This window comes from Felis catus, chromosome A3 (genome assembly GCF_018350175.1).
Source record: "Felis catus isolate Fca126 chromosome A3, F.catus_Fca126_mat1.0, whole genome shotgun sequence".
NCBI classification, from domain to species: domain Eukaryota; kingdom Metazoa; phylum Chordata; class Mammalia; order Carnivora; family Felidae; genus Felis; species Felis catus.
The window spans coordinates 138,686,791-138,757,358 of record NC_058370.1 but is presented as its reverse complement, the minus strand read 5'-3'; the positions used below and the strand labels follow the sequence as shown (position 1 = coordinate 138,757,358).

Below are 70,568 nucleotides of genomic sequence, written 5' to 3'. Positions count from 1 at the left end.
ACGACGAGCAGGAGGCCAGATTTCCACGTGTCCCCGAGGAGTGAGAATTACACCGTGTCCCTGCCTCGGCGCACACGCACACACACATGCACGTGCATACGCTCACACACACGCACACTCATACACACCCTTGCACGTGCACGCTCATGTGCACACTCACTGGTGTGTGTGCACACATTCATGTGCGTCTGTAAACATACACGCATCCATACACATGCACACATGCCCATGTGCACACACACTCGTGTGCACATACATGTGCACACACATGCACATGCATTCATGTGCACGCACATGCACACACGCACACTCATACACACCCTTGCACATGCACACTCATGTGCACACTCACTGGCGCGTGTGCACACATTCATGTGCGTATGTAAACATACACGCATCCATACACATGCACACATGCCCATGTGCACACACACTCGTGTGCACATACATGTGCACACACATGCACATACATTCATGTGCACGCACATGCACACATACCCACACACATGTATACTCACATCCATAAACACGCATGCACACACATACGCACATGCATGTACATGTACACATGCATGCTTACACACATGCACACACGCACACGTGACCCACATGTACCTATACGCATATGTGCTTATACGTTCACATACATATACATGCATGTGCTTACACTCATGCAGCCACATCCACATGTATCTGCATACACACATGCTTATACACACATGTACAGACACACATAACCTTACACATGCATCCACTCCTCCCAGGGGTGCTCCTTACCCTCATTTCCAAGGTCATTTGGCTCAGATGACATCATAGAGCTGCTTCCTCTGACAGGTCAATGTGACATCGAATCGCACACACCGCCCGGCACTTCTAAACCCGGTCTCCACTCAACCTTCTCTTTTTATTTCCCCAGAAAGTAGCTTCTAATGCCCTACAGTAGCCCCCTTACCCACAGCTTCACTCTCCATGGTGTCACTTTCCGCAGTTCTGGTACCTGTGGCCGACCCTGGTCCTCCTTCTGACGTGTTGTCAGAAGGTGAAAAAGAGGGGCTCCTGGGGGGCTCAGTCGGTTGAGCGTCCGACTTCGGCTCAGGTCGTGATCTCACGGTTTGTGAGTTCGAGCCCCGCGTCGGGCTCTGGGCTGACAGCTCGGAGCCTGGAGCCTGTTTCAGATTCTGTGTCTCCCTCTCTCTCTGACCCTCCCCCACTCACACTCTGTCCCTCTCTCTCTCTCTCTCTTATAAATAAACATTAAAAAAATGTTTTAAACAAGGTCAAAAAGAGCCTAATGCTCCATCACAATGTCTGGTCACCTCACTCCCTCTCATCACATGGGCGTCTTATCATCTCACGTCGTCGCAAGACCCAGGAGAGAACAAAACGAAAACGACGAGATATTTTGAGAGAGACCTACACCCATGTAACTTTGATCACAGCATGCTGTTATAATTGTTTCATTTTCTTACGCGTCATTGTTGTCAGTCTTTTACTGTGTCTATCTTATAAATTAAGCGTTGTCATAGGTATGCATGTAGAGGAGAAAAGACAGCGAATACAGGGTTCGGTTCGTCTACAGCTCGGGGCAGCCACTGGGGTCTTGACACATCTCTCCGCGGGTAAGGAGGGGACACCGTATATCATGTCTGTTGCTCATTGCCTGTCTCCCCTCATGGCTTTGGGTGTGCGGTTCCTTCAGATGAAAACCCAGCACTTTGGAAATGACGGTTTTAACCTACAGTCTTTCCCTTCTGGCTTCGCCTTAGAATTTTGAAGGATTTTCTAAATGTCACCCTGTCACCTCTGTGATAAGAGGAACCAAGAAAATGAGATTTCGAGGGAGCAGCGGGACCTCCCAGAGCATGCGTGGTGGAGCTCTGCCAAGAAAGGTGGAGTCGGGCACGGCTTCAGAACGCGGTCGTCACACCCGGGGTTTTCTTAGCCCTCCAGTGCCTTGTTCGTGCCTTATCGAGAAAGCGTGTGCTGTCCGGCTGTTCCCTCTGCCCTGTCACTCTGACCCTTCTCCACGGTTAGACTGTCCACCACCTACCACGACCTCCTTCCTGATGGACGCGGTGCCACCACGAGGACTCTCGGAAGCATCGAATGCCAGCCCAGCCCTCCAACTGTGTCAAGAATCAGACCAATGTTTGCGGCAGGGATGTGATGAGGGGGGAGCACGTAAAATCTTAATCGTGGGATCCCGTGCCGCTGGTGGCCTGCCGCCATCTTTAGTAAGAAATTCTGGGGTGGGGGGGGAGCCAGTGCCAGCCAAGCAGCTGGGAGGGAGGGATCCAAAGCCCTCAGCTCCCCGTGTGTCAGTCTCCCCTCCATTAGATCGATCCACGCAGAGTTCGATGGTGAAATGTTAAAAGAGAACACACAGGTGTTAAAGAAAAAGAGAGAGAAGCCCCAAAAGAGAGACATCCGCATGTCAAATTAGAAGTTCTATTCCAGGTCAGGGACAATTTTTGCATTTTTATTATGAATCTCAATAGATACTATAAATTAATGTATTTTTCCAGAGGGTTCCACGGCTGTCATTTGAATTCATAATTGCCCTATGCAGCAAGCAGAACTGAGACCATTAAACACATTATCCTTTGAGGAGACTGACCACAGGGACTCCAAAGTCACAGACTCAGTAAGCAGCCCGACTGCTTTCTCAGTGTCCTGCGTCCAGGCTCGGGAGCACAGGTGCTGTGTGGCCAGAGGGCCAGCCCCTGATACACGAGGACTTTGCCGGGAGAAGGAGAAGGGTGGCCAGCGAGGGTTAAAGGAGGGTATTTGGGGTGTGTAAAAACAGCTCAGCTTCGAGGGAAGGGGGTTAGGGTCCAGAATGATGGCAGTTATGCACCTTTCCAAATTGGCTTTGTGTAGGTAGGCTCTAGCATTTCCAATTATCTTTAGTGAAACGTGGTGTCACTTAAATAGCAAATCTAACCAACTAAACAAATTGGAAAAGCAGAACAAAACAAGAAAAAATAAAACTCTCCAGGGGTGGAATCCAGTCTTTCTGTTTCCAAGTTGTAGTTGTGTCGGGTCTGAAGAGCAGAAAACCCAGTACAAAAGCCTCTGCTGTCTCAGGGTTTAGGGTGACCCCAAGTCCCACGCGGCCAGAGCGTCGCTGGCCCACGCCTGCGATCCTGGCAGACCAGTCACTCGCACACGTGCCCCAGGACTGCCTGGAAGACACAGACGCGTTTTCTGAAGACTTCTTGTCAAGAGGTGAACCGCTCTTTCATCTGGGCTGGACGTGCCACTTGATTAGGCCAAGAGAAAGTGGCAGAAGTGATGCTGTGTGTGCTCCTGATTCTAGGGCTTCTTCTCCCACTCCCGATGCCCCAGCTGCCATGCCATGAAGTCATCCAGGCTAGCCCCGGCGAGGTGAGGAAGAAGGAAGACAGACCAGATGGAGGAGGAGGGAGTCCCTGCCATCAACAAGCAGAATCTACTGCAGACGCATGCCCAGGGCCACTGTGACTTTCATCCCAGCTCAGTTCATCCTCCAGATGAACACAGACTCGTGATCCAACCTAGAAGAAACCATGAGAAATAATCAATTGTTGTTCAAAAACCCTAAAGTTATGCAGTGGTTTGTTGAACAGCAGAAGCTGAGTGAAATAGTGCCCAGTTTGGAAGAAAACTTGTACAGCCTTCTTAGACACAGTACAGCTACAAAATCTTGACCCTAGGTGATTCCAAGAGGCCGAGCCTCCTCTCTCCAGTGACCTGTGGTAGACATAAAGTGTGAGTCACGTGCAACCTTCCTCACTTAAACCATCAGGAGCCTGGCTTATCCTGGCCGATACATGGTGCAATCAGATACAGACATTTCCCACTTTGCGGTAGTGATTATTTTCTGAAAATCATGGTTTGTGTGAAAACACTAACCCAAAGTTTCTTTCCCATTATTTTAAATTGAAAAAAAAAATGTTACTCTATCAAAAACCCCTGGTTGATTTCTTCAAATGAAAGTAAAACACAACAAAACTTTTCTTTATAAGTAATAAGCAAACATACCAGCATGCAAAATGTTTACTCGGGTCTTCTGCGTCCCCACAGGATGACCGTGGCCGTCAGCAGGCAGGACTCTGTGCGCAGTGACACAAAGTCTCATGGCACCAATAGCTTCATGAGAAACAAAGTCTACACCCGGTGGAAAGCATCTGTGTGTGATTTGAATGTAATGGGAGACTTTTCCCAAACACTGAGTTTGGGGTACATAAATATAAAGTTTTCCTCTATAAACATCAGCAGAAAAATACGTCAGTAAAGTTTGGGTTGTAATAATCAAGAGGTATCCCATCGAGAATATTAACATGAACCCAGGAGATAATCTGACATCAGTATATCCGATGTCAGATACTTCCTGAGGAAACTCAGAGGTAACAGGAGAGCCCAACAGGCTACGGCAGCGAGGGAGGCAGGGCCTGGGAGAAAGACGGGGGATCGGGACGGGAGAGGCAATCAGTGCACTTGCTCAGGGAGTTTCTGCTCACTTGTAGCAGGGAACCAGTAAAGAAACAAAAACCACACTTTAAATGATAAAGTGTCAAGTTGTTGAAATAATGGCATGTCATTTACCAAAAATTTAGAAGGTATGAAAAATGGTAATTTTGAAACCTTGAGGACAAAAGTGAAAGATATGGAAACTTTCTCGTCTTCGACAGCATGAGCGCCTGTCACGTTCCCGAGACTTAAAACAATTATTTGAGCCACAGATTACTTGCAGTGTCCTCACCTTGATTAGCATTTTGGGGGGGTCTGCAGTGACTCTCAAGGCCTTGGACCCCGAACCGTCCAGGCTCTCGGCCAGTGTGATGCCGCTCTCGCTGGCATGGTGCAGCCCGCCAGCACCGGCTGCCGTTCGCAAGGTGAGCCTGGTCCAAGGTCAAACAGAAGAGGTTGCAGAGCCAGGATTGGAGATTTGTCTTCATGGCTTGGAAACCCACGAGGACTGTGACCCTGGAGCTTAATCACGTTATCCTCCCTTGGAGGAATTCGCCCCTAGCTTTGGCGTCTCAACATCTTGTCGTCCTCTGATGTGACCTCTTCACAGAAGCCCTTCCTGCCCCACACTCCTCCCACTGCTGACCTTCCACCACCAAAATCACTCCTGGCTGTTTTCCTGAACGATACTGTTTGTACCTTTGTCAACACATATTTAAGATAGATATTTTTCCACTAAAGAAATGTGCATACACTACATATTTTTATTTGAAAAGAAAACAAATCACCCATGAACTTACCACCCCCAAACAGCCAACAGCTGGTCGTGAGAGAAGAAAGATAGATCCTATTGATAACTTTGAAATCATGAGATGTCTAGGCCTTTTAGTGTAGGGGAAAATCGCCTAACACAGTCTCAGGGCCACTAAAAGTATCTCTGTTTTGTAAGGTGGAATCAGTGAATGGTTAAATTACATTTCTCATGCTCTGTAGACGAGAAAGTGTGCTGCCCATTTTAGAGATATTTCAATTCAGAATTCAAAATGTGTGTGTGTGTGTAAGTTTTGCTTCTCAACGTGGTAAACTTCAGTTATCTGCAAAATTGATTTAGTACACACCTTGCCACCCCTTGATGCTGACGAATGAAGCATTCCCCGAACAGCATTAAGCAGTGGGATGAATAGCCATAAAGAAGACATATTTAGACCCTAACCAAGTGTCAGAGTTTCCCTGAAGCTGATTATAATTGTATTTAAAATAAATACAGTGTCGTGAACTGTGACTGGCCACAGTGCTCCAAGCAGAGGATGTGCTCCTGGCTGGCATGGGAGTGGCCTCCCTGCCACATGCATTGGTAGCACACCTGGCTGCACTTGCCACTTTTCTTAATGATCTAGAGGAAAGAACCAAGATGTCGTTAATGTAAAGCACCGATTTCAAGATTACCCAAGAGGCTACCGTGCTGAAGTGATGGCTGCTGACATTGGCAGAGGGCTTTCCGTGTTCCTAAGCACATTCTCTGCCTCTTCCTACCTTGCTTCTGTGAGGAGGGAGGAGCAGGTGTCACTGCTGTCCCCATAAACAATCTCACGCGTGGAGACTCTAACATTTGCCTGAGGCCGACAGCATGGCTGGAGCTCAGATCTTTGCTCCCCGTGGACTTGGTCCGCTCCACAGAGTGAACACAGAGGTCGAAGATAACCTTTGAGTCCTGTGTGGAGTGAGGTAGGGCAACCAGGGCGGGACCAACCATCACCATGTGCCTGGCAGGCGGGCGCTGTCCGAGGTACTGACTCTTGGGCTTCGCATCTCACCGCGCGCTGAGCGAGTGTACCTGTCTCCTGTTCAAGATGGGGAAAGAGGGACCCAGAGAACTTACCTATTTTCGAGTAAACCGTGTCACTGTTTAAAAATACAGACTTCATATATTGTAACTGACTAATGCATGCTGCCATTACCTCTGTTAAAGCCTTTTAGTTTTTTACAGGGAGCAGGCACTACTGGGCATTGAGACACAGGAGGAAGGCGACACGTCTGGTTACTTCCTTCCTCCCGGGAGTGGGAGGTACAAGCGGGCAACTGAAGAGCAGGGTCTTGGAGAACTCCGAGCAGGCGAGGGGGCAGCAGAGCAGTGCCTGGAGGTCAGGGATGGGACTGGGGACAATTGGCTGTGCTTTCCATGGAGTGTGGATGGGTGTGAGCCACAGAGCTGAACGGGTCGCACGGGGAAGCCAATGAGGTTTGAACGAACAGGGGCATCGTCGGTCCCACAAGAGACTGAAGACTAGATCCTGGGGGCCCTGGGACGGGTGATGAGGGACATGTGGAGAGACCACCCCCAGTTTGGGGGAGGACAGTGGCGTGAAAGGGAGGAAGCATGGAGACAGAAAAGCCCATATGGACTCTGTCATATCATTTTGGGCGGCAGTGTGTGTGGCTGAAGTCAGATACAGTGGAGGAGACACCTGGACGGACTTACCATCACTGCACACCTGGCATCTGGGACAGAGCTGGGTACACAGTAGGTGCCCAATAAGTGTTTGCCAAAGCAGGAAAAGAGATGGTGGTCAAACTTTACTGTGTATCACGCCCCTCTCTGTCTTTTCTTTATTGCTGGAGGTAGGAATGTGCCATCGATATGGGGATAGCCGGGAAGGCCTGTGGCCTCTGTTCTGCTGTCTTCCTGTGGAGGCTCTCAGCCAGGAGGAGAGGGCGACAGACCCACACAGCGAGAAAGACAGCACAGGCGCTGGACAACAATCGTTTGTGCAGCTGGGGAAAGGAGTATGGGGGCGGCTCCTTGGCCAGGGCCAGCTTGCCAGTGCGGGTGTGTAGTGTGCCTCCACCTTGACTGACCTCCCCCCTGCACCTTCCCCACCTGGACCCACACCTCCCCACCCCGCACCTTCCCCACCTGGACCCACACTTACCCCCCTGCACCTTCCCCACCTGGACCCACACTTCCCCCCCACCGTACCTTCCCCACCTGGACCCACACCTCCCCTCCTGCACCTTCCCCACTTGGACCCACACCTCCTCCCCTGCACCTTCCCCACTTGGACCCACACCTCCCCCCCTGCACCTTCCCCACCTGGACCCACACTTCGCCTTGCACCTTCCCCACCTGGACCCACACCTCCCCCCCACACACACACCTTCTGCATCATTAGCTACAGAGTGGGTTCCCAAAGGGAGCTAAAAAATACTGACACCAGTGTCTCACCCCCAGAAATCTTGGTTTAGTTGTTCTTGATTGCAACTTGGACATTGGGATTTTTTAAAGATTTCCAGTGATGTTCTTGGGTAACTGGATTAAGGTTTACTGCTCTGGGCCCCCATAAAACATCTGCTTATAAGCAGGGCTCTCCATCCAGCTTCTCACCAAGTTCCAGCTAATGTCTTGTTACACGACCAATCTCTGTCTTCCAGATCGGCTTAGATTCCGTGTCCCCATTGCCGATACCATGCCTGTATTCCCAGCTTCACAGAAATGGATTCATGATTCACCACCATCTATCACCAAAGTCCTGCAGACACAAGCACCTGCCCAGAGTTCCCAGTCCCAACGGCCACCTGTCCTTTAAGACTTCCTTGAGTCAAAGCATATCTGCTCTCCTGACCTGCCAGAGTACCCAGCGAGATGGTCCAGGGAAAGCACACAGCACTGGGCGTGCAGCAGGGCAACGTCTCAATGGAGGAACAGACCGTGGAAAGTCCTGGGATAGATGCGACGCCACAGAGGTCCTTAGCCAGCTCCCACTGTCACCCGCAAATTAATTTGCAATTGTGCGTTCATGAACTTATGGGAAAGTGTTAATAGTTCTAAGTCACATCCCCGAAAAGACTTTGCCCCTGTAGTACTTGAGGAAAAAGAATCGTGGAAAATAGGTATTAACTTCAACTAAAATGAGCCGTGGCTTATAAATGTGTAATAACCTTCCCAAGATCAAGCGGCTATGAATGAGGGGAGGGTTAGGTTTCCAATGCAGACACATCTAACTCAGAGGTCAGTGTGGTTTCCATGAGGGGCATGTCCACACGGGGCTCCGTGTGCTCAGGTAAGAGATGCTTCCTGACAAAGAGTCCTGCGTCCCGGCGGTCAGCGGGGTGGGGACGAGCTCTCCTGACACATCACCTGCCACTCCCAAAGGGAGGTCGCAGCCACAGACAGAGCCCTTCCTGGGCCTGGACACCTGAGCCTTCCCCAAAGCAGGACGTCTGCCCCTGTGTCCCAGGGCTCCCCATCGGCCGGGCTTGTCCTGACGGTTATGAAGCCTGCTGCAGTCGGCAAGCAGTGATCCTGCACCTTTGCTGTGGTCGGGAGGGCTATTTTTCCTGGTATTGAGAGAGTGAAAGAGCAGGAGAGAGAGAGGGAGGGAAGGCGGGGGAAAGAGGGAGAGGGAGAGAGAAGGAGGGGGAAAGGAAGGAGAGACAGACCAAGGAGGAGGGAGAGAGACAAGAGGGAGGCTGTGCAGGGGGCTGGGGCTCGGGCCGGAGGCTCTGGCCCCTGGGACTCGGGGCGGCATCCCGCCCACGGCACAGGCTGCCGTGTGCCTCACGGACTGCCCGCAATTCCACGTGCAGTGCGTCATGGCGTTTCCACCCTGAACTAACGCCCTAATGGCACAAGTACAGGAAAAGCGAAGCATGGCGCTCGGGTGCAGGTAGAGACCACAAAGGGGCCGTGTCTGTTCTCTGCGCTGTTGAGGACTCACAAAGCCCGTCTCTGGTGCAGGAAGACGAACTGCAAGCCAGGCACGTGCCCTTCCCACCGGCTGTGTCGTCTTGGAAGGTCCCTCGATCCCTCCCAGACTCTGCTCTGTCATCTATAAAACATAACAACCCGCGCCTGCCACACTAGACATTGTCAGCAGCCACTGAGCTCATGTGGGTGAACACGGCCTCAGAACAGTCACCTCCAGTCCACGCCGCTCCCATCTCCCCCTCTAAGGTGAGGAGCTGTAGGGACGCTGGGGAGGCTGGGACCCCTGGAGCTCACACTCTCGTCCCCGGGACCCCCCCGCTGGCCCCAGGCTGGGCCCACCCTCCCCAGACCCCTTCTGTCTCCCTCCTCCCTACTGCCCTCATTTCTGTGGGGGCTCCCCGTCCACGCCGAGTGCCTTCATGCCTCCGGACAGGCAGGGCCATTGGCGACTCTGGGGTTGGATGGGCACGCCCTTCCCTGCTTCCCTAGGGCCCTGGCCCGTGTCCACAGGCCACCCTGCAGCCGCTGGTCTGTTGTTACCCAGGAGCACTTTGGACCTACTGCCTCTTGGCCCAGTTCACACCGTCTCCATGCCCCCGAGGCCCCGGCCCCACGCCCCGACCAGGCTGTGCCTCGCTCCCCGGCTGCCAGCAGGCCCTGGGCCTGGCTGGGGGCAGACCCCCGAGCCGCACCTGCAGACCTCAGGGGTAAGAGGCGGGGGGGGGGGAATGTGAACGATCTCCTCGAGAGTCTGCCTCCCGGGCAGCTGTGCACTGAGATAAACCCACCACTTTGGGGCCGGCCGCCCCCACGGCCTGTGCTCCCAGCCACGGCCCCTGTCGGGGGAGAGAGAGACCCCCAGGGCGCTCACCACGGCCAACACGCAAACACACGCACGCACAGCACCTTCACGCTCATGGCCACACCCACACAACACACGCTAGACACGCAGCCCACACGCAAGTACATCGCACGAGCATGCCACGCCCACGTGTGCACCGGTTCCCAGCGGTCCTGACCGTTCTCCCCACTTGCTGGTATGTTGATGCCACACCTGGTCCGCGTGCCTGGGTCCCGCCGGGGCTGGTCTTGCAACTCCCAACCGGTGGGAAGCGTGTCCTTGTAGAAGGATCTCCGAGCACAGACTCAGCCTGTGACCGGGATGCATGCTGTGCCCGCCAAGCTCTCCCGCTCCCGAAGGTCCCGCTCAAAGTCCACCGGCTTTGGCTCCGGGGCAGGGTCACGGCTGCCTCTTGTCCTCGCCTCCCTGGGCCCCTCCCTGCTATGAGATCCTCCTGCCCCGGCCCTGGGGGCGCTGCTCTGGTCCTCGTGTCCCCGTGGCCTGAGATAGCACCACGCCTCTACACCACTGTCCTAGGTCACTCTCTCTGGGCCTCGTGTTCCCACCTGAAGAGCAGGTCACCGTAAGGCAGCCGGGGCTCCCCAGCTCTGGCCTCCCAGCATCCAGAATTCCTTGAACATCTTTGAGGAAAGAGCTTTCCTGGTGCCCGCGTTCTCCTCCGGCAGCCTGGCACGGACACTCCTGCTTCTAGGGCACCCCTCCTGGCCCCGTGGGAGAGTGACACGAGGTGCCTGTGTCCTGCTTCAGCCCTCCCCAGCCACCAGCCCTGGAGGGTGCCCCCCCACCCCGCCCCGACCTCTCCAGGAAGTGGGGAACTTCAGGAGCCGGGCACTCCCGGGCACAGAGCAGCCCCCACCTTGCCTCTGCCAGGACGGCTCATAGGCCTGGGGACCCAATCGAAGGCACCAACTGTGAGCCTCGTGGGAAGGAGCCGCTCCTTCCGGGGGGGGCCGGGAGTGAACCCCCCCACACACACCGCTTTCCAACAAGCAAACCCACCTCCAGCCTCCGCCACAGAACAAAGCGTGGCACCTGTTGGATGGAGGGGTCCTGCCGTTCTGCCCCCGCTCTCCTGCCCAGCGGGCGCCAGGACTGGAGGCCGCTCTCAGACGGGTGCAGATGTGTGTGCTGAAGCCCGCCATCTCTCCCGGGAGGACACGCAGGGCCGCCCTGCCTCACCAGTGCCTCGCTCCCTTCACCCGTGGGCTGGCCTCGCTCCCCGATGCGTCGGCTCTGGAGCAGGCTTGACTTGCTCCTCGTCGGGACATTCCAGGCAGGCAGCGGGCGGCAGGGGTGGCAAGGGGCGGGGGCTCCGCAGTGGGGCGGCCGCGGCCCTCCTCGTCAAGCTGTGTGAGCTTGGCCGGCTGCTTCTGTCTCGGAGCCGCACCTGCTTCATCTGTGAAGTGGGAACCACGGTGATGCGTCCTACAGATGCTCAGAAAGCCGACGACGTGGTGTCCACAGACAGCAAGCAGTGCATGAAGCCGGGGGGCCCTTTCCAGACCTTCCCCCACACCCTCACGTCTTCACGTGCTACTGGAGGACCCGGTCCTCACGGCCGATGTCACATGACGTGCGTCCACGGGCTGCCCCACTGACAAGCAGCTTCTCCGGTGGTCAGGTCAGGGCACCGTAGCGACTGTGGCACAGGGCACCCGCATTCGGTGACCTCAGCCTTGAACGACACAGCTGAGACCCAAAGTAGGAGCCGAGGGGCCCGGAGCAGTCGGCAGAGACCCCAGCTGTGCTGTCGGCCCCGGAGGGGTCCTTGGGCCGTGCGGACTTCCCGCGGGCTCTCGTGTCCAGCCGTTTTGTCCGCCTGACTGCTCGGGGTCACGCACGATGCTGGAAAGATGGCCAGGCTGATGGCAGCGAGAGAAACGAGCATGGCAGACAGGTGACAGAGGGCAGGAGCGCAGCGCGGGGCTGTGAGGGTGGCGTGTGGAGCCCACGGCTTCAGAGCACGTTCTCCTAACCGAGCGAGCGCTGGGACGGTGGCCGGGTCACACGGCAGCAGCGAGGGCTGCTGTGATGTGCGGGGGGATGGAGGGGCCGCGTGAGGGGCCACGCGCTCCAGTAAGACGCCAGGGAACGACAAGCAGACTCAGCAAGCGTCTACGGCCCCGAAAGGCAAGGTGACACGTGTGACATTCCACGCGGATGGAGAAGATGCGCCCACGCGGCCTGGGAGAGATGAGGGACAGCTTTCTCTTGTCCCCTGGGTTTCAGAACCCTCCTCTGGGTGTGGAGAGAATCCAGCGTGAGATCCAAGGCCCTGGGTGTGAGTCCTGGTCCCACCAGACGAGAGCTGCACCAGCCTGGGCAAGATTCGGTCTTCCTGAGCCTTCGTTTCCTCATTTATGAAGAACACAGGTGGCGTTCTTGTGTCCACGAATTCCTAAGTTCGTGGGCAAATCAACGGAGAGGTATTTTCTATCACGTAAACTGCTTTGCAAGGGTAAGGGTCATAATTGTACAAATAAATGCATCCAACACGTCCATTCAGCCAGCAGATGACACGCGTGTGTCCATAAGTGCAGACGGGCAGGGGGGTGGACCGACCACATCTTCCCCACACTTGACGCCCCGCCCAGCACCCCCCACCAGGGTTCTGTAGGAGCACAACTAACGTGGCATCTCAACGGTCCTTGTCTCAGTGAGAGGCGGGGCATCATCGTGATGTATCGTGAGGTTCTGCCGATGGGCGGCTACAAAGTATGTCATTAGCTTCCTTCACTTTGCCTCGCTCCCCAAGAGTAAACGGCAAATCCATTGCGGGATACGATGACACACAAAAACGACGAAAGGAAAACAAAACCCCCTATTCCTTCATGACAGCAACAATAAGAAGCTAATCGCAAAAGTCCATTTAATTCAGACGGCTTGGTGAATAATTTCTCATAAGACAAAACCGAGCATGAAGCTGGGAAGCGTCCCTACAGACCATTCCGCAGCCCAGGATTCCACACAGGTTGAGACTGAGATGCTGAGGGGCTGGGTCGCACCTATCATGTTAAAAGTAAAGCCAGGACACGTGACTGGAAGGGCGTAGATGGGGACAATGATGGTGACCCTGGTTGGTCACCCGCTTGCATGCCCGACGCTGTGCTGAGTGCCACTCAGTGTGATGTTACTCCCTCGAGAGACCCGGGGCCGTGGGGCTGCCTCCACATGGCAGGAGTTGAGTCATTGGTTCAGGGCACACAACTGGTTGATGTTAGCACTGGGATAAGAACCCAAGGATCCCCACCAGCTCGGTGCTTTTTCTAGCTCATGCAAACCCAGAATCAGCTGTGTGCCAAGATGCTCTCCACACGGGATCTCATTCCCGATGAGCAGTGACATGCTTCTGCCTTGGTCCCCCTCACTGTCCCTCCATCATACGGGAGGGACCCCCGGAGCAACTGTAGGCCACACATGCCCAAGACAGCTCATCGGCTCATCACAGGTCCTCACGGGCCCCAACAGTATGGCCTCCACCCTGCAGACACCTTCCTCCTCCCTGTACTCACCCCCACGGACTCTGGTGTCCCCAGGGTCTCCATGATATCACGCCAAGCCCATGGGGAGCAGAGGTGATGGCATGGCCGTGCCTGTAGACCACGTCTCAAGGGCTTTACAAACACCCGTGGCAGTGCCATTATCCAAGAGCAGTCTGCAATCCCCACCCCAGTGAAGAAGGAAGTCCCTTGTTTCGAAAGTCTACACTCATGGATGCACTGATTAAAGTATGCAAAATACAAACCACAATTACTTTAAAACTCGTACAGATGGTCAGTGTGGTATAAGGGGAAATTATAGGCATCAGCTTTCAATCCCAACTACAAGCAAGTTATTTAAATGACTGGAGCTGAGCCGAGCTTCTTCGGCCTCCCTTTGTCCCTCCCATCAAGCGCTGGGTTTTCACCCCCTGAGCCTCCGGTGCAGTGATGGCCAGTTCCCACCTGCAGACCTGCTTCCGTGCTGGCCCCGTTCCTGCCACAGGTGAGCCGCTCTCAGCACGCCCACGCAGAGGAAGGTGCCCGTGTGCACCTCACGCCCACTGGACGGCTGCTGTAAAAATCAATCACACAAAATAACAGGGTTGGCGAAGATGTGGGTAAATGAGAACCTTATGCTCTGTTGGTAGGAAGCAGAAAACAGTCCGGCCTCTGTGGAAACCGTCTAGAAATTGATCAAAAATGCAAAGGTAGTGTCAGCATTTGATCCAGAAATTCTACTTCTTGGTAGATATCCCCCCAAATGGAACACAAGACCTCAAAGAGATACTTCCAGAACAATGTTGGTAGCGGCACCATTCACAACGGCCAAGATGTGGACGCACCCCAGGTTTCCGAGGACAGGCGACTGCCTCAGCAAAACGCGGTGTCTCCGTACAAAATGGAACAGTTTCAGCCATCAAATGGGGGGAGGTCCTAGCACATGCTACCCCACCGACAAACCTCGAGTCATTGTGCTAAGTGAGATAAATCGGCAAAAAGACAAAACTGTGTGATGCCTTCACATGAGGTGCGTAAGAGTCGTCCAGTTCGTCAAAGCAGAAAGTAGAATGGGGGGGGGGGGCTGCGGGGGAGCCGGAGGCTGCTGCTCAGCGGGAACGGTTTCATTTTGCAAGAGATGGAACGTTCCAGACGTTAGTGACACCACGACATGAGTGTACTTAACCCTCTGAGCTGTACACTCGCATTTGGGCTTTTACTGCCGTTTAAGAAAAAGAGACCATCACATGTCAGTTGGGGAAACAATTCTCTGCTACGATAACATTTTGGAGAATGCCTGGAACATAGTAAGTGCTCAGCAAATGGCTGCCGTTGCAATTTGTAATAATCAGACAGCACAGCCAGCGAGCCGGCCCTGGGGGTTGAGGGAGCCACTGTCACCTGAGTGTTAAGTGCCCAATCAGGAGGGGGACTCCAGGAAGTAGCCTGATCTGATTTAGGAGGTAAGCGCCAGTGAAATTACAGTCTGGATAGAGAAAGTCACAGCTGACATCTGGGCCACCTGGACACGCCCCATCACTGGGCACGCTCTTCCGTTTGTATCCTGGGCCAGCCACCGAGGGCAGCAGAGAATGTGTGCACACGCCTGAAACTTGCCCGTATGTGTGCACAGACAGGGAGAAGCCCGGAGGAAGCAAAGACCACCAGACGGACAGAGCTTGCCAAGGGCATTTGAAGAGCCATCCGCCTAGACCCTGCACAGCCATCGCAGACCCCACAAATAGAGCCTATTTTTAGAAATCAAATAGCGAAATGTCATATGCTCAGTCCTTCCCTCCCCATCTGGTAGAGACAGCGTTTTGCCTCTGGGCACAGCTACTAACCCCAGAAGCTCCGTGAGAAAAACTCCTAGAGCAATCGCTCATAATCCTTGAGGAAACGGAACTTGAGCCATGAGAAGAGGTCATTTAGAACCAGCTCAAACATCACAGGGTTTTTTTGTTTGTTTTTTGCTTTTGGCCCTGGGGGGCATGGACCTCTTGCAATGCGGCTTCAACAGTAGGAGCGGCAGAAGGTACTTGAAGGTAGCCCACTGGTGGTCACAGAGCGGGTCTCAGCTGCCGTGGCCCCAGGATGCACGGATGTGTGTGGTCAGAGATGGAGGGAGAGACCCAAGTGCAGACATGTGGGCCGGGCTGAGCTCCCCTTGCACACCCCGGGAGGCCCCTGGCCCCACAGGCCCCTTCGCCTCAGTCTGGAGGAAAGGACAAGCCGACTGAAACAAACATGACCAAAAAGGAGGCTTTAGATGGAAAGTAAGGACGGCAGTGGGCAGGGTCTCCAGGCTAAGAGACCCCTTGCACCAAAACATCCAGTCTGCTCCCAAGGAGGGAGAGAAAGTTCTCCCAGGTCTCCACAGCTGAGCCTCCTACTAGTTTGGGTCCGGGGAGGCGGACAATAGAGTCCTGCTCCCCCGGAAACAAACCCAGAACCAACGGGAAGGGAGCTGCAGCGTCTTCAGACTGGTGAAGAGCCTCGCACGCCCGCTGGTCCCTGTGTTGGTGGTCCTTCTGTTGTGTGCGGTGCTCACATCGGTGCTCCCCAAGCTTGCCCACAGCGGCGCGGCAAATCCTGGAGGCCGTCAGTCCAGCTCTGCTGAGTGAGTGCTGCCTGAAATGACTTCGGTCAGCTAGTTGACTCTAACTACCCTGTGGGGATCTGACCATCAGGCGACAACAAACTGTCTACAGGGTGTAGATTTCTGGTTTTGATTTTGCGAATGAGGAGCCTCCTGTGGGACAGGCCCCGCCCTAGTTACCAGGTGACTTCGCTAAATTCCCTCCATGCCTCGGAGTCTCACTTTCTCATCTGTGAGATGAGGGTTTGAGCTATGAAACCCCTCCCACCTGAACCGTGCATTGTTTGCAAAGCCAACAGACAGGTGTGGACCACAGGAGGCGGTAAGTCCTGGATTGCGGGTCTTTGTGCAGCCCGAGCTGGCCCATGGCACGTCCAAGGGGAAGTCAAGGACAATCGAGGAGGACCAGGACGCACACGGACCGGCAGGGAGGATGTCGCTCAAAGGGCAGGGAGACACATGGGGGACGATTGTCAATAGCAGCTAATGGCGATTTGCTCCAATCCTCCCCAGTGACGGTTAGTCTGCACCACACCGCTTGCTCTGGCGATGAATATTTAACAAGAAAATATGTCATCAGAACAAGCCCCCACAGCAAACGGATTAATATTAATGGGACAAAAATTGAGCCTCCTTTTGAACCCTTGGAGAAGACTGTAAAGGCAGTGATTATTAAAGAACCCAGCAGTCTCAGAACCGACCTTGACCTGGACAGGGCTCAGCAGGAGCCACCAGAGAAGCAATTAAATATTCTGCGTGGTTCTAGCCTGGGTTGGGGGCTTGGGGCTTCCGACAACGTGCGTTTGAAAACCGATCTGCATAGATGCTGACAGGTCAGGATGAGGCACAAGGAGGAACCGGGGAAAAGAGCAGGGAGCCAAGAGGCCAGCGGGTGGCTGGATATGGTCCCGGGGCCCGAGCTCTCCTCCCGAGGACGGGGAAGTCACTGACTTCCTCCTGCCCTGATTAGGAGCAGGGCCCACATTTCTTAACAAGCCTGCGTCTTTCAAATGTCTAAACACGTCCTTGGCACAAAGTGGGTGCCGAGTGAGGAGACCACATCTAGCCCCCCTCACTTCCTCTGCAAAGTGAGGGAAGGAGAGGATGCCGAACTCACTTCCTGCAGCAAATCCAGGCGTACTTTTCGGCACCACGAGCGTTCGGGGCTCTCCACCCCACACGTGGTCGTGTGGACCCTGCCGCCCCGCCTCGAGGACTGGTGAATGTATTGCCAGGTATGGACAACCTGGCAACTTTGACTTTGTTACACGGCAGGTGCTCGGCAACGTACACGTGTCCATTCTCTTATCCATTCAATAAACATTCACTGAATAGCTAACGTGTGTAACTACTGATCTAGGATTCAAAATAGACCAAAATCATTTTCCTCATGATGTAGGGGATGGGAGAATGAGAGGTAACGAGCATGCACAGCTCTTTCAAGGGAACTGCGTCAACGGGGTGTTGGCTGGAAGACAGAGAAAAGTCAAGGGAGTTTCTTTAAAGGAAAAGAAACAAATAATGTTTCTCTTTTATTGGAAACAAAACAAGCGAGGAGAAATGACAGCAAAGGAGTTAGAGTAGAGAGTGTCTGGAAAATGTCTCTGAGGAGGTGAGGGAAGTGGGGTCTAAAGAACAACATAGGAATTGCACTTAGCTGGACACATAAAAGGGTTCTTCTCAGTGAAAGGAGACATGTTGGGTGGGTGGGTGAGTGGATGGGTGGAAGGAAGGAAGGAAGGAAGGAAGGAAGAGAGGGAGGGAGGAGGAGGGAGGGAAGGAGGAAGGAAGGGAGGGAGGAAAGGAAGGAAGGGTGGGGGAAGGGAGGAAGAGAGGGAAGGAAGGAAGGAGGAAAGGAAGGAAGAAAGGAAGGGAGAGAGAGAGGGAGGGAGGGAGGAGGGAAGGGAGGAAGGAAGGGAGGAAAAGGAGGGAGGGAAGGAAGGAAGGAAGGAAGGAAGGAAGGAAGGAAGGGGGAAGGAGGGAAGGAGGAGGGAAAGGAGGGAGGGAGGGAGGAGAGAAGGGAGAGAGGAGCGAAGGGAGGGAGGGAGGAGGGGTGAATAGAGATGGATGGGTGGATGGATGGTGTGGTACACTGAATGGGTTAGTGAATACTAATTGATTTTGTGGGATCTCAGGCCTTACTTTTAGCCTCTGATCCAGAACAACCCAAAAGCTCAAGGATCTAAGTCCTGGAGAGCTTTATCAGACGTGGCTGACGAACACTTAGCAGCTCACGGGGATGAGAGGTGAGGCATTGCTTCCCGGAGACATACCAGTGACGTTATTTGTGGAGCATGGGATCAACACTCAGCTGTGGTTCTCTGACTTCTCAGAAAATCATCTTTCTAGAATGCCAGCCTAATCACATCACTTCCTTGCATAAAGTCCTTCACTGCCTTCCCGTTGCCCTCAGGGTCAAATACACAATTCGTACTGTGACCTGTACTGCCCACTGCCCCAACTTCTCTGTGAGGGCGACACAACATTTGCGGCCGAAGAGCCCGCTCCAAAATTCACAGTCTACACGGACAGTGAGTCTGAGTAGCCGCGTGGGTCTTCTCAGGGGGCCTAGGCTCGGCCGATCCCGGCTGCGCTCACACCCGAATCTGTGTCAGCCGGGGGGTCACGCGGGGGCGGGCTGGTCTAGGATGTCTGTGGCTTGTACGCATGGGCCTCTGCCTGGCCTCCACCACAGGGCTGGGGTGGAGTGGAGGAGGGCAGAGAGACAGGAAAATCGCACCGGCCTGTTGAGAGGTAGGTTCAGAACGGCTATTGTCGCGCTCAGCACAAGGCCAGCGCGGATTCAGGGGCATGGGGGCGCAGGGGCAGGGTTCCAGCTCCACAAAGTCACAAGGGGGAAGGCTGCGGCTACGGGGAAGGGTGGGGCGTCGGGGACGGGCCTGCCGTCGGCGCCCTCAAGTCCTGCCTCTGCTCCCCGACTTGTCCGCCTGCCGCCCACCTTGTCTCTCTCCTTCCCGCTCGGAGCCTTGGTACACATTTCTGTGCGTGCCTGTCCCTTCTGGGCCGCGCCCCACCCGAACCCCAGCCCTTCTCACAGGTTAGCCCCCGCCATTCCCCCTTAGCAGGCAAGGTAGGAATCCCTTTTCCAGACCCGGCCTCAGTGCCGTTCACACACTGACCATAATTGCGTGTTCATTGTCCGTCTCCCCCCGAGAATACTGGCCCAACGAGGGAAGAGTCCCCAGCTCCTAGGACAACCGCTGACGTCTGATAAAGGCTCAGCAGATATTTTGGCTATTATTGCGTGAATTAAGAGGGGAGGACCCCTCTTAGCACAACAGACAACGAACCCTGTTCTTATTTCCATCGGCGGCCTGCCCACTACTCTTTGCTCTGCCCTCCTACATCAGTTCTCCTTGGAGAAAGTTCGGCACGACTTCTTTCCTCGAGGGTTCCACCCAAAGCGAGTACGCCGGGGTGTACGGATCCGATATCCCCACCGCACCAACCCCACTGGAGATACGCCGGTGTAGACGATGTCAATGATGGCGGAACCGGCATCCCCGGGCCCCTCGCTGTGTGGATGTTGGCGGAGGCTAGTCCCAGCGAGCCTCGGTTTCTCCTCCAAGGGGCAATAAGCCCGCTCTTTCTCAGGGTCTGATGAGCGTCAGCAAAGCCCATCACAGGCGGGCGCTCCGGCGGTGTGGGCTCCCTTCTGCCCGCCTCCCCGACTGTCTGGAAGAAGGCCCCGCCCACAGGAATGTTCCCTTTGTACCTGCAAGGCTCCCCGAGGCCACTCTGCCGTGGGTGGCAACGGAAGGACCAGGGGACATGCGCTTGGGACGAACGGAGTCAGCTCGGCCTCTGGAGCACGCGGGATAAGAGGAGGTGGTGAAACACGGACTGTGGTCGGGGAGCCGGCTGGGCCCAGTGGCGAGACTCGAGAGGAATCTGCCTGATGGTGGCAGTCGCAGCACCCGCAGTAGAACCGAGGCTGGAATGTTCTCAGCTGGAGCTCTCCTGGGCACAGAGGGGCGGGAAGGGGGGCGGAAGAAATCCTACCGCATCAGGGGGCTGACCTCGCAGCTCCCTAAATGGCTCACGGCTCCGCAGTGGTCGAGGAGCCCCGGTTACACGGCTCAGGACGCAGCGAGCAGTAGCCTCTGGCAGTGTGGACTGGACAGCGGCAGGTGAACACAAACAGCGTGTGGCCGAGAGGCCTCCAGCCCTTCTGCCCTGCAGCGGAGGTCTTGCCTGACGGCTAGAAGGTCCCGGTGTCTGAATTCCGGGGCCGAGAGCTGCCGCTCTGGAAGAAAGAACGCGCCTTCCCCCTCGGGCCTGTTCTGGAGGTCTGTGCCTTCATCCCTCTCACCTTTCTACTGTCCAACTCCTCCCGTCCCCGTTCCCAAGGCTGTCCCTGGTCCAGAGAAAAGCCCATCGATGCCAGCTAGGGGTTGCAGGTGGCCTTTGCAAGTTCCTCGGTCTCGGAAGCCGCTGCGAGATGCTGACCCCGCGGGTGGGGTGAGCGCCGGGCCAGGGGGCTCGCAGAGACGACCCCCGAGCCCTCCCTTTGGACCATGGGACTGCTGTCCCCCCGCGTCCACAGCTCCTCAGGGCGCTGGGGAGTTTCCAGTGGGGAGTGATGACTGGGTCCGCAGGGCACGTGAGCGTCCACACCGCTCAGCCCCCAAGTCGCTTTGTGGATGCTCCCCTCTGCACCGTCTAACCGCACATCTCACACGTTTCCTCTTATTTGACTCTATCGTGGGCCCTACTCCTCTTACGGCCCCCAAAGCTTACGACTTCAAGAGAAGAAGTTGATTCTACTAAGACACACGCTGAGGGGCGCCTGGGTGGCTCAGTCGGCGGAGCGTCCGACTTCGGCTCGGGTCATGATCTCGTGGCTTGTGAGTTCAAGCCCCGGGTCAGGCTCTGTGCTGACGGCTCGGAGCCTGGAGCCCGCTTCGGATTCTGTCTCCCTCTCTCTCTGCCCCTCCCCTGCTCATGCTCTGTCTCTCTCTCTCTCTCTCAAAAGTAAATAAACTTTAAAAAGAATCTTTCAAAATAGTTCCAGATTTACTGAAACGTTGTGAAGAAGCTACAGGATGTTCCCAGAGCCCTGACCCCCACGTTGTGCCCTGTACGGCCCTCTCAGAGCAGTGTAGGACATTTGTCACAGTTAATGGACCGATGTTGATACGGTATCGTGTGCAATAGGCTCCCTCGTATTTCCTTAGTTTCTCGTTCTCAGTCCCCGTCTCGGATTCCACAGCGTCTGTCCTGGCGCCCGAGGCTCCCCGGACAGCGGCAGTTTCTCAGAACCCCCCTGTTCCTGTCACTGGCAGCCCTAATGTGTTGGAGCGTACCGGTCAGGTGTTTTTGTAACATTTCCCGCAGGGGGGATTTGTCTGATGTTTCTCTCACGATCAGACTGGAAAGCGGCTCTTCCTTCCCGTCTGTCCGGGGCACCCACAGCCAGTGCGACAAACCCCTTAGGGTGGGCCTGGCCACCTGGCTGAGGTGAGGGTCAGCCGTCCCCACTGTGAAGTCACCCTGTCCCCGCTTTGCGGCCCGTCCTCTTAGGACGCACCTGCTGCCCTCCTCCACGGCGGACTGTCTGCCTCGACCTGGATTGCCCGGCACGAGAGACTCTCTGTCCCCCGCCTCGCGCTCGCTCATCGTGGCGTGGAGACCCTTATGAGCCGGCGGGAAGATGCTCTGTGCTTGCGGTCGCGATCCAATATGCTCTGTCATTTTGTGGCTCCCGCCGTCCCAGCTCTGACCACGGAGCTCTTTCCTCACCTCCTGCGTCCCTACATGCCTCCGGCCTCGGGGCTAGAGTGAGCCGTTTCTGCGGGAGCAAACTAGAGCCACGCCTCCTGGGGACTCACCAAGGGGGGGTCAGTGACGGGTAGGATGACCAGTCAAAGAGGGGAGCCCTCGTGGTGTCACCAGGGCGGCTCTGCCCAGCGCTGCTCGGCCTGATTCTCCCCAGACCGGCTGTTGTGTCTGCGGCTCCTGATGCCATAACCCACGAGTGTGTGTCCGTGTGAAAGGAGGCCCTGGAGCCGTCAGCCGCCAGCATGGACGTGCGGGCCGCACACTCTCTCCCCCAGGGCACAGCACGGACTTCTCGGAAGAATCGGCAAATAAATAAGCTGACCAAGAATTGCCTTAGATTTTTCAGTGAAACAAATGTTTTGGATATGACTCTGCCTTTCACTAGCTTTGACATTCGGTGAGTCACCAAGCCTCTCAAGAGCACAACATCCTCATCTTAAGACAGGGGCAGGCGTGTGTGTGTGTGTGTGTGTGTGCGAAAGGCGCCGTGAGGAATAAACTAGAACGTACGACCAAGGCGCCGAGAAAGGACCTCACACGCACAAGACACGCAATGCGCGCCCAGTTGTCATACTTAAAACGAGTATTCATTCAACCCAGAGGATGGCCCCTTCCAGAGAGTCACAGGTGGGTGTGACAGGCCCCGGCGAATCCACGGGGAGCCTCATCTCAGGAGGAGGGGACAGAAGTCACCCCTGGGCGAGGAGCCAGGGCAAGAACAGGTGTCCGAGCTGCCCCACGATGGGGCCTCCGTCCACACTGGTCCTGCAGGGAGCCGGGGCCGTGGGACGTCCCAGCCAGGGACACCGGTCAGCCTCTCAGTCCCCATCTCCTCGTTCGCAAGAGGGAACGACCGGCGGGGTTTCTGTGGGGAGGGGTCGGGCAATGCGCAGAGGGCCTGGCACGCAGCCCTGGTGAGGGAAGGGGCTGGAGCCTTTGTCGCTGTGCCAGGCGCACTGGGACCCCCGACTGCGGCTCGGCGGCCGCACTACCCTTGCCACGGATGACAGCACCCGCCACTTCGCCGAAACCCCCGTGCGGGGGCGCAGCCCAGTTAGCTGAGGTCCGCCAATGCGGGGTCTGCTCCGCCGCAGGCAGGACCGCCGTGCAAAGCTTCCTCCTCGGGTGAGTCGTGCAGGGACAGCCAGCGTCCCCCAGATCAGCCAGAGCCCCGCCTCCCTGCAGGCGCCACCCCCGGCTCGGGGGCTGGGGCAGGGGGGGACGCCCTGACGGGAGCACGAGGCGAGGCGGCGGGGGGGGGGGGGGCCCACACCCAGCCGTGAGCACCCAGCTGGGGTACAGAGCAAGCCACGGGGAGACTCGGGGAGAGCGGCGTGCCGTCACCGGGGGGAGGCTGATGGCCCGGAGCCCAGGTCTCGGTGGCCCCTGCTGCCACTCTGCAGGGCACGCACGAAGCCAGCCGTTGCCGCAATATCCCCGCCGTCCTCCCCGGCCTTGTCTGCTGAGCCGTGGGGGGTGGGGGGGGAGGGGGGGAGGGGGTGTCTCTGCCTGGGGGGGGGGACACCACCGCCCCCAGAAGGCCGTGATGAGGATGGAGGGCCAGGTGGGGCGTTCCCAGGACCTGACGCCAGCGTCCTTGAGCTGCACCGAGGACCCTGAGCCTCCCGACCACCCATTCATCGCAGTTTCGGCGAGGCGTTCACCGCGGGCAGGAGCCTGGGCTTGCGACCCAGGGTCTGACTCTGCCAGGCAGAGGGTTTAGCGACCCCGTGGCCACACGGCCTCCGGCCCCACTCGGGTCCTGGAAGCCACTCCAAACTCAGGCCTCTGATCCTGCACCTTGGACGCCAGCTAGGACAGCACACGGGTCCCCTTCCTGCTGAACGTCTGTGAGTCCGGGGATTCCTCGTCCTGAAGCCGCACGGGGCTTGGGGAGCTCTGCCTCCTGGAGACAGAATCAGCTTGTGACACTGTGGTCCTTTATTAGCGAGTGTGTGTGTGTTATGGTACGTTTTGTGTGTTTTTGCATTTATGTGTGTGTGTGTGTGTGAGAATACGTGTTGTATGTTTTGTGTGTTTGCGTGTGTGTTATTATGTGTGTGTTACTGTGTGCGTGTTTCGTGTGTGAGTATGTATGTGCTGTTGTGTGTGTGGGGGGGGGGTTGGGCGGCATCTTCAGGGTGGACGTCGAACAGTTAGCCACCTTTACGTGGCCTGAGTTGCCAGCCGCACGCGGGCACCCCTGTGGTCAACTAAGTCGGCCTCGTGGGGTAAGGGAGGCGTGAAGGGAACAGACTGTCCAGGCCCACAGCTCAGCTCTGCAGACATCATCTCACGTAAACATCAGATTCCGGAAGACACGCTATGCTACCCATTTAATAGTCCTTAAGAGGAAACGTGCTCAGAGATTCAAACTAACAGCGGGCCGCGAACCCCCGCACGTCCGCGGGGGAGGCGTCGTGAGCAAGGTCTCTAGGAGGCGGCAGATTGATTCGGTGACACAGCAAAGAAGGGTCGCCTGCGGAGAAGACGAGCAAAGAGAGGGGAGGCTCGACACGGAGACACAAGAATCTACCTGAGGAAAAGCATCCACCGACTCGTCCTGTTCACCCGGAAAATGTCACCATAGAAACAGGACATCTTCTGGACTCTCCTAACTGCAATGCACAGAACCGGTCCCCCGGGTGCTCCTCGATCGCTCCAGGTCCGGGCTGCCCTTTCGAGGGAGCGGTGAGCCAGGCGGCTGCAGCTGGGCATCGGGGCGCACGCGGGTGCCCTGAGGGCTGCAGACACCCATCACCTGCCGAGAGCCAGCGGACGGAAGCAGCTGGGAAGAGGGCGCAGGATGGAGGGGCGGGAGGTCCGGGATAGGGGACCGCCAGGCGCGTGCGAGGGTCAGGGACTCCTGCTCCTTCCCGGGAACGGGGCTGGCGAGGCCCCGCCCCAACACAATAACTTAGGCGTCAGCTCCTAAAACACGAGGCCTCGGTAACATGCTCACTGATAAAATCACCTGGGGCAAGGAAAAGACGTGGAGGAACCTTAAATACACGTCGTCCAGGGAAAGAAGCCACTCTGAAAAGGCCACACGCGGTGTGAGTCCCACCACACGACGTCCTGGAAACGGTAAAGCTATGGAGACAGCAGGTGAGAGGTCGCCAGCGGCTGCGGGGGAGGGATGAACAGGTGTGGCACGTGGATGTTTAGGGCGGTGGACACGGTCCGTGCGACCCCGTGACGGTGCTACGTGCCCCCGCGCATTTGCCCAAACCCACGAGCGTACAAGGCACAGAGCCCGAGGGTGAAGCAGGGACCTAGTGATAACGCACAGCGTCACTCGGGCCGTAAGAAGGTCACCACACGCACCAGGACGCAGACGACAGGGGAACTGAGGGGGGCGGGGACTGTGTGTGCGAATCCCTGAACTTGGCGCTCAATCTCTCTGTAACTTAAAACTGACCTGAAATTATAGGTTTAAAAAAATAGAGCGGAATTTATTTTGGTTTTGCGGGAAAACGGAGCCTTTTCCTTCCGCCCGTCAGCCTCCAGCAGCACAGGCTCCACCAGCACCTTGACGACGAAACGGTTTTCCTCCAACTCCAGACCTGCCCCTGTCACGGCCCCAAGGCCAGAGGAAGCGGGCTCAGCGCACGCGGCAAGGGCGACACCTGACCCCGGTTTCCACGACGCAACGCCCACGCCGGCTGCAGGGGACCCCGTCCCACGAGCCACCGACAGGTCCACACGTGTCCCGGGGACGCATCCCCGCCGTGTTTCCGCCCGCTAGAAACCCGGTTCCCTGTGTTGTTTCACCGCAGCACCGCCTCTTCTCCCCGTCCTGCTCCTCTGGTTACTGTGCCCCCAACCTTCCCAAGCCCTCGGGACCCCCTGCCCCGGACTGAGGCCCCCGGGCGCCCTCCACCCCCACGGCCTGGCTCCTGCCCCGTTTCCGTGGACTCTCCGGGGTCCGCCAACATCCCGACGCGCCGTGTCCCCCCGTGCTGCGTCATGGCACAGAGCCACTCCTTCCCAGCAGGCACTTGGGCTCATTGTTGTCATCATGTCACCACAATCACGAGTCCCTGCAGCGGGCAAAACGCCAAGCCAGGTGCCGGGAGCGACGGAGATGATGGGGTTCAGCCGACTCCCGGCAGCAGCAGCCTTGGCGGGCACGCGATGCGGCAGGCGGAGGGTGACCGTAGGCCCCTCGGGCTCTCGTGGTGACTCACCCGGATCCCGCCAAGCCCCCATTCGCTCTCTGAAGGGGCGTGAGTTCTGCCAGAGGGAGGGGGACCAAGAGCCCCAGTGTCTTCGCTCAGGGGGAACTGAGTCAGTCGCTCCCTGTCTACTGCTGCGTAACAAGTCACCCCCAAACTTCATGACTTAAAAAGCATCATTTTGGGGCGCCTGGGTGGCTCAGTCGATTAAGTGTCTGACTTTTGGTTCAGGCTCAGGTCATGATCTCCCGGGTTCATGAGTTCGGGCCCCACGTCCGGCTCTGTTCTGTCAGCGTGGAGGCTGCTTGGGATTCTCTGTCTCCTTCTCTCTCTCTCTCAAAATTAATAAATGAAATTAAAGAATTTTTATGTACGCTTTTTTTGTATCTCATGATCGTGTAGAGCTCGTGTGGGTGATTCGTCAGCTCCACGGGCCTTGCCACCCACCCGCCTATCTTGCCCCTGGGGACACCATGTTCTCTGGTCACCTCCATCGGTAGCCCGGCGTGAGGCTCCCCGGCTGTCGGTTCCACGGTGCCACTCGTCAGGTGCGCTGGGTCCACCAGCCGCTGACAGCGGTCTCTGGAGCAGCCCACCCACGCCTTCCCTGGCCCATGGGGCAGGTTCACACTGAGCATCTCCAGGGCAGCGGGACCCTCTGGCTGCGCTGACAGGTGCATCTTGGGGGCCTCCTGCAGACCACAGCTCTCTGGGTTCAGCCTCACAGCCTTAGTCCTCCTGTCCTCCCCATGAGCCAGCTTGTCCTCAGTCCTCCCCATGAGCCAGCCAGCCTGTCCCCAGTCCTCCCCATGAGCCAGCCTGTCCCCAGTCCTCCCTGTGAGCCAGTCTGTCCCCTGTCCTCCCTGTGAGCCAGCCTGTCCCCAGTCATCCCCGTGATCCAGCCAGCCTGTCCCCAGTTCTCCCCATGAGCCAGCCAGCCTGTCCCCAGTCCTCCCCATGAGCCAGCCTATCCCCAGTCCTCCCTGTGAGCCAGCTTGTCCCCTGTCTCCCACCGTGAGCCAGCCAGCCTGTCCCCATTCCTCCCCATGATCCAGCCTGTCCCCAGTCCTCACCATGAGCTAGCCAGCCTGTCCCCAGTCCTCCCCGTGAGCCAGCCAGCATGTCCCTTGTCCTCCCTGTGAGCCAGCCAGCCTGTCTCCAGTCTTCCCCGTGAGCCAGCCAGCCTGTTCCCAGTCCTCCCTGTGAGCTAGCCTGTCCCCTGTCCTCCCTGTGAGCCAGCCTGTCCCTAGTCCTCCCCATGAGCCAGCCTGTCCCCAGTCTTCCCCGTGAGCCAGCCTGTCCCAAGTCCTCCCCGTTAGCCAGCCAACCTGTCCTCAGTCTTCCTCGTGAGGCAGCCAGCCTATCCCCTGTCCTCCCCATGAGCCAGCCTGTCCCCAGTCCCTCCCATGAGCCAGCCAGCCTGTCCCCATTCCTCCCCATGATCCAGCCAGCCTGTCCCCTGTCCTCCCCATGAGCCAGCCTGTCCCCAATCCTCCCTGTGAGCCAGCCAGCCTGTCCCCAGTCCTCCCCATGAGCCAGCCTGTCCCCAGTCCTCCCCGTGAGCTAGCCAGCCTGTCCCCAATCCTCCCTGTGAGCCAGCCAGCCTGTCCCCTGTCCTCCCCATGAACCAGCCTGTCCCCAGTCCTCCCTGTGAGCCAGCCAGCCTGTCCCCTGTCCTCCCCATGAGCCAGCCTGTCCCCAGTCCTCCCTGTGAGCCAGCCAGCCTGTCCCCAGTCTTCCCCATGAGCCAGCCTGTCCCCTGTCCTCCCCGTGAGCCAGCCTGTCCCTTGTCCTCCCCATGAGCCAGCCTGTCCCCTGTCCTCCCTGTGATCCAGACAGCCTGTCCCCAGTCCTCCCCATGAGCCAGCCAGCCTGTCCCCTGTCCTCCCCATGAGCCAGCCTGTCCCCAATCCTCTCTGTGAGCCAGCCAGCCTGCCCCAGTCCTCCCCATGAGCCAGCCTGTCCCTTGTCCTTCCTGTGAGCCAGCCTGTCCTCTGTCCTCCCCATGAGCCAGCCCATCCATTGTCCTCCCCGTGAGCCAGCCCGTCCCCTGTCCTCCCCGTGAGCCAGCCTGTCCCCTGTCCTCCCCGTGAGCCAGCCCGTCCCCTGTCTTCCCCATCAGCCAGCACGTCTCCAGCTGGCCTGCATTGTTGCTTCAGTGGCACCTGACCTAGTGCCAGCCAGGTGGCCAGGAGGTGCCCTGGGGCAGACCCTGGGCACGTGTTGTCGGGGGAGAGGCCTCTGCATCACCTCCAAGCCAGGGCGAAGTCGCTGGCCCTCCCCAGAGAGGAAGGGCCCGTCATCAGGCCCAGGGGCTCAGGAGGGTCCGGGCGCTCAAGGTTCTCCGAAGCGTGAACCTTTGCTGGCACAGCAAGCCAGCCAGGGTGGGGCTGAGCCCTGCAGGGAGCTCGCGGCTCCTGCGACTCTGTCCTAGACTGCCCCTGTCTGCTGCATCCTGCCCACCGCCTGCACGACCCCAGGGGGAGCGCTGAAGCTGGGGTTTGTCCTGAGTTGGGGGAGGGCAGGGGTCCTGGTCTTCACAACCCCAGGCGGTGGGATCGCTGGACATGGGCTGCCCGGGAAGATGGCGTGCCCTTGACCAGGCTGGGTAGGAGCTGAGAGCGTTCCCAGCAGGGCCCTGCGGGTTCAGGGTCACCTACCTCCAGGAACAGCGCCTTGGTCCACTCAACAAAAGGAACAGGGAACAACTTCGCCCAAACCGGGGCAAAGTACCCCAAGTGTCAGCTGAGTGCGGCCCCTTCCTTGCCTTGCACGGCTCAGGGCTCCAGGACCATTGGTCAGTTAGTACGTCTGCTTTAAATCAGCTCCCCTTCAACGTAAAAATCATAAAAGAAACTTTATGTGATTATCATAAATACAAAACTGGTGCCTCTTGCCCGATGTAAAAAGGAATCTGATAAAGCCAAAACAGTATCACCGTTTCTGGCCAGAGTCCCGCTACCGAAGGACTGAGCCGGAAGCCAGCAAGTCCATCTTTGGTTAAAACGGGAAGATGGCAGGTGTCGGAGAGGCGTTCGAGACCGCGCAGACCCCAGGCGAGACTCTGCCAAATCAGAGAGCCCGGGGGAACTAGAAGGGCTTTCCCTTACTGCCGTGGCTTCAATACCGTTTCAGGCGAGCGTCTCCCACCGCCTGAAATCGTCCTGCTGACGGCCGGGCCGCATTCCCGCACTTTGGCAAACACTGACCTGGGAGAGCGGTGAGGAATATATTTCCCCATAAAAGTGATTGAGAGTCCTTGCTGGCAATGCCCGTACCTGAGTTAATCATCCCGTGCCAGCATCAATTTCCTGCTCTCGACAACGTCCTGTGGTTAGATATCAGCACGGTCGAAGCTGGGTGCGGGGCACACAGGAACCTTGGCCTGATTTTTACAGTGTCTGGTGCCTATTAAACCGATTTCAAAATAAAAAGTTGTAAAAGCAAGTGCTGGGTGACTGCTAATCGGTGCAGAACGCTGGAGGGAAGCTGGGGTACGGCTCCACGTAACCCTAAATCCGGAGGCAGCCACAGCAGCTCGGACCACGGTCCCTCAGAGCTGGGGGGCAGAGTCCAGAGCAGCCCCGCCCCCGTTCTAACTGAAGCCACCTTTGGAGCGCTGGGGCAGGGAGGGGGTGCTGGGGTCCGGCCAGCTGACTGCATGCCAGCTGCAAGGATTTTCTGGCCATGGCCAGAGCTGCCTCTTAGCTTCCAGAAGGGAGGGTACGCGCAGAGCCAGAGGATCCAGAAGACCCCACGCCCCCTTCCCCAGGCATCTCTCGCTTGTCATCTTACAAGCCCCCCCAGGACCCTCCAGGGACCCACTTCCCCAGTGGGGATGACAAGGAAAGGGTAACAGGCCCCCTCCCGGGTCTTCCTTCACAGCCTCCTCATGACAAGTGCACAGCGATCACCCCACTGCTGCTGACCCCCCTCCCACAGGCGGGAGCTGCTGGAGGACAGGGACACGTCTAGGAACAGAGTCCCTTGCCCGGGCTCCTCTGGGCGATTCCTCTCTTCCTCCTTGTGGACCGGACCACGGGGGAAGGACGGGCCACTCTTCGTGGGAAGCGCCTGGTCTGGGAGTCAGAGGAGAAGCACGTGCCTGTTTCACGATAGCTACGTGGCTTCAGCGTGCTGGAGAGCCTCACTGCGACAGGGGGACAATGGTGCCCTAGGACACTTTCAGTCACGGGCAGCAGGAACCTGCATCAAAGTATACCAGAAGAGCAGCGCGTAGTGATTTCTAGAACCGAGGGCCACCAGCATGGCCCGCGAAAGTGCAGAATGTGGGACAAAATGCCCCAGGCGACTGGCGGGTCCCCTTGCTGTCACCACAGCCCCCTCTGCCTCCACCACCAGCGAGCTGCCCGCTTCTCCACACTCAGAGACCCCAGTGGAAAATAGCACTTTCCCCCTCCTGGTCTCCGTGTATCAGTCCCACAAGACTTGTAATTAGCCGTGGCCGGGTCCCGAGCCCAGCTAGAGAGCCACTGTCACCAAGGATACAAGCACGGTGGTTCACGGATGTAGATCAAGCAACCATCTGTGGTCAGCACCCTGTTGCCTAAAGAGAAAGGGGTGTGAGGTCTGCTGAACGAACCCCAACCGTAGCACCGCCCCCACGACACTTCGGATCGAATGGAACAGAGCACGTGTAAGGGACGGGCTGCCATCGGGTCTCGTGTGTGAGGACGTGAGCGGGCTAGGGCGTTAGATCAGGGCCAGGTTGGACGGACGGGGACACGTGCCCAGAGCCCGTGCAGAGATACGTCAGGCCCAAGGGCACAAAATGCCACTGGGGTGAGTCCCATGAAGCCGGGGCTAGAAGGAGAGCACGAGGCCAGGGGAGGAGAGAAGGCCGCGGGGCCGGGCAGCACCTGAGGGCCCGAGGCCAGGGGCCAGGTCCGCGCCCATGCCCATCGGCCTCCCTGACGGCCTGTGTCCCTGATCGTAAAGGCTCAGCAGGGGTCCCCCGGGCAGGGCAAATGCACAGGGGACACACTCAATATGCGCATCTTAGCTCGCTGTCCTGCGGGCTCAGGAAGAGAGTGGGAACGGGTCACAGGCCTGCTCGGGTCCATATAGATGCCAGAATCTGGGCGACACCTTAAATCCAGCCCGGTCACTGGTAGCAAACGCTATACATCTTGGGGGAAGCGGGAGAAAGGACTGTACATTAAGGGCAATTTTCCCAAATTACCTGACGAAAAGCGAACATAAGCGTCTTCTCTCCAGGATAATAGGAACGGACAAGAACGAAGACCAAGACTGTGTGTGGCTAACTCCTCCTCTGACAACACAGAAGCTTATTTCAGATGCTAACACTGCACCACACGTCTACGGAAATACCTAGAAAACAACTCGTGGTGAACGCGTTGCCTGAAAGGCGGTACCCCTTGAACTGTGGACCGAAGCTGTGATCTGATTAGACATAGACCATTAAATATTAAGCCAGCTCAGCCCGTATAATTTCAACATGCGGCTCAAAATCGTATTTGTAATATGTCCACGGGCTTACTTGCTGTAAAATAAAGTATCAAATGTCATCAAGTAGAGAAGGTGGATGTTTGGTTGGAGAACAAGGAGAAAATGTAGCTGATTTGATTTTCCTTCGGGGACGCGGGCGGCCCGCGGTCTCTGTCTCGTTCCGTCTTCCACGTGGGATACTCACTACCTCACGTACCGGCTGCATGACCCCGGACGGGTCCTTCCCTCACCTCTAAAGTCAGGGGCCAGCTCGGGTGGCTGCCAGCTCCCCTGCAGCTACCCCACTCCGCTCTAACTGAGGAAGGAAGATGCTTTTCAGTGAGGTTACAGAAAAACCAAGTCATTCGAGAAGTCGCCTCTCTGCCTGCAGAGCAGAAACATTCTGTACTTCGAGGATCAAACGGCCTCCGCTTGCCCACGCCTCGTCCGCACACAAGCAACGACGTGCCGCTCCACTCAGCAGACATTCCCAGAGCTGCGTCTGCGGGTAGGGTCGGGAGGGACAGGCGAGCCCAGGGACAGAAGCCCCCCAGCGTCTGCGGCCCACCCTGTGGGGAGGACGCACGCGATAAATGTTAGGTATGCTGGCTCTGTGGCGCCACACGCGGGGGCTCGGGACAACGCACTGCCCGGCGGTTTCCGCGGCCAGGAGTCGGGGCGTAGCTGAGCGGGGTCTGCCGTCCGGCTCACTCAGGCGGGGGCCAGGCCGTGTTCTCATCCGGAAGCCCAACTGGGGAGAAATCCCCAACCTCTCTCTCGCTCACGCTCTGGCAGCTTTCCCTTCTGTTTCCACACGACTTGGTTATTCCAAGCAAACAGTGGAAGGCAGGACACTGAAGTGACTTTGCTGACATGTACAGTCTTACGTGCTGTAAGGCGTGGTGACGACAGAGCAGCCAGCCAGCACCTCCGGCACATTCTGCACGTGGAAGCAGGCGCAGGTCCTGCCCACAACCAGAGTGGGGGTCAGGCCCGGACGTGAACACTGGGAGGCGGGAACACTCACAGCCGCTCGGCCACAGAAGGTTCTGGGTTCTGTGGAGGAAGTCAAGCCAGCGAGGGTGGCGGGACTCCCACAGGCGGGCTGCAAAACAGGGAAGGCACCGTCTACTCCAAGTCTGGGAGGGGGGAAGGGGCAGGTCACAACATCTGCAGGTCCAACGCAGAGGCCCCGTGGGAGTTGTGACCTGCTGTGTTCAAGGACAGCAGGTGACTGTTCTTGCTGGAAAGCAGGCCCCATGGGAGTAACCAGATATGTTCAAGGACAGAAGGTGACCGTCCTTGCTGGAGAGCCAGTCCCCGTGGGAGTAACCAGATGCGTTCAAGGACAGCAGGCGACTGTCCTTGCTGGAAGAAAGACCAGAAGGGGCGTAGATGAGGTCTGGCAGTGGAGGGTCCACACTGGGCAGGACTACGGGCCTGAGGACTTATTTTGTGTTCACTGAGTAACACACGGGCCCTTGGAAGGCATCCGACAGAGGAGTGACAGGTCTACCTTTGTTTCTAGGGTCCCCCTGAGCGCTGGTAGAGACAACACCGAGGGCGTAAAGTTGAAGCAGGGAGACCCACGGGGACGCAGTTGCAACAGGCCATCTTGGTGATGTTGGTGACACTGACCAGGGTGGTGACTCACGTGTCCTTGAACACAGCATGTTGACCTTGATTTGAAGGCGGCCCCAGTAGGACCCTGCAGATGAATCAGAAGCGACCTCTTCATCCGTGGGGACCCCATAACGCCCTGGGGCCTTGAACACGCGCTCCTTCCCTCAGCTCTGTCCCCGCCACGGCCGGCCAGCGCCCCAGCCTGCAGGTGACCCGGTCCAGTCCTTCGTGGGCCTCGCGCTGCTTCTACCGTCCAGCCTTCCTGCTGAGAACAGAGCTCACTCCTGCCCTTATTCTGTGTCCGCCTCAGGCACCCGTCAGCTCACGGGACGCTCTCGTCCGGGACCGGAGCCCCTCTGTGGCTCCTCAGCACCTCCGGGCAGGGCTACCGGCAGCGGCCTCCACGTGCTCGTCACACGCGTGTCCGTCACCCGGCCTCTGAGGGCACCAATTGTGCCTTCGTCACCCTGCGTCTCGGCCGCCAGCGTACTGCCTGACGGAGAGTGGGCACTCTAAATATAATTACGGAGCGCCGCCGTGGAAAGGTTACCGTCGCCACGGGTGGTTAACCGGCTACTTGAGAGCTGGAGCTGGGGTTCCCGGCTGGAGGCGGCCGGCCTCAAGCGCTGGACCCAAGTATCCACCCGGAAGGCGGTAGAGGCTGGGGGACTTTGGCGAAGCAGAGCTGAGCCGGGAGGCAGGACGGGAAGGGGTGGGTCCAGGGGGGCTCTGTCCACGTGCAGGGTCCAGAGAATGGTAGCTGTGGAGTGTTTGTGGCGCGGGCCAGACCTGGAAGGGCTGTCCGGACCACGAGGGGACCGGCACCCCCGGGCCAGGCCACACGCAGCCCCTCCGAGAGCCCCCAGTGGCAGGGGCCGATGCGGTGGGTGGAGGGCCCTTCGGCCTCCATGGGGCGGCGGCCAGGCTCCCCCTGCCAGTGGTATGAGAGGTCAGGTTTGCTCTGAGCCTAGCAGTGTGGGGCCGGCGGCCACTCCCCTGAGCACCCCTGCCCGGGCCCCATGCCCCCAACGCCTGCCCTGAACGTCCTTGCGGACAGAACCCTGTGCCCCCCTGGCGTGGGCCCCTGGGGCACTAACTCCCATCTTAGTGAGTCACGTGGTGAGCCTCCTGGAGGGCCCTCCCAGAGCCTCCTGGGGAAGTGCTCACACAGACCACAGGCCCTGGATCCTGCGGCTGAGGGGGGCTTCCGGGAAGGAGGAGCGGGCAGGACGTGGGCAGGTCCCTCCGACAGTCGAAGCCAGAAGGGCCCCTGAGACTTCCTCCGTCTTTGTCCCCGCAATGGGAATGCCGATAGCCGGTGACATGATACATGAACCCATTTCTCCCCGCGGCGCGGCTCATTTATCAGACCCACCGGCCCCCGCGGGGGCCGCCGACGCTCGTCCTGCAGGGGCCGGGCCTGGGGCTCTGTCGGCTGTGGGTCAACGCCGCCCCCGTCTGAGCCTCAGCCCCACACCGACAAAAGGGGCTGGAGCCTAGGAGCCCCAGGCCCCTGCCTCCTAGCAAGTTTTCAGTCCCAGGAAAGGATTCGCCAGCACATCCCGGTCCTGAGACAAGGCCCCGGTGGGAGTTTGTGGGAGTCTGTTTTATGCAAAGAGAACCCCCATCAGACAGGACTACAGTCACTCTCTGGGGTGTCCCACTGGCGGTTTCTGGTCTGCCGCTGGGCCCAGCCTTCCCCCTCAGTTAAAATGATCAGACCTGAGGAAATTGTTAGTTGTGACTGGTGGTGATTGTGCAAAGGTCAGGCGACTGCCTTTGTGACCCACATGGAGGAAGGGGAGGGCCCCAAGGTCAAGTGCCCGCCCTGTGACCTGCACGGAGGAAGGGAGGGCCCCAAGGTCAAGTGCCTGCCCTGTGACCTGCACGGAGGAAGGGGAGGACCCCAAGGTCAAGTGTCCGCCCTGTGACCTGCATGGAGGAAGGGAGGGCCCCAAGGTCAAGTGCCCGCCCTGTGACCTGCATGGAGGAAGGGGAGAGCCCCAAGGTCAAGTGTCTGCCCTGTGACCTGCACGGAGGAAGGGGAGGGCTGCAAGGTCAAGTGCCCGCCCTGTGACCTGCATGGAGGAAGGGGAGGGCCCCAAGGTCAAGTGTCTGCCCTGTGACCTGCACGGAGGAAGGGGAGGGCTGCAAGGTCAAGTGCCCGCCCTGTGACCTGCATGGAGGAAGGGGAGGGCCCCAAGGTCAAGTGTCCGCCTTGTGGCCTGCACGGAGGAAGGGGAGGGCCCCAAGGTCAAGTGTCCGCCTTGTGGCCTGCACGGAGGAAGGGAGGGCCCCAAGGTGAGGGGTAGAACGAGGCTGCATGGACTCATGGCCTCGGCCCAGAGGCTGCAGGAAAGGAGTGTCATCTGACAGTGACAAGCACCCCAGCGACACCCTCCTTCCTCAGTCCCCCTCGGAGCGTGCGCAGGCCGGGCTCCTGAGGGACAAGTGTTCATGTCCAGGGGATGGTGTCCAAGTGGGCCTCGGGCCCGGGTTCTAGGGTCGGTCCTCCGGGCCTTGCCAGCCCCTCTCCCAGCAGGGGAGGCACGTGGCACTGGAACTGAGTCCCACCCATGGGGCTGAGACCCTGAGAAGGCTGGAGAATGGCTCCCGAGAGCGTCCACACACGGGATGCCGTCAAGAACCCTCTGCTCCTCAGCAGCGCTGGTGATCTGCCGGCCTAATGTATCTCTCCATGAGTCAGCACGTATTGAGTGCCTACGGTGTGCCAGTCTGGGCTTAACCCTTTTCACTCAGCCTTTAACATAACCCGAGGAGCTACATTTGTTTGTTTTCATCTTTCTGTTTTACAGGTCAAGCAGCGAAGGCTCCAGATGGCCGACTCCCCTCATCAGACTCCGGGGGCTCAGCCGGGACAGGGCTGGGAGGGTCTGCTGTGTCCCAGCCCAGGGAGCCTCAGCAGGTAGCTGAGATGACCTTTCTTTTGGTTCCTGGGTCAGAGGTCCTTCTGGATGGGGGGTTTCTGTCCGCCTGGCGTCGGGGGTGCCTCTTCTTGGGCTATTCCCTGATCCCTGGCTCAGCCGCAGCTGTGACGAGACAAGTCAGGAGCTCTTCTGAGCCTCGGTTTCCCCCCACAGGACACCACTCCTGGCCTGTGGGGCTCCTCCTCCTGGGTGAGCGGCTGGCAGCCAGGCCCTCCCCCACCCCAGCACTGGTCCTGCGTGCCCAACCTCTGCGTCACACCGTCCTCCGCAGGGATGTGAGACTTGCCTGCACTCTGTGGGCACAGCCCGTACGTCCCTCAGCCCGGCTCCGGCCCTGCTCCCGTCCACACCCAGGTCCTGCTCCCGTCCACACCCGGGCCCCGGCCCCCATGTCCTCAGCCCGACTCCAGCCCTGCTCCCGTCCACACCTGGGTCCCGGCCCACATGCCCCTGCACGGCCAGCCTGCATGGCCAGGTACTGCTTCTGTCGGGCAGGGTGGGAGGTCTGGCTCCAAAGCAGCAGCCAGGCCTCCCCTCCCCGGTAACTGCTTCCCTCGCCACACACCCCGCCCTGGGCCTCACGTTCTCTTTCACAGCACAGCCCCTTGGGCCGGAGTTGCAGGCCCATGCATCTGTCCCTTCCCCGCGTGTCTGTGGGGACATGTCTCCAGCATTTTGGTTGTTTGAACTCTCACAGCACGGGACGGGAGGCCTGTGCTAAACGGATGTTTGTGGAATGAATGAACCAACGAGTGAAGGAATGAAGAAAATTCTTGTGCTGGTGGGAATTTCCTGTGTCCAGGAAGGGTGTTAGGGTGAAAGCCTGAGCCCCTTAAAATGTCAGCAAATGGGCAGGTGGCTCTGGGGGTGATGGGTCAGGCCGACGCCAGTGGTCCCTGGGGCCGTCTCGTTCCCACACACGTGTGCAGGGATGGGCACAGACCCCTGTCTCAGGCAGCAGCCCAGCTTTGCCCGTGCACTGTGGTCACCATTCTGGGCCCTGGCTTCCCACCCAGAGACCCCAATTCACCTGCTCTCAGTGCGGCCTGGATAATGGGGATCTGGGAGCTTTCTGGATGGCTCTAACAAGCAGCCGAGGCTGAGAACCACAGTCCACGGTGAGCTCCCGAGGACCAGGGTCACCAGGGGCCATGACAGCCTGTGTCTTTCTGCAGCCGCCCTGCCCCCACGTCACTGTCCATGCGCAGAGAGCCTTGGCCCTCGCACCACGGCAAGGATGCAGGAAGGAGAGGCCAGGGAGGGCGGACAGGAAACGTCAGGCCCGGGCACAGCGGGTGTGCAGGCGGCTGGCGGGCGGGAAGGGGCAGATGACGGCAGGCGTGGGCCTGTGGTCCTCCCTTGGGGCGGCCCCGGTTCTCCCCGTCAGTTCTGACAGTGAATCTGACTCCTCCAAGCTTGGCTTCCAGCCACGTCCAGAACACTGGGAATACAGCGCTCTAATTAGCGGCTCTCATTAATCAGGGCTCCAACTGGGCAGAACTGGAGATGGGGGACCCACAGGGAGAGGAGCGTTGGCTGCAGCAGTGCCGGTGGCAGCAGGCCCCGGGTGGGGACAAGGCCTGTCCTCGGTCAGAAGGGACAGGAGACACAGACTCTGACCTCGAGAGAAACCACGGAATCATCGCTATAGGAGGCTGGCAGGCTTTAGAACATAATTATGTTCTGTTTGCTTCATTGCTCAGAACCTCCCAGCAGCTCCCCGCCGAGAGCGGAATAAAGCCCGTGCTCGCGCTTTAATACGGGGTGCCCTGGCCCAACCTCCGTGACCCAGTTTCTCCTCCCAGCTCCCCAGCTCCGCCCGCTCTCCCTCTACAGGCGCAAATAAACACACCCCCACCCGCGCTCTCTGCCCCCGCGGGGCACAGATTGTGGAGACTCTACTGTGTCTCTAGGAGTTTGACTCCAGCCAAGCCCTGAGAGCGCAAAAGACCCTTCCCCATCGCCTCTCACACGCGTGTGCACCCTCGCACATGCACATCTGCACACACGCGCGTACACAATTCAGGTGCACATGCACACGTGGGCACACACGTGCATGTGCATAGTCGCACATGCATACATTTGCACACAGATGCACACACGCACGCGTTTGCACACATGTGCAGGTGTGCAGCCACACACGTTTGCACATGCACACATTTGCACGCACAATGAATGTGTACGTGCACACACTTGCGTGTTTTACACACATTAACACGTGTGGTGCGTGTGTATGGATGTACACGTGCACACGCCTGCACACATGCATGCACATTTGCACACACGTGTGCCCACACGTACACGGTTCGTACACACGTGTGTGCACGCATGTGCATCACTGTACACGTGTACATAGTTGTGCACACATCTGCATACATTTGCACGTGTGCACACAGGTGGACACACTCGTGCACACACATGCATACACACGTGCACACACGCATGCCTGCACCAGCAGACTCCGCACTTGCTCACTCTGCCTCCACTGCTTAGCACTGGCCCCTGCATCTTCCAACGTGCTGCTTGAGCACACCTTCCCTGAGCCTGTCCCGCCCCGGAGGGCTTCCTTGGAGCACCTGCAGAGTCCTGCATCATAACATCGCCACCTGCTATCACATCCTGTCGTTGCTGTTATTATGTAAAACCATCCTTTGTCCCCCAGGGTTTAACTGCCCTGACGACAGGCCCATGTGAGACCAGATCCCCCCCCGCGTCTGAGTGTCCAGCACAATCTCCCCAAAAAACAGACATAAATGAATGTGTATTTAAGGATCGTTATTTTTAAATAACCAAAGCTCAAGAGTTTACATGTGGGCCCATGTTATCCCAAGCTCTGTCTTATTTTCTGACATTGTGGGAAAGGAAACACTTTCCAGACAACCTTTGCTCATCTTGAAGTCTGAATGAGCCCAGACGGGCCCATTTTACAGGAACTAAAGGCACGGTGGAATCATCACTTTGCACATTTTTGCTTAAAAACCGTCTCTCCCCGGCGCACCGATAGCTGTGGGCCAACGGAGCTGCGCATCTACTGACAGCGCGTCCTGCGTGGATTTGCTCCTGTGTTTTGACCGTCTCTGCTCCGGGGCCGCCACTGAAGTGCAGAACGGGGTTCGCCTAACCCCAGAAGCTGACACTGGACCGGACTGATGTGGGACTCAAGATACATCCGTGATCACATGATGTGTGTCTTTCTCCTACAAGTAGAGGGCAGCCTCAAATACGGCTTGATGGAAATGTCTCATTATTTCTAGATAATGGGAGCTTCTGATAGATCTCTAGTTGACACGCGTCTACCCCACGATAGCAGCCAGATCTGCGTTTAATACAACGAAATGCCAAGTAGCACATGATGCTTTGCAGAATTATTTTAAGTGGGGAATCATGGGAAACCACGGAATTCAAGTCAAGCATCAGCCGAGTGCTGGCTGTGTCGTTTTCTCAGTGGGAAGAACACGCGAGACTATGTGTCTTTCAATCTCACTTTCCCAATCTGTAAAATGGGTCTACAGACATCCGGTCTACTTATTCTGTAGCCCCGCTTCAGATGTCACGGTCACGTGAGGGTACCTCTGCCGTCGGAAAGAACGGTAACGAGCCAGCAAGGTCACCGGCATAAGCGGGTCCCCAGGACGCCGGTCCTTGACGTCCACTGTGTTCCGGCAGGACTCGGCCCGCGGCTGGCAGCAAGCAGGGAAGGAGCAAGACTGGGCCTGGTGTCCGGCGGGAGCCACAGACAAGTGCGGAGCAGGAGGCAAGAGCAAAGCCCCCGCTCTCCGGAGCGCGCTCTGACTCCCGAGGTCCCCGGCTCCCGTCGGTGACCAGCGCGTGCCCAGACCCACGACCCTTGCCCACCTTGTGTTTTGTTTTCCCCTTTCTCCTTCCTTGTTCTTTGATGTCTTAGCAACACGAGCAAGAGAAGACGTGTCGGTCGGAGAGGGTCCCTGCAGCCCTCACCGCCCCCAACGGGACGAAAGCCCCCAACGTTGCAATGGCATCTAGGCCTTTTACGGCCTTGGGGTGCACGCCCCACAGCAGGTGTGCAGTGAGACCTGGAGAGGACACTCCGGTCACCCGGCCCCGACCGCTGCCCCCTCCCCGGCTGTGATGGGGGCGGAGGGCAGGCCTGTGCAAGTGCCCTGTGCCTAGCCCACCCCTCCCGGCCCACCCGGCCTCCGGGCCTCTGCTCCTCTTTCTGGTCTTCAGCTGACTCATCAGACCGCACGGCATTTTTCTTTTTAACCGCAGGCTTCCTCCTGGTCGCGGCTCCTGGGGGACAGGGACCACATTCCCATTACGTCAACGACAGTCAACAGCAAACATTCGCCCCTTTGTGCCCGGAGCGGGTTCACCACTAAGCACTTTCTGTGTGTTCTCATTGGGAGCGGCCGAGGAGCGGGGGACGGGGTGGAGGAGGAAAGCTGCTCAGTGACGCTCGGCCAGGAAGTGACAGCCGCAGCTGGCGTCCAGGCAGAATCTTGACGCCTAGAGGCAGCCAGCACAGCTCCCGCGCGGCGTGGCCACGGAGGCAGTTGCAGCCCAAGCGCGAGGCGTCGGTGCCCCACGCGCTGGCTGACTCAGGCAGGCCACAGGTCACACCCCCTCGTGGCACCCGTGGCCGATGCAGTGCCTCCGGTGGCGACGAGTGGAAGTGCAGCCTGAAGCCCGTCTGGGGACCCAGCAGGGGCGCCCAGAGCGCGGGCCCCCAAACGGCGTGTGGACGAGAAAGGGTCTGGGGGTTGAAGTCGGATGCACACAAGCCGGGCCGTATGATTGTGCGGCCGCAGGGCGAGCCTGCCTGCGTGTGAGAAACAGAGAAGCAGGGTCCCCGCAGGCTAAGCCGTCGGGGTCGCTGGTTACCGCTGCAGGGGTGAGGGGCGGGGAGGGTGCGGCCAGGAAGAAAATCAGTCTTTCATCGGGTTTATTTCCAGGTGCAAGCATCACCGTCAGTGTGGACGAGGGGCCCGTGCTGGTCTGACCCCACCTGTGTGGGGATGTAATCCCAGCCCCGCCCTCCCCTGGCCCCGGGCCCGGCATGCTCCGAAAGCTCGGGGCCCTTCCATGCACCTTCTGCCTTGAAGTTTCCTCCCCAGATTCCTCTCTTCCTGCTCCTACCTCTGAGCTGGTTCACATTCAAGATTAAGCCTGAACCCTCAAAGTCCTCCCTTGAACCCGACAGACCCTCTCCTTTGTCCTCACAAAGCACCTCAGACCCCCTTCCCACCAGGACCTGCCCGGGTCCCGCCGCAGCGTTCGGGGCTCCTGAGACCCGCACTCGGGCCTCTCGGTCTGGACGCGGCGAGGGTCCTGCGAGGGCAGCGGGATAGAGCCCACATGCGACAGAAAAGCAAGCCCCCTCCCTCCCAGGTTTGCAGGGCAAGGTCAGGGCCCTGCGCTTAACATCACAGGCTTTTGCGAAACCCCCTTCTTCCTCGGTGCCTATTGTCTTCCTATCTTACAGAGGCTCTTTCTTCTTCCTGAAACAGGCCCGCGTGATGTCAAAGTAAACTCTGGGCCCAAGGATGCCCGGGAGACACGAGCGTTACTTCATCATACGGCAGCTTTTCCTGAGAATGTCCCTGGAAACGCCCGGGCTCTGTGCTGGGGGATCCAGGTTTGTGCCAGGAAACCTCGCAGGAAAAGAGGCGTAGGGAAGCTGGGGAGATGGGCGGGCCTTGAAAACTGCAAGATCAGAGCACGGGTGTGAGGGCTCTTTGCGGTGGGGCCTGCAAACGACCCCAGCTAACCTGGAGGAGGGGCTTCCGGGCGGCCGTCTGACTTTGCACACGGGCCAGCGGCCCGATTGCTCACAGAGGACGTAAGCAGACGCAGGCAAACCCAGAAAAACATCCTGGAAACTGGAACCTGCCTGTGCAGGCCCCTCCCCGGGCCACCCACGGCCGGGCGTGTGCTCGCCCTGGCGGTCTCGCCTTTGCCTCTGCCGTGGGCCGAGCCCGGCTCTGGGAAGAGCCCACCAGACCCGGGGGCAGGGCCCTGGGTCCAAGTCCCGCCGGGCGCCTCCTGACCAGGTGAGCCGCTCGGCCTCCCTCTTCAGCAGGCGTCGCCCGGGACCCCCGTGGGGCTGCCGGGACCCGAGTGCCAGCTCTGCGCGCAGCCAGCGCCCTTTACTGTTATGTCAGTCTTGGCACCCTGGTGGCTTAGAAATTTTGCCAAGAAGCAGAGCTGTTTCCCGAATTCATCGACTCACTCATTCGTGGGCTCGCACGCCTCGTCACCCCGCATGTAATGAGTGTTGAAGGGTCCTGGGGGAGCCGTGTGACAGGCAGACACCAGGCTATGTTATGACATGGGAGGGGACAGCGGGACGCAGGGTGAAGACTGTGGGCGTGGCAGCTGCGCAGACCCACGGTCGGGTCCGGCCTGTCCCTATGGGGTGACTTCGAAGAGGGCCGACAAAGCCCCATGGGCCACACGAATGTGTGCACGGACTTGTGGTCACGCAGACAGACAAGGAACGGGGCGGGGGGGGGGCAATGCGTCTCCGGGGCCAGGTCCCACGGTTGGTCTCATGGTGCCACAGAGACACCAGCTCACTGTCCTGCCGGCCTCTCGGCCCCACCGCTGCGTCCTCGCCCCCAGACCACTCTGTCCACCCGAGGAATGCCCACGTCTGAACTTGCCTGCTTAGCTCATCCTCAAATGGCAAAGCCAGATTTCTTCTCTAACAAACACCCTTTGCCTATAGAGCAAAATGGACACTTCTCATCACGGTCCACCAAGCCCTCCACGGGCTGACCCTGCCCTCCCCCCTGCAGCACCTTCTCGCCGCACGGCCACCCTGATGGTCCTTCTCTGTGTCCCACGGTCACTGCCGCCGGCATGTGCATCCACAGTGTGGGACTGTCCTGTCTCCCAGCCTCTGCCCCTCATCCGGCCAGCTGTTCTTAGACCTCACCCCCTGCCTGGCCACCACCTCCAGGAAGCTCTCCCTGAATCCCCCTCCCCCCCCCCCAGGAGGCCAGGTGCCCGTCTCCAACTCAGAATTTCCCTAACTCACCTTTTTACTGGGAGGCGTGTGACCCTCCTTTGAGGACCCAGGGTCTCTTGGAGAGACGTGACGTCACATTTCACACTCGTTCCTGTGTCTTTAGTGCCCTGCACCCTGGAGGGAGAATGGTGAGCGTGGGGCAAAAAGTCGCGGGACTCGGTCAGGAGCGAAAAAGAACCAAACAGGGGCATTGGCCAAATCGGGGTTGGCACAATCTTCCTCCACTTGGAGCCAAGGACTGGGTGCCTCCCCACGCCGCGGCCAGGCACTCGCAGAGCCGTCCCGCGGTTACTGTTCCTCGCACACCTGCCTCCCCGCCGGACCGCGAACTCTCCAGGGTGGGGGCCTGTGTCACTCACCACCGCGTCTTCCCGCAGGGCTGCTGGGGGCCTGGGGCCGGGCGCTCGCACGTGGGGGCTCGCTGAGCCAGGGACTCAGCGGACGGTCGCAGCGGCCCTCGGACGCAGTGGCCCACGCCTGCACTTTCTCCCCACTTAGCACCGGGAGAAGGCGCCCCCGCAGGAGGGCACTGGCTTGGGGGCCAGGCCTGGTCCAGCAGCAGGACTCCGGGCCCCGGGACGTTCACTCACCCGTCTCTGCCGCAGCCCGCAGGGGGCCGTGCAAAGAGCTCCCGAGGGACGTCGTGTTGCCGCAGAGGCCCGGTCACTTCTGTGCCCCACATTCCGCCCACGATCGCATAATTAATACCCCGACACCGTTCGTTCTCTGACACGCAATCTGCTACGGTTCCAGACGTTCCTACTTACAGCTCAGCCTTTGCAGGATTCATTAGGTTCGGTTGTTCAGAGAATCTGCTTAATTTCCAGCCATGCCCCGTCCTGTTGAAAAAAAATTATAATCTGTAACAATTACACAGTTCAGTTGTTTAATGGAAAATAAATTTGTCATCATTCTCTTGCTAAAATGACTTTACCTACAACGAATGCTCTGAACGTCCCCGCAGTGGCCCTGGCGTGGCCCCTCGTGAGTCGACCCCACACCAGCCCTCAAACCCGACGTCCCTCCCCCGTGAGTCTGTCTGTAAACAAGCTCTTGCTGGGCGTGTCACACGGAATGTCACTTACAATGACCATCGATGAGTGTTAAGTGAAGAAAGGGTTCTGTGACCAAATAGTTTCAGAGAAATTGAATTTTGAAAGCGTGCATATTTAATGCAATCCTGATCCGAGTTTTATATGCAAAGTCTCGACATTTGGGGCTATCTGACGAGGAACGTAGGACACGGTGCTTCCCAATCCTGACCGCGTCCAGAAGCCCCTCCTCGTCCTGGTCCTTGAGAGGCGCGGGCAGGACGGTGGTCAGGAGAACCTCCACGCAGGGCACGTCCTGTGTGCTCACCTCTCCAGCCACGTTCAGAAGGCCACACCGTAGCCACGTGGTGGGACTGTCCTCCTCCCCACGGCCGGCTCTCTCCACACCCAGAAACAGCTGGTTCACTTGTTGATCCCTTCATCCAACCGCCCACTAATTCCCGACAGCTCCTGAGTGCCCAGATGCTCCCAGGCCGGCTGTGGAGAAGCCATCCTGCACGAAGAGGTCCGTGTGCAGGTGACGGTTGATGAGGTGCTCCCAGGGGAGATCTGTGTGACAGGCGGGAAGGGGCCCTGTGGGGACGGTCCCTCACAGCGTGGCTCGAGCTGGCCCGGCCAGGAGGACGCTCAGGGGAGGCTCGCCGAGGTTCTCACGAGACACAGAGGTGGGTTTCCACGCGGCCGTGTCTGCAGGACAGCGGGTCTTCGCCATCAGGGACCATCGGCTCACGGGCAGTGACAGCAGCCTCCGGTGGCCCCAGGACAGACCTCTGGACCAGGGCTGGCTGTTGAGGCAAGGCTCAGAGAAGGGGAGCTGCACAGCAAAGAGCAGACGCGACGAGGAGTTTCAGGCGGGGCAACGGCCTGACCTTCTCCCGGGACACGAAGGTGGCCGGGCAAGTCTCACGCCGATTCTCAAAGCCAGTTGGCCACCCTGCCCCTGTGCCCACTCTGCTCTGCCGGCCCGGCCGCTGCGATGCCCTCAGCCCCCGGCCACCTTCACTCTCGCATCCAGAAGCCCCTCCCAGAAGTCGGAGAGGCCTCCCACGGCCCTCCACGCCCGCCGCGCCTCCCCGTCCCCTTCCGTCCCAGAGCGAGTGTTCACACAAAGCCTGGATGGTGGGAAGTGAGCAGCCCGTGTCCCGAGGGAATGAAGGGACGACGGGTGGGCGGAGGGCCTCTGCAGGGGGCTTCGGTACCCCACCCGGACAGCCAGGCCTCACTGAGAAGCAGCAGGCCCTGGGGACAGGATGCTGGCCATCGGATGCCAGGTCCTCCTTGTCCGTGTAGCCTGGAACGAGCCACCATCCGCGTCCGTCCTCTCATCCACGAAGGGGCCACCGAATGGGCTGACACACCCGAGTGCTTAGAAGAGTAAGCCCCCGGCGACTGTCAGCATCATCGTTCTCTCCGACGCCGTCCAAGCGAACCAGAAGCAAACTCAGCACGGCTCCCGGGTAGCTCTAAGTGTGACAGCTGTGGGCTCCCTGGAGCCCGGCCCCGTCCCCGTTCACGCACGCGAGGGCCCGTCCCGGCCGGACGCGCTCCCACCCCCCACCTCACAGGTCACGCGGCCATAGACGGCCGTTCGCCTCAGCCCCTCCGGCCTTCACGCCTTCCAGCAGAGCGCCCGCACGAGGCCGGGGAAGGCGGGAGAGTGCGCGGAGTGGAGGTGATCGTAGGGAATGACGATTTCCACCGTGAGTCTGATGAAGAGCTGCCTTCATCACCGTGGCGTCTAAGGAGCCAACCGCAGCGCAGAAGCGGAAACGTTTTGGTGCCACTTTGCCAGTCAGCGAGACCTCGGGTTCCCGCGTAACTGCATTCCTGAAGGTGTGGAATCATCAGAAGACCAGATTCGATAATTCGGTTCGGGGGCCTCAGACGTACTTGGAAACCAAGAAGAACTCGTTCAGTTTTGTTAGCGTTTCTCAGAAACCTGCAGAAGGCTCCCAGATACGTCAGACCGGCCCAGACTATCAGCAGGACCGTCCTCCTGAACCCACACGGACGTTTTTTTTGTGTGTGTTTTATAGACAGAGCCGTCCACGATCCTGTTCCAGACAGGAGAGCACCCCCAAATCCAATTTCTGCCCTCACGAGCTCTTCCCGGAAGCAGCTCTGGGGCGGTTCCCAGCACACACGAAGCCCCAGGGAGCCCTCAGGGGTCGTGAGGAGACGGGGGGGGGGCTCCAGGGGCCTGAGCAAACAGCGGCACTGACCCGGACCCCCCGGGTGTCCCCTCACCAGCCCTCGGTGCCCATGAGCTTCGGGGGAAAACTGAGCAACTGCAAAGAAAATGAAAACAGGCACATCCGGTGGGTTCCAGCTCCGCCCAGACCTCGCCAAGATCTTCTCCTTGACACGTGGCACCAAAGGGACTCCACCCAAGATGGCACCCCAGACCCGACGTTTATTCACCTCGCGCTGGGCTCCTGCCTGATGGGAATCGGCTGCAGGGCTGCAGCCCGGGAGAAGACAGTACAGACGGGGAAGAAGACGGTACGCACGAGGGAGAAGATGTACAAAGCGGGGAGGAGACGGTGCAGACCGAGAACGCAGACCCGTGAGCGCAGAGCCCCGGTCCGTGGTGCCGCCTTGCAGAGCCCGATGGGCAGCGTCCAGGCTCGATCGGGGAGGAAAGTGCCCGCAGGGGGAGGCAGCAGCCGCAGGGCCTCCGGTGCGAACCTCCCACCCGTGTGAGGAGGTCTGGAACTCAGGTCGAGGACTTGAGGTTTTAAAGAAAAAGGAGCCGCACGGGAGTGTGTGAATCGGGAAAGCAGCGTCAATGCCATCTAGTGTGTGTACCGCGGGGAGCAGACCGCGGCCCGGGATGGGGGTGGAGGCCAGAAGGACCCCCTAGCTGGGTTCGGGTCACACCCCAAGGGTTGTGCAGGGGCGAGGCCAGGGAGAGGAAGGACACTTGACGGTGTTCGGTATTTGGTCAGGGAGTCCTGGCTGCTGGCGGAGTTTGACCCAAGGGTGGCGAGACGTTTTTAGTTCCCGCGGCTCAGGGGGCAGCGAGACCAGCCCAGGCTGGAGAGGACAGAGAGGATGCCGCTCCCGGGGTGCAGTGGGTGGCTCCGTAAGCAGGACAGAGGTCCTCTGCTCCTCGGGAACAGGTGTCGGAGGGCGAGGGCCCGGGGCCTGACCTGGAGCACGCGCAGGCTGGCCTGGGCCCCATTCCTGGTCCCCCCCGCCCCGGGTGACCCAGCTGTGTGTGCTCAGTGCCCAGCGGGATGGCCGAGAGATGATGTCCCCGCCAGCGAGAGCGTCCTCACATCCTGCTCTGGGTGCGGTGGGAAGGGGATGCAGAGGCGGGGCTGAGCCTCCGTAAGTGGTGACGACTCACAAGTCTTCACACAGAACGCGCCACCCCCACCCCCCGTGGCCTCGGTGAGGTGGGAAGAAGCCGGTGAGGAGCAGAGCTGGGTCAGGAGCAGAGAAGGAGAAGCCAGACTCCGGTGGAGTTGAGGACGGAGCGTGATAAGAGCCGAGAACCGCCAGCGGTAGGGAGGGTGGACTTTGCACAAATAGACGGCGCTGGCGGAATGGTCCAAACGCAGAGGACTCAAACCCCGGCTCCCGCTTTCCTATAACACGCGAAACAGAACACGCGTAGAACAGAACACAGCCCGAAGGAACGCAAGGCGTTTCCACGCGGTTCCAGAACGGCCCGTCAGCGAGGACCGCGTGGGGCGTGGGCTTCGCAGGGCCCGCCGTCCGCGACATCGGCGGCCCGCTGAGCATCCCCGACCCCAGCCCCCATACGCGGAAAAGGACGAGAACAAACAAAGACTACGTAAAACGCTGCATCCAAAGCACGTGGCACAGAGCGTGTGGCCAGCATGTGACAAGTATCCACTGTACCCACTGAGCTGTTTTTATTGCTGTAATTGCGTGTGTTTCATAAAGATTTTCAACAGTAGCGAAGGAAATGCTTCTTTTGCACAGACAGCCCTCGGACCTTCAGAACATTCCGTGTCTCAGCGGCCCGTTGTTCTACGGCCAGTCGGGCTCCCCTGTCCGCACACCCGATGCCCACTCTGGGGCCAGTACCCCGCAGGCAGCAGCCTCGTGACGAGGGTTCCCTGGGGACCCTCCATGGCTGGGGGGCGGGGGAGCTCGGGTGGGGGGGGGGAGGGCGGGGTGTCGGTTCACACACACCGAGTCCCAATCTGCGCTCTGGCTTGAGGACAGAGGTTGTCCTCAGACACGTCTTGGTCAGAGGGAGTAGGAGGAACAAACGGGGAGGAGGGACCCCGTGGTCGGTTCTGAGCTCAGTGACTTACAGACCGAATGCGGCTAAATCTCCATGACAACACGCCAGGCGGCCCGTGAGTTCTGCTGCCCAGAAGGAAGCCGAGACTAAGCCGAGTAACCTGAGATGGGTCAGAATTGAGCACAAGAAGGAGCTGAGACTTGATTCAGAAAAACCTGCCCGGCTCCCCAGCTGGCCTCCTCCCAGTCAGACACACTCGGCGTCCGTGCGTCTACACAGCGGATGCTGAGGCCGAGCGAGAGCCAGGAGGGCACACAGGCAGGGCCCACGCCACCCCTCACCCCGGATCCGGCCACTGTGCTGGAGGAGCGCTCAGACGTGCCCGGGTGCCGGGGGCACAGCCGGGGGCACAGGGCAGCACTGACAGCCGGGGTGCGGGGCGGGGAGGGTCAGGAAGGCTCCCGCTTCAAGAAAAATGTTTCGAAGGCAAAAGCTAAGATTCCCTTGAAAAGAGAATTGTATAGTCGCGCAACAGGCCCCCGAAAGCATACAGATGCCATTCGCGGGCAAGAGGGCATGGTCTCCCCCAGGAGCAGCTGACCCCTGCCGAGCCTCCGTGAGGGCAAACAGGTCCCCGCGCCCTCGCTTTCCCCCGCGACGAAAATCGGGGCAGCTCGCCCGGGCTGTGCCTCGATTCTAAGACAAACTGGAGAAATCAGTAGAGCCCGCCCAGGGTGAAGGGTGAAGGTGACCCTGTAACCTCATCCCCGACTTCTCATCACCCGCCCTCGGGGGCTGAAGGACGCCCGCGCAAGCACTGGCCTCCTCCGCAAGAGGCTGAGTGCGCATTCCAGGCGCCCACGGCGCTGTGCTGGCACGTCAGAGAGGTGACAGCCTTTGAGGACTCCCAGTGGCGGCTTTACAACCAGCGTCTAAGCTGCCCCAGCGGGGGGGTTGGGGTGGGGGGGGGGAGGCCTGTCCGTGGCCTGAAGAAGCCCCCCGCGGAGAGCGGCGGGCACAGCGTGGCCACGCAGGGGCAGGCGGCTCCCGCTGCGAGCCAGGCCACCAGCTGTCTCCCAGATCCCTCTCGCGGGAGTTCTGGTGAGCAATCTGGCTTCCTACGGGGGCGACTCATCAGCCTCCCGACCCCACAGTCTGACCCAGCGTCTCCGTGTGCCTCACTCTACTGGCCTGGGCCGCTGGCACAATCTGTCCAACAGGAATGACCTTATTTAAGAGATAGAATCTTAGAACTTACGGAACTGCAGGATGGCCTATCTGAACATGACAGATAACGACTTTTCTGTCAACTACACCACGAACCAGTTTTCCACCTCATTTTTTTTAGATCAGAAGTAAATGAAAAAGCGGAAGATCGTATGAGATCTGGGCGGAAGTGGCACCTGCTCCGTGGGAGGCCGCGCGTACTCAAGGGTACGGCAAAGACGGGGAGGGGGGGCTCTGGGCCCGGCCCGCGGGGGTCCGCGGTCTACGGCGCACGGCAGCCGGCAGAACTGGGGCACGGAAAGGGCGCAGAGCAGCGCCGAATGCGGCAAGAGAGACCTCCGTGTGCGGCCGGAGCGAGGACACACGGACGGACACGCAGGAGCTGTCGGGGTGGCAATGGCCGCCTCTGGGACTCAGCACACTCCGTGGATTGTGACTCTGCTCCACTTGTAGAGGATCAGCTGACTGCTGGTCACTAAGACGCATGCCCTTTGTTTGCAGACGTCTGAAGGAAATGCGCCCGAGAGATGGCTCAAGGCCGAAGCCCAGATCTGACGGACAAGTCACGGGGCTGCTGATGGGGGTTCTGGTAAGAAACAGCGGGCTCTTGGCGGCTAAGAGGTCCGGCCTGGGGGGCTGTCAGCAGGCTGTGTCACACCTGCCCCACGGACACAGCGAACAACAGGTAAGCTCAGGTCTGAGGGCAGCTGATCAGTGCTCGACCTTGGGCTGTGGGCCTGGCCGCTGTGGGTCCCGCAGGCGAGGGAGACACCGTGGGACATTTGCACACTGCAAAGGAATGGGAAGAGCCGGGATACCTCGCTTCTCGGCCTGGGAGGGAGCACAGCTCTGGGCAAACGCCGGGGGAGCACAGACGGCAGGAGCCTGCCCCTTCCAGGCTGGGCGGCCAGGAGGCGCCTCCGCACCACGGCCAGCCTCTCCCGTAAGGTCTCAGTGGGGCAGGAGGACTGCCCTGAGCGGGCCTCATTGCCACCTCGGGGCGTCCGTCCTGCCGGGGTTGACGCCCGCCATCCCGGGGGCCCCCGTGGAGGCTCCTGTCCCCTGACGCACACCACACATCACACACCTGTTCCCATCCGGACACACCCATCTCGGCCACAAAGCCTCTGCTGACAGAAGCAGCCGTCGGCGGGCGTCCTTTCCCCCGACCGGTGGGCAGCTTGCCCCAGGCTGTCCCTGCACACACTCTGTCCCCACAGGCATGGAGACAGGGGACAGCCCAGAGTCCCTTTGTCTCGGCCACCTCCGCCTTGTGGGGGCTGCCTTCCAAAAGGCCAGCTGGGAAACGCCGGGAGGGCGCGTGTGCCTCCCAGGTCACTACGGACTGTGTACAGAGCGAGGCAGCAGACCCGCGCGTGTCACGTGGCCTCCCCCTCGGGGTCCTCTGCGGGGCCCCGCCCGGGACACTGCAGCCCCCACCCTCCTGCCGCCCGTGCCGTGCCCGATCCTGCACAGAACACACTCCTGCCTCAGCGTCTGCTCTCCCCTGACCTCTCTGCGGGAACGGCGTCTATCCCGCCATCCGGGACCAGAACTCGCACCCCTGCCCCGCAGAGAGGCCCCCCTTCCGGCCCCAGAGCCCTCCGGCCGGCACTGTAACCCCTGGTGCCACACAGCCTTGTCCTTCCACACCACGGGCGTGGCGGCTCATCCTGTTCTCCGGTATCCGCTCTGTGGTCTGGCCCGGGCCCCACGCACAGCAGGTGCTCCAGAAGCGGCGACAGGTCACTGGAGGGGAAGGAGCAGCAAATGACCATCTGAACCTCAGTCAGAAGCACCGTTTGTGCGGAGGGCGGGGTGAGGGGTGGCTGGGAGAGCGCGGTCTTCGCTCCTTCCAGATCCGCGGGGGGCGGGGGGGGGGGCCCGCGGGAGGGGGCGTGGTCCCCACGGAGCCCCCGGAGGAGGCACACAGACCGGGAGCCGGGCTCAGCTGAGGAGCAGAATGCAGATCCCAGCGCACATAGGAACCCTGTCTCCATGTCAAGGGCGTCGGGCTCGTACTTGGGTTAAACTGGGCCCGGGAGCAGGTGCTTGGAGGCTCCCCTCGACTTCGGAAGTGGGTTCGAACTCGCTCCCGACTCCACGAAGCGTAGCCGAGGAGAAGCTCGTTCCTGCGGACGGAGAGCACGCGCCTCTGTGATCATCCAGACGTGATCCGGGCTGAGGCTCCCTTGCCGCGAAAAGGGGCTCGCCAAGCACATCGGTGGCCGTTTCCTGGAGGGCACGGCCGGGTGTCCTCGCTGCCGTCCCCCTGCCGTCTCTAACAAGGCTCCGGGAGGAGACAGACTTGCAGAAACCTCTGGGAGCTCTCTCCAACCTCTCGTAAGCTGTTTCGTTGGGGCGGGGGGCAGGCAGGAATTGACCCGTCCACTTAGCGCTCACAGCCCGGAGTCAGAGCCACTGTTTACTGGAAGGCCCCGCGACTCGGCCACGTCCCTGGGCGTCCGTCACCACGCTGGGGCTTCACGGCGACGCGGCCGGCAGACGGAGCGTATTTCGAGGCCTGGGCCAGATCACGTGACCCCAGGATCCCACAGCCGGGTCAAGGAGCAGCCAGCCGGGACTCATCCCCTCCACAGGCTGCCACAGGGACACCCCCCCCCCCGCCCCTGGAGCCAGAGAGCCGGGCGCCTCGAGCAGCGACGCTGCCTCACCCGCTAACCGGTTTGAGTTCTGCACGTGGGGGGAGGGGAACGGCACGAACATAAAACACAAACGTCGAACGGGCCCCTGAGTTACTCGGTAACCGCAAAGCCCGGGTGCCGAGCACAGGAGTCAATGCCGGCGGGGTCCTGACTCCTTCCCTCAGAGCCGAGCGGTCAGCACAGGCACAGGGCCCCTCGGGAGCCGCACGCGCAGGCCGGACCACCGAGCGGGCACACGTCTCACCAGGAGCCCTCCAAGGACAAAGGGAAGAAAGGATGTGTAAGGGTCACAGCTGCCGCAATGGCAGGCTGGATCTTCTAGATTCCCGTGAGGCCCTGGTGAAAGCTCTTGCTGGAAATGGCGGCACAGTGTCGCTTTGGTGACCGTCGAAGTCCGCCTCTCGGCTCCGTGACTGAAACGGCAGGCAGGATTCGGCCTCAGAGGGGGCGGGGTCCCCTCTGCCATCCAATCACCACCCTTACTTTGCAGGTGACACAACTCAGGCAGAGCCAGCGGCCCTAGGGCCCTCGCTCCCTGGGGGACCCAGAGCTCACGCTGCCGAGGTCCCTGCCGAGGCTTCCCGTCGGCCGTGACGCTTCGTACTAGACCAGGAAGGACTCGGGGTCCAGAAATTCTTCCCTTCCCCTCAACATCCTTGAAAAATCTGGTGTCTCTTAACCCGAAGTAGACAAACTGTAGGCTTGCGGCTGGAGTCACGGTTACCGGGGAAATGCTCGTCTTTCGGCGGGATGAACATTTCCTCCTTGCTCGGAGACACGTGAAACCCAGGGCCTCCCTGCGTGGCCGTGGACGCTGCTGACAAGCTCTGACATTTTCCACCAAGGATGCGGAACAAAGGAGAGGTGGCGTCGAAGTCATGTTGTTGCTTCACGAACACTCAGTCCCCTGCACCCCCCACGGGAAGAGGCCAGCTCCCTGCCCCACCGATTCTGGGCTTTGGCCGCCGGGACACGAGCACGTCCACACGGAGGTCTGAACGCACTTGTGTGGTTTGGCGGACCTCCTGTCCAGCGCTCTGCTGTGGGAAGAGCGTGCAGGGGGACCCACAGCCCAGAGCAGAGATCCAGAACCTGTCACACACCCCAAATGACAACTGGCTCTGTGCACCAGCCACAGGGACAGCTGACCGCATCACAGGGGCAGGAGGGAACAGGACCTGCAGGAAGAGGGGAGCACCTGCATGGGGCACGCCCGGCTGAGACTCGCTGACTCACACTGGCGTGGCCTGTGCCCCCGAAGGTCCCCCCGAAGGGGCCCCGTCTAGACAGGTCTGGTTGCAGACAACAGGCTTGGAACCGCCCGGAAAAAAACAGCAAAGATCATCTGTGCGTTTTACTGACCTGAGCTGTCTCGAATGCCGCGTCTGCAATGCAGCGGAGAGAGTTCGAACCAGAGAAAGACCCACGGCACCGTCGGCGATGTACCACAGAAGCTTCCAGGACGGGACAGAAGTACACAAACTTCAGGCTTTCCACGTTTCGGGGCAAGGCCGAGCGCAAGCCATTTAATTCAGAGCAGGTTTATTTCCCAAGGGCATCGCTGTGCACGATGTGATAAATCAAGGCTACAGACATTACATCACGGTCCACATTCTAATTTTGAAGAGGCAGAAATTGTGAAATTAGGCTGGATTATGGGGGTTTTTTTAATTATGCTTAAAATAGTTCATCTCAGTGAACTTGGAAAATGTATTTGTCCAAAGTACCTTCTTCCTCACTGATGCTTGGCAAAGCCTGTGTTCGGTCCAGCAGCAAAGGCTCTTCTCACCGAGTCTTTGATCTGGACTCCTGTCCTCCTGTCTTAGGTCCCTGCTTTTGGGGAACGTGGCGGCTGTTCCCAGGGAGACGTCTAAAGGACTGTGAATGGCTTCTAGGTTTCACTGAGATGTTTCTCCCTCCTCTCCTTGAGGTCTCAGAGTCCACAGACGGGCACCTCGTCGCTCCTGCAGCTCGGACCACCCACTACTGACATGTTGGGGCAGGTGACTCTCTGCGGGGGACGGTCCTGTGCATTGTTGGAGGCTTACCTGCATCACAGGATGCTCCCACCAAGGGACAGCAGCGTCCCACAAACTGGGACAGCCTAACATACCTCTAGACGTTGCCAAATGTTCCTGAGGGACGAAATCACCCCTGGCTGAGAACCAAAAGATATCGACGTCTTGGAGCCACTTATCAGGCTGACTTAAGGGCCATGTTTCCCATTTTGGCCAATAAAAAAACCTGTCTCAAAACACCCAGGGCAGGTTCCTAAAAACAGTTTTCTAGGGGCGCCTGGTCGGCTCAGTTGGTGGAGCATCCGCCTCTTGATTTTTGCTCAGGTCGCGATCCTGGGGTCATGGGATCGAGCCCTGAGTGTGGTTCCACACTGAGCGTGGATCCTGCCTGAGATTCTCTCCCTCCCTCTCTCTCTCTCTCAAGAAGAGAAAACCCCACAGATTTCTAGTCTCTACCCCAGATCTGCTTCACGAATTCCCGGTATCTCTGCCGAATGGAATGCCCGCACGGTTGGACAGTGTGACTGCTGGTTTGGTGACTGCAGCACTGGAAGACATGACAGGGCAGAGTCTTCCTTGGCCAGGGGTCCTTGTCATTCCCTGTATGGGAGGGAGATGGCAGGAGTGGAGACACATCAAGAAAGAGCACCTTCTATCCCCCTTCTGCTGTGTGCTGCCCGTCGGCACAGGACGGGCAGCTCATGGGAGGCAAGAGGGGGAACAGAGGTGAGCAGCATTTCCAGGCCGTTCTGGAGGGACCTGGGTGCTTTCATTCATTTTCAGGAGTGCTCGCCCCAAACGTGTGGTTTCCAAGATGCTTAGAACACCCAGCATGGGCTGGGAAGGAAATTGTATCAGGATGTTTTCTGCCACAACAAACAGAAAACTTACCAAAAAAAAAAAAAAAGGCAATGCATAATATATAAAACGATAAAGCTTAGTAATTATTCCGTGTGACCACCATGCTGGTCGCATTGCACTTCCGGGGTTATGGGTGTGAGACCTCAACGATGCTCTGAGGACACCGGCTCCTTCTGCCACCTGCGGTGTGTGGCCTGTCCCCCCAGGATGCCCCTGCTGGAGGAGGCAGAGAGTCCAGAGCGGTCCAGGTACCGCTGTTGATGGCAATATCCAGAAAGCTAAAAGGGGGCACGGATACCGTGGCACCTCCTTCAGTCTTCGGTGACAGCCCGGCACAGAAGTCTGCCAGGGGTCCTGCCCCTCTTGGCCAGATTTCCTTCTGACCGAAGTCGAAAGCCCCCTCTGGCTGAGGGAAGGGAATTGGCTGGGGCAGACTTAGACCACCGTGATTCACCCCTGGGGCTGGGGAGGAGTCTCTGTGCCCCAGAACGTGAAACCAACCCGCACTTTCACCAAATTGGGGATCTCTAAGCAGGAGAGGACAAGGACAGTAGCCACGTGGCCGGGGTGTGGTATAGAGACCAGCCTCCTTGCCGAGACCCGCTTCACATAGTCCCCCTGCCCCCAACCTCAGCACGTCCCCATTTCCGTACGTGGACGCTCCTCGTCTGGGAGAGTAAGTGATCTTCCCAGATGATATGCAGCTAGTAACTAAGGCAGAGCTAAGATGTGAGCTCAGGTCTGAGCAGCTGCCAATCCCACAGCAAAGTGTGGACCGACAGGCACGCACTGCACGTGGGAAGGTACGCACGAGCTTGCTTTTATTTTGGTGATTATGGATTTCCTAGAAGAGGTATCTCCAAAAAAAGCTAATGAGCGGATCAAACTCCCACAGATAGTATTGCTTTAGACTAGGGTTCGTTTGTAAAACTTAATTTTAAGAAAAATGCTGGATGAATAACAGAACGGCGACGCATGGATGTGAGAAAACGGGAAGCTGGCTCACAGGTACATGCCAGCGAAGCCGAACGGTCTGCCTCCAGGACAGGAGCCATCCTGACGCCAGGTCCCAGAAGGACATGGCTAGGTGAGTCATTGTCTTTTTGTAAGTTTATTTATTTATTCTGAGAGATAGCGGGCCTGAATGGGGGAGGGGCAGGGGAAAGGGAGAGAGAGAATCCCAAGCAGGCTCTGCACTCTCAGCACAGAGCCCGACGCGGGGCTCAAACTCCCGAACCATCAGATCGCGACCAGGGCTGAGATCAAGGGTCGGACGCTTAACCAACTGAGCCACCCAGGCGCCCCTAAATAAGTCATTTTCAAGTCTCCGTAAGGGGGAAAGGAGAATGTGGGACTCCACCGATGGATCTGCACCCCAGGAGACAGTCTGCCCTCAGCGGATTCACCGTTCACAGAGATGCTGGATGTCGAGGGGACCAGGGACAAGGAAATCAGAGAGAGGCCAGACCGGTGGTCCTTTGAGAAAGTGACTTCTCTGACCTGGCGCTCAAAGGTGACCTTTTCCACGGGCCACTGCTCCTGGAGACACAGTCGTGGAGGTAATGACTCCAGTCGACTCTCCACTCTGCCTGGCCCGGGGCCCCATTTCCAGGACACACAGCGACCTGGGAGGCTTTCTCCAGCAGCCCACGTACTCCGTCATCAGACCTGCGACGCGCTCGGGTCCCCCCTGCTCCTTCCTCTCACTTGGGAAGCAGCTGAGCGAGGGCTACGATAGCCACATACATAGTCACCATCTGAACACGTATCCTGTGCCGTCTCATGTCTAACCCCAAACAGCTTCCGTGCCCCCACTTAGATTGTCGGGTTCCCTGGTTCACGTCACGGGCTCCCAGGCCCGGGTTGGCTGTCCCCCGCGTGTGGGCGGACACGTCCCGTCTGCTGGGAGCCCTGGGCCCCCCACCGTGGTGAGCACATCCGGGGAAGGTCCACGCCTGCAGGCCCACGTTCCAGGGACTCTGTTGAAGGCCGTACGTGAGGTCGGGTGGCGTGGACCCAGGGGCGGGTGAGTTCCACGGCTCGGTGCGGATTCTGCCCCTCTCGGTCATTGACCGGCCACATTACCTGTCACCGCACATCGTGCTCCTCTGTTGTGTTTTGCCGCATGGTACGCTGATTGGACTCCAAACAACAGCTGATTTTGGATGAAAACACTCTTGTTTTTTCAGATGAAATAATATTAATTTGGACAGTGAGCATCTGATCAGAATTCCTTGTAAATATTTAGATCAAGCGCCTAGGGAAGAAAGAGACCCAGTTAATTGTAATTAATCGTGGATAATTCATTACTTACCGTACACATCTCGGCTGGAGCTCCATTGGGCTCGGAACCCTAAAGGGGCTGCAGACTCCGAGCTGAACCTGACTGGAGAAGGGTGTGCCTCATCTGTGCTGCCTGACAATGACGGATGGAAACGCAGGGACGGCCCGCTCCCTCGGCCCCCGCGGAGCGCGAAGGAGAACCAATCACCGTCGCGGGTGGGTTGTAATTCATCTTGAGATGCAGCTCCGAGCACAGAGGTGAACAAAGGACCAGCTGCACCGCCACAAAGTCTCCCCTCCGATCTTCCGTTTCTGCTGAGTCTTGACAGGGGCCGTCGCACGCCCAGACCTCCGCCCCCCTGCCCACACCAGGCGGCCCCCGGGGGTGGTAGGACTGAGCAGCATCGCCCGTCACCCTCGGGGCGCAGGCATCCGATCCATGAATGACGGGTCTGAAGGGCATTGTCCCCAGCGGCTGAAGGAAGGAGGCCCCGGAGTGCGGTCACCGCATCAGTGGACGGCTGAGGGGAGGTCTGCAGCCGCTCAAAGGGGCCGTGGGGGGCCGTGGGGGGACGCGGCCACGCTGCCCGGGAAGAGCCCAGGGGCCGAGGGGTCTTGCAGAGAGGTCTCAGGAGAGGGGGCGTGGTGTCACCTCAGGTGTGAAAGGGGGGCCCCGGGAACCACGGCTGGAGGGCTCGCCCAAAGGACCCCCAGAAACCCACTTCTGCCCTCAGCCCCCACGTAGCCTGTTGGCTCCGCCGTCGGCACTCGGCCGGGCCCCTCCCTCCAGCCCCCTGCGCAGGGTCCTGGCAACAGCCTTCGCCGGGTCTCCCCGGCTCTGTCTCCTCTTCTAGTCCACGCACACAGCCTCCCGTGACTACGACGCAAGCCTCCTCACCCTCTCCTCTTAAAAACCCTTCCATTCCTTCCGATCTCCTATACTAAGAAGGCCAAGCCCCCGGTTCAGGCTCACAGAGAAGGTCCCTGAACACCATGTCCCCCGCTGGGACCCCACCCTTCACCACCACGCCCTCCGCCCGGCAGCACCCGATTCTGAGTCACTACCCGGGGCTCACAAGCGCACCTTGTGTGGATTCGATCCTCCTTATTCGGGGCTCCGCCCATGACGTACAGCTTTTCCAGCTCACCGAAGTCTGGTAGCAGCCCTGGGGTGAAGACACACGGTGTTTCTGTGGTCGTTCTGGGGGAACACAGAGAGGCGACAAACCCGAGGCGTTGGCCCGTGTTCCCGGCTGAGATGAGCAAGATAACAGTCGCCTTCCTGTCCCAGCTCCCGTCCTGTAAGCCAGTGGCCTTTTGTGGCCTATCTAGTGCCACGTTTTCCACATTTTTGTGCTTTTTGTCCATAACTTCGCTGCTTTAAGTGGCCCCGTGTTAGGCTGGAGTACTGGCTGGTGTTTGGCCGTGCTGCCCCCGGATGCGGTGACACATTACTCTGCGTGTTTCTATGAGGAGGTTTCTGGATGGAATTACTGTTCAAGCTGGTGGACTACAAGTGAAGCAGATTGCTCTCCCTGCTGTGGGTGGGCCTCGCCCAATCAGTGGAAGGCCTGAACAGAACGAAGACTGATCTCCCCCAAGCAGGAGGGGATTCTGCAGCAGACAGCAGGCAGACTTCAACCGCGGCACGGGGTTTCCTTGGGCCTCAGCCTGATGGCAGGTTTTAGACTTGCCAGCCTCCGTAATCTTGTGAGCCGACTCCTTAAAATAAATATTATTCCGCATGTACGTGTGTGTGTGTGTGTGTGTGTGTGCATCTCATCGGTTCTGTTTCTCTGGGAACATTGACTGCACTAACCCCGTGTTTCCCCCAGGGGCAACGGTTCAGCACGCCCCACGTCAGAATCGGTGGCCACTTCATGGAACACATCTACCGTGGACAGAGCAGTCAGCAGCCCTGTCCTCCCGGCAGCTGCCCTCCTCCCACTTGCTCACCGGGTTGTGGTTTCTCAGGTCGTATGATTTTTCTAAGCACCCCTCGCCTCCCCCCACCTGGTGATGCTCTCCCCGGCCCCCTGGGCCGCCTTGGGCCCCCAGGACCTGATGCCTCGCCTCTGTCACACCCCACACAGGAGAGACACCTGAGCGTTTGGAGAGCCGCCTGTCCCCTGTGGCACGGCCTCAGGACCAGCCAGACTCCTGGAACACAGGGGGCTGTGGGCGGTGACGTGATGCACGGCCAGTCAGAGAGGCCGCCGCTCCCTACCGTGGGGATCACGGGCCCTCCAGTGAGATACCCGTTCTGGGCACACATACCTGTGCGGGGAAGGTCGCGCGAAGGCCCTCGGACAAAAATGCCCGCCTCCCGTCACAGTGCTGGATTCTCTTGATTTTGAGGACTTGATGGCTGCAGTGAAAACAGATACTTTCTGGGCCGAGAACCGTGCGGAATGTCTCCCGTTAGCACTTGGCTCCTCAAATTGGCAGGCCCGAGCAGATGAGTCCCAGCGAAGGCACCTCACGGCTCATAGGCCGGGAGACGTTGTCAAAACTTGCGAGCATTTGGGCTGAAATGGCCGAGGACTAGAGCATTTTGAGGATAGCCTGGCAGGGGGTCTCCAACGACGGCCACTGCTTTTCTCCCCCGTGCTGCATCCGGCCGTGGAGCCGTGGAAGAGACGTTTCCGGACCAGAGTCCGTGGGTGGTGGAACCCTCTGGTGCAGTGGGAGAGCGAATGTCAAGAAAACAGGATTTGGTTCGCTTGCTCCCTAAAATCACTGTTACGGGTCATGCCAGCCGTTCAGAGAGGCAGTGTCGTCTGGAGCAGTGAGGAGGGCCCTCCTACAGCAGGGGATGAATGGGGGGCCCGAGGCCCCGCGTCCCTTCCGACCCTGAGACTGGGGACGTTTCCGAGCTCCCTAAACACAGTGCCTGCACCTGTCTGAGCCTCAACACGTTGCCGCGGCAGCCTGTGCCCCCCCCCCCCCCCGCAGCAGGAGCGAGTGTCTCTCGGGGGAGAGACACACGGCCAGGCCCGCTGGAGCGGATGGCGGGTGGGGGGGACCCCCGGCGCCTTGGCGCTCACCCAGCCCCTGGCTCGGCCGTCAAAGTGCAAGCAACATGGCCCACGTGGTATTCCACCCACATGTCCCGTCTTACCTTCCCGACTCGTTTCATCCCCTGGCCCCAAAACTTACAATGACATTGAGGACGATTTTACATGGACGGCGACAAGCTTGGGCAGTTTAAGAGTTGTAATGAAAAGGTCCTCCAAACACAGGCTCTCGTCCTGGGCCACGCCTACACTCACGCACGTGAGCTCGCCTCTCTGCCCTCAGTTCCCCGACTGTAAAACACACACACGGACATGGGGTTTGCTGGGACACAGACCACTTTGTACGAGCTAGTAGGAACCTCCGTGCAGATGTCCCTTCATTCATGGAAATGGAACCACGTCGGCTCATTCCAAGGCCTCTGGTCCACGCACAGAACACCCCTTCCTGCCAGATTTTCCACCCACCTGGGGTGGAAGCCTGGGGCACAGTCACCCTGCATTTTTACATGGTGACCAGGATCTGTCATATTTCTTAGACTTAATTCACACCTGGCCAACTTAACAATCATGTTGGAAGCTTTAGCGTCTTGATATCTGACACTTTTAAGAATCCAGATGTCAGATATTTTTTGCGTTTTGAGAAGCCTTGCTCGATACATTAGTTTACAGCTGGGCTCTAAGAAATAAAATCTCAAGAACATTCCATTTGTTTGCAAGTTTTCCTCTGCCAACTCGTGGACCCCAAATGGAGGTGATGACTGTATCCCCCAAGAGTGGAGTTTGTCACAACGCTTCCCACTAGGAGCCGCTGGTTTCTGAGTGATATTGGTAAAAAGAATAACGATAATAATGATCAAGGTCATTGCTTTGTGAAGCGAACAGCTATCGGTAATACTGAAACACCAGATAGGCTTTGATGACACTGAGGGAAAACCTTATTACAGCTCTGATTAACTGTAATCTGATGTGACCTACACAGAGATCGTCTGTGGAAATCACATGTCCTGCAGACACATGCACTTTAGGCTAAGTCCACCTGCACCTGTTACTAAGATACGACCCTGAAAACACTGCTTGTCTGTTCCAGCCTGCTTCCTGTCTTGAAAAAACGTGGGGTCAACACCATCACAGACATCGGTAAGCTTTAAAGGGCTTAACAAATGTAGGTAGAGTTCCAAGCTCCGTGACTGGCACATCCTGGCACACCCAGAGGATTAATTCCCCGTCCTCTACGCCAAACACGGAGAAGCCTTTACAAAAGCAAAGTTTGAGCACGCTTATTGCGCACGGCTCCAAAGAAATGTCCCCTCCAAAAGTAGGTGGTGATACTGATCTTACGGTGGCCTCGCCATCTGTGTCCAGAGCCATCAGGGAAAAGTGAAGGGGAACCAGGCGCCTTGTGCTGGATGGAGCTCCTGTGGGGTCATCTGGGTGGAGGATGGCGTATTCGGAGGGGCCAGTGCGTCTTGATAGGTGAGGACTGAGGAATCGCCATACCTCGGTTTGAGGACGAATTCTGCCACTAACTAGCTGATAGTCTCGGGCAAATCACCGAGCTGCGCCCACGCTTGAATCTTCTCATAGGATTTGTGAAAGGATTACATCAGTGTAAGCGTGGATAGTGCTTGGAGGGAACTTGCTAAGATCTCGTTAACGCTAGCTATGTGTCCATTCAGGCGTCGGGAGGCTCCAGCCACCCGCCTGTTTATATAAAGTTCCTGGAGCACAGCCCTGTTCATTTGTTTACATGTGTCCCCGACAGTTTTCACAGCACAACACAAGAACTGACACTTTGAGATCACGTGCCCACAAACCTAGGATGTTGGATATCTGGCCCTTTACTGAAAAAGTTTGCTGCTCCCTTGAGATGGTTAATTTCATACGTCAACTTGACCGGACTGAGGGTGTCCAGATACTTGGTCAAACGTTATTCTGGATGTTTCTACAAGGGGACCTGGGATGAGATTAACATTTAAATTGATGGAATGAGTAAATCAGATTGCTTTCCCCAGTGTGGGTGGGCCTCATCCAATCAGTTGAGGAACGGCTTAGAAGAAAAAGATGAGCCCTCCCCACGACTGAGAGAGAGAGAACTCTCCAGCAGATGTCTCTAGACTTCATCTGTCACATCGGCTCTGCCTGGGCCTCCAGCCTGCTGGCCCAGTCTGCACGTGGGACCCGCCAGCCTCCGTAACTTGTGTGTGCCAATTCCATATATACATACCTCGTTGGGTTTGTTTCTCTGGAGAACCTGTCCTCAATTTATCATGCCTTAAGTCTCCATTCACAGGGAGGGCTCAGGATGTGGGAACACAGCCCTGAGATTGTCATAAAGGATCTCTTGTCTTTCAGGACCCCCCGGCCAAGGAGACCCGAGGCCACTCCCGTCCCAAAGGATGGAATCCCAGCTGGGCGGGACTCATGGATGGTGGGGGAGGGGCTTCTGTTTGTCCCCACACGTGACCTAGATACCAAGGACATGATGCCCTTCAGATCCCACCTGCTCTCTCTTTCAGTCTTTGGAGCTGGGAATTCAATAAAATTTGAGGCCTCAAATATTCTTAGTTTGTCTAATTATCACATTAACACTTACTACTTTTTGTAAAAAATATTTTAGTTTTTATCATCTTTTGTGCCATTATTCCAATTAATTGTGTTGGAAAATGCTCAGCCTGAACATCAAAGGATAAGGTGCTACTTTTTGAAGTCGTGTTGTTTGATAACAGAGTCTTCTCAGATTTCAGCATCTGGAAATGGGTCGAACTATAAAAATTTTATATATTTGCGTGCGGATCACAATATATCTTGTGCACGTAAATGAACAGATGTGACATGTCTGTGCCATCGAATTTCTAGCTGATCTGGAAATACCCATTGATATTTTTCATCGTTTCCCTTCAGCAAAAGTCTTAAGGTTGTGATTTCACCCGGGCGTCCAGAGATCACTGGGCGTCCCGGGGTGACGCTAGGAGTGACTTAGTGAACAAACCGCCAGGGCACGGTGGCTCAAGAACAGGTGAGCCTGCACGTGACAGGACCTGGAGGGCCCACAGGCCAGCGGGACACGGCCCTGGGGTCTCGGGCTGAGGCGACTCAGCCGCCTTCCCCCGTGGCCCCCAAGCTTGCCCGCGCCCCGTCTCCACGGCAGTGGGAGGGTGGGGGCGTGGGGGGCCCAGAGCGGCTCACATTCCATGAGCCAACAGGAAGTCAGACCGTGTCACCTCGCTGCAGGAGAGGCTGGGAGGCCCGGTGCGGTTGAGCCCGGGAGAAAGACAGCATGAGGGTTGGCGAACAGCCGGGAATCTCTGCCAGGGCTGCTGAGCCAAACTGGGGAGACAGAGTCTCCCTTTCATCCGATGAGAGGAGGAAAGGAGTGTTTTCATGGTGCGGAGAAGATCGTGCCGAATGTTCAAGCGGGCCCCCGAGACAGGTACGTCAACATCAGCACCTGGCCGGCGGTGAAGCTGGGGGCGGACTGAGTGAGTGTAGGGGCCCCACGACACTTCGAGGTGTCGCCGCAGGAAGTGATGACGCTAAAAGTCCTGGATCAAAGTCACGCGTGTGCTCATTCAGGCGTGGACAGGCGACTCGAGTGTGCGACACGGCTCTGGGTGGCAGAGACGGAGCATGACCCCCTGTCTTCTCTCCTTGGGGAGGAGGACAGTGCGGAGAGGTGACCCCCAGGCCCACGGCGAGCCGGGCACGCCAGGCACCTGCAAGGTACCCGGGCTCAGGGGCGAGTCGGACTTGGTGAGCAGGAGGTGGGAGGAAAGGGGACACGTGAGGCCAAAGGGCCTGGGCCTGAGTCCCGCCTCTGCCCCTTGTTTCTTGTGTCACGTGTTCACCCCACAAGCTTCTGTCGTGACACACACACCACGCTCGCAGAAGTGAGGTCGAGACCCCCGTCCTGTTGAGCTTCTGTCGCAGCGGGAAGATGGACGGCAACAGGCAAAGTAAACGGGAGACACCAGACTACCTGTCTGCTGGAGGAGAGGCCCAGGGCACTGACGGGGAGCCCGCTTCGCGAGCGAGCGTCGTCTCTGTCAGCCCGGCACGAGCTCCTCCCTCGCCTCCTTTCCCTGCACACGCGCACTCTCCCCGCACTCAGGCCATGCACATCCTGGCACCGACCCGTCAGAGCTCTCATCCGAGGGGCTCAACTCCAGGACAACGCAGGCCACGGCCAGGCCACGGCAGTCCCAGCTGAGAACTTTTCCCTAGGACGCCGGGGAAGCATTTCTTTCTACCCCAGTTGCTAAGCAAACCTGCAGCTGCGGACAGTCACCTGTCCCGAGCGCATGGAGAAAGTCCCTGCCCCAGGAGGAAGCCAGGCCGGGCCGAGAGGTCAGATGACGAGTGTCTCCATGGGGCTGTGCCGCCCCCAACCCATCTACCGCTCCGCAGTCACGGGGGCCCGCGAATTCCCACTTTCTTTAAGCCACTTTGGGTTGTGGTTTTATAATTTGCAAGCAAGAAGCTTCTAATCTAGCCAAGGGGAAGGAGATTGGCAGACGGTGGAGACAAATGAGAATACTCTGGTCAAGGACGGCCTCTGGGAGGGGACATTTTCTCTGAGGGACACTGGTAACAGTGGGACAGCCACGTGCCGAGCTGGAAAGAGAAAGTTCCAGCGAGGATCCCCAGCAGCAAGCCCAGGAACTAGGAGAAAGCTGGGCACGTGGGGGGCAGAAGCGAGCCCAGCAGTGAGCAAGGAGCCAGAGGAAGCAGGCAGGGGCTCCCGCTTCATCCTGGGGACAGAGGACAGGCACCCAGGAGCCACAGGCCCAGAGGCTCATTGACACCATCGAAGCATCGCGGTGACAGGGACAGGGGCAGGGACAGGGGCGCCGCCTCCCAGACGGGATAGCCACTGCGCAAGGGCTGACCCCAGCTTGGCCGGGGACCGGGCGTGGTGGGCACCCTGGGGACAGATGCGGAGCCCGCAGACCAGCCCCTCCCTTCTGTAAGACCCACTTTGTTACAGACTGTCAGTCCTCAGTTCCTGTGACTTCCTTCCGATGGTCTTGGTAGCTGCCGCAGTTCTCATTCAAGAATCTCACACCTGATTCCGAAAACAAAATAATAAACACGCACCAAAAGCTTTGCAGAAGCGTTATACTTAACCAAATGGTTTCCCTTTATAGATTTCTTAAAACTTTTCAGGGGGGCGCCTGGGTGGCTCAGTCGGTTAAGCGTCCGACTTCGGCTCAGGTCATGATCTCGCGGTCCGTGAGTTCGAGCCCCACGTCGGGCTCTGTGCTGACGACTCAGAGCCTGGAGCCTATTTCAGATTCTGTGTCTCCCTCTCTCTCTGACCCTTCCCCGTTCATGCTGTCTCTCCCTGTCTCAAAAATAAATAAACGTTAAAAAAAAACATTTTTTTTAACTTTTCAGGGATTTTTTTTAAGTTCTTTTGTAATAAAAAAAAAAAAAAAAAAAGCTATTTTTAACCGAATGTAAATACTGGTCATTTTTGTTGGTTCAGAGAGAATTTTTCTGAACGAGTCACAATGATTTTCCCAGAGAAGGTGCCTCATTGGATGCGGGGACCAGAGCCCGGCAGTGCTGATGCTTAGTCCTTGATGAGGCTGCCACATGCCTGGCCCACATTACTGTCCACGGCTGCTAGTGACTGGTCTGCACCTCCGAGGACTCCTAGAGAAGGTTATGGCGGGAAGCTAAGAGCCTTGGGAAGGTGCTCTTTTCTTTATTTAAAAAAAAAATTTTTTAATGCTTATTTATTTTTAAGAGGGAGAAACAGAGTGTGAGCAGGGGAGGGGCAGAGAGAGAGGGCAACACAGAATCCGAAGCAGCTCCAGGCTCCAAGCTGTCAGCAGAGCCCGACGCGGGGCTCGAACCCACGAACCACGAGATCGTGACCTGAGCCGAAGTCTGACACTCAACCGACTGAGGCGCCCAGGTGCCCCGGAAGGTGTTCTTTTCATAAAGACCATATTTGCTCTCATGGCAGAAAATTCAGGAACTGCAGAAAAAAGCATAAAGAAGAAAATACAAATTACCCATGACCCAAACCCCACATAACCATAAGTCCTGAGTCTCACGGCCCCCGACTCCTGTGGGGTGAGAGTGTCATTAATGACACATCATAATAAACGGGGTCACTCTCAGATGTGCAGTTCGCCTCTTCCGGGGCATGTGCCCAGCTCACGACGGCGCCCCTGTTCGAGAGCCTTTGCTCCTCGCCAGGGACAGGAGTCTCGAGGACACGCGCCTGGCCGCGGCCCTTGCTGGCTGGACGGTGCAGGGCAAGCCTGACCCACGCAGGGCCTTGTCACATTCTCTCTCGGCAGCTCCTACTGGGAGCCCGGTGACGGCGGGATCCCTCCTGTCTCACACCCGCAGGGCCTCGGAGAAGCCAGGTCCCAGGGAGACAGGGACACGCGGACAGAAGGGAGACAGACGTGAGATGACACACACAGGACCTTCCCGTCGCCTCCCCGGTCTGGCCGCCTGCGTTTGCCGTCCCCGCCCATCTATGCCTCCGTCAGCTGCGCGGGCTCTCGAGAGACTCTCCGCAGCCGGGAGAGGGTCGCGTGCGCCCCGGGAGCGCCCCGCACGGCAGGGACGCCTAACCGTTGCTGCCGAGAACGTCCACACTCGGCCGCCCCCGTGGCTCCCCGTGTGGAGCCCACGCGCCTCCAGCGACCCCGGCGTCCGTCTTCCCGGGGAACTCTCTCCGGGTGGCGATCGAAGAGCCTGTGCTCAGAGCGTTTCACTCCACGGCCAACGGCCACTCCGCCAAAGGATGCGGGGCCAGCCGGGAAGGTTTAGGCGCTGGAACATTCCCTCTGGCTCTTCAGAGTTGGGGGGGCCTATCAGTTGTCCGCCCAGTCAGAAGTTTTCAGGGAACTTTGAGGCGCTACCACTCTGAGCCAGGCCCCGTCCTAGACCCAGAAAGTCGGAGATGACGGTGCTGCCTGGCCCCAGGGAGCAGGGCTAGCGGGAGGCTGGGGGGGGGGGTCGATGGGGGGGCTTGTGGTGGAAGGTCAGGGGTGGGGCTGGGGCGAGAGGCTGGGGACCGGGGGAGGGGGCTCGACCTGCCAGTTGAACCCTGGACCCCCCTGCCTGGCAGGCCCACTGAAGGTGTGAGCGGGGCCCCTGCCCTCTCAGTCACGGGTCACCCGCATGCTGGGCAAGCAACGGCCGGCACCCCACAGCCCCGCACTGACCTTGGGAGTGTTTCCCTCCCACGTCGACTGAGGCAGGTCTCACCCCCGCCCTTCATGTCCTGGCCCAGCACCCTCAGCCTTCAGCCCCAGGTCAAGTGCGGGCCTCTTAGGGCTCCCCGCGAGACACCCGGGGAATCCCGAAGGGATGATCCCTTTTGCACTGTGTCAGGATTTCCAATAAACAGCCCTTTGTCTGAGGGCTCTAAAGGGTATGGTTAACATCATTTCCTTCACTTTTCTAGAAATGTCGTGTTTACAAGGCTATTTTGGCAAGAGCATGATGCAGGCTGACTGGGACCCAAACCTGCCACGCTGCTTCTGGACTTTTGATTAGAACTGCCACAGAACACAGCCAGGCCACCGGCCGTGTTGACCCGACCCTATCTCTCGGGGGCTTTGATGAGACACGGGGACACGTCCTGGAGGGAAAGGAGCCCGTAAACTCCGGTGCTGCTGAACCCGTTCTACACCTGGGTCTGGCTACCTCTGTCCAGCACCGGGGAGGGTTACTTGCTCTTCAGCTGATGCTTCACCTCTTCCAGGAAGCCCTCCTTGCCTTCTCTCTCCACCCTTTGTCAATGGCGTTGAACCACTCTTTCTCTGAGCTACCATTATACCTTTTAAATGTTTGTGTTATTTTGCTTAACATAATCTGTTTATACACCCCCTTCTCACACAAAATTATCATGCCCTTGAGGCCGGGAACCAAATCTGACTTCTCCTTGCAAACCCCGCCCCCCGCCGCCAGAAGGGCGCATGGCACCCAGGAGGAGGTCCTTTGGTTGGACTTGACTTGATGAGGTTGACTGACACCTCCTGGGTTCACACCTCCATGTGACTCCTTTGCCTCGTCTTTGGACTCCACCTGGTGACTTTTCTACTAAATAGAACAGAGAAAAACCAATTGGCTGTCGTTTCTGAGACGAGGTCACAAAAGACCATGACGTTGGTCTTTCTCACCCGCTCCCTGTGGCCGTGGGAGTCCTGGCCCTGGGGACGCCAGCCTCTGTCTTGTGAGCAGAGAGGCTCCTCCACCTCTGAGGACTGAGGACCCCGGGCGGCAGCCGGCCGGCCCCAGAGGCCTGCCCAGAGCCGTGTGAGAGAGCCCAGACCAGGGTCACCCCGCAGCCCGGCTGACGTCCTGCCTGTGACCCACACAGACCCCAAGAGGGAACCCGCTGGGCCACAGAAACTGGAGACACTACATGCTTTTCCTTTCAAGGAAAAGTTTTTCCTTTCAAGGAAAAGTACTAAGTTTCGAACGAATTTATTATACAGCCGTGGTGATGGAGGAAGGGTCCCCCTGTTAGTTCCACGCCTGATGTGAGGATGTTCGATTGACCAGGGCAGACACAGGGCAAGAGGGGGCCGTTCAAGGCCACTGAACTCCCACGGCTCTCGAGACTCTGGGACGTGAAACATCGCCGACCTCCAAGCGGCGGCGTCTCAGGACAAATAAAACCAGGCCCTGATCACCTGCAGTCCGTTCAGCGTCATGACGAGGAGCATACGCACTCAAATCCAAGTCCCGCGGGTCAGGACGCCGTGACGGAGTGTGACTTTCCCTCAGAGGCCTGCAAAGTCCAGACCTCAGCTCGCAGTAAGAACAGCTCCAGTCAACGTTCGAGGAATATTAACTACTAACCACTGGTTCACAGGCCCTCTGTTAGCAGCCGGGGACAGAAAGACAGAGAGATGCCACCCTGTCTACTCGAGGGACATGAGGACAGAGGCCCAAACGGCCCGAGACCCAGAACGATCAGTAACCCCAGTTCCGCTGCCTTCCATGTTCAGCAAATGACGCGCGTAAGAGGTCGTAGGGACAAAACCAATAACACCAAAATAGACTTCTGCGTGCGAGGTGTTTGTCAACTTGGAGGGTGAGGGACCCGAGCTGTGGTATTAGTTACCTGACCCTCTGAGGACGTCTGGGGAGGGGCCTCATTCTCCCGGCGCTGCCCTCAGAGGTGACGAGGGCCACGGAGACTGTGCGTCTGAGTCGGAGCGGAGTTTCAGAGGGGACCTGGCTTCAGGAATTTCGGGGTCAGAAGGGACAGCGGCAGCCGTCTAGGTGGGCTCTCCCTTGTGACTTTGTGTGTGGGTGCGTCCCCGGAGAGCTGGCCTGCAGGCCCCTGGACTCTGGCTGTGCGGCCGGGGAGCCCGGAGGACAGGCCGCCTAAACCGGCCTCCCGCTTCCCTCCCTCCTGCCTCTCTCCCTCCGGCCTGTCCGGGGGGGGGGGGGGGGCACGTCCAGACTCCATACACTTCCCTCCCGCATATGACTACTGCAAACCGCAGAGGGGGCTGGGGAAGGGCGGACTCTGGGTCTGACGGCGGCTGGGCCCGGCAGCTCTCGCAGAGGCTGGGGACCCCCCCCTACCCCTCCCGCTCCGCCTGGGTTCTCGTGTCCCCAGCACTCCTGCACTGCGTGTGGCACCTAAGAGGACTTCTGATGGTCTGGCAGGACTGGCCGCAAGAAAGCGCCCTTGTCCCTCACGTCCACGTGAGAACCCAGGGCCAGTCTGTTCCCAGATCAAAGCCTGGGGGACGGGGCCGAGGGTATTAAAGGACCACATCTTTCCCATAATGGGGGGGGCCATTACTCACCAGGCAGGACCCAGCGCGATGCAGTTAGCAAACCTCCACTGGTGGGGATTTCGAGCACATCCACGACACCTGGCCGAGGGTGGGGAGGAGGGTGTGCACAGGGTCCGGGGGGGGGGGTTCCTGGGGGCCACTTCTGTGACCTCGGGACCAAACACCCGGTGGAGCTGCCCTCTCCTCGTGCCTCAGGCCTCCTCTCTCCGAGAAGAGCGTGGGGGTCGGGGAGAGACTGCTTCTTCCCGAGGGCGTGACTGGAGACCGGGCAAGACAGTCCTGCCAGCGGTGACCTTGGCCCAACCGTC

General features: G+C 58.6%; 1 long non-coding RNA gene across 1 annotated transcript; it reads right to left on the bottom strand.

Moving 5' to 3' along the window:
- Positions 1–38,877: 38,877 nt before the first annotated feature.
- Positions 38,878–61,368, bottom strand: LOC111559885. Its single transcript, XR_002741364.2, has 6 exons — positions 59,733–61,368; positions 58,540–58,656; positions 57,258–57,429; positions 43,894–43,965; positions 43,136–43,240; positions 38,878–41,799 (listed from the first exon to the last, which is right to left on the bottom strand). It is a non-coding gene; the product is annotated as an uncharacterized LOC111559885 (long non-coding RNA).
- Between the last annotated feature and the right edge of the window lie 9,200 nt (positions 61,369–70,568).